The sequence below is a fragment of the Aquarana catesbeiana genome, linkage group LG09 (assembly GCF_042186555.1).
Source record: "Aquarana catesbeiana isolate 2022-GZ linkage group LG09, ASM4218655v1, whole genome shotgun sequence".
Taxonomy (NCBI): Eukaryota; Metazoa; Chordata; class Amphibia; order Anura; family Ranidae; genus Aquarana; species Aquarana catesbeiana.
This window is the reverse complement of record NC_133332.1, coordinates 270,160,270-270,232,358: the sequence shown is the minus strand read 5'-3', so window position 1 is coordinate 270,232,358 and position 72,089 is coordinate 270,160,270. Positions and strand designations below refer to the sequence as shown.

General features: G+C 43.1%; 1 protein-coding gene and 1 long non-coding RNA gene across 3 annotated transcripts; one reads left to right on the top strand and one right to left on the bottom strand.

Annotated features, from left to right (window-relative positions):
- Window positions 1-33,577: 33,577 nt before the first annotated feature.
- On the bottom strand, window positions 33,578-45,225 carry HSPA5 (heat shock protein family A (Hsp70) member 5). 2 transcript variants are annotated; one of them, XM_073600343.1, is made up of 9 exons: window positions 45,073-45,225; window positions 43,263-43,455; window positions 40,439-40,670; window positions 38,426-38,560; window positions 38,191-38,303; window positions 37,706-38,096; window positions 35,544-35,781; window positions 35,282-35,449; window positions 33,578-34,498 (listed from the first exon to the last, which is right to left on the bottom strand). In XM_073600343.1, the coding sequence occupies exons 2-9, from the start codon at window positions 43,385-43,387 to the stop codon at window positions 33,939-33,941; spliced, it is 1,962 nt and encodes a 653-aa protein (XP_073456444.1). In that variant the 5' UTR covers window positions 43,388-43,455; window positions 45,073-45,225; the 3' UTR covers window positions 33,578-33,938. The 2 variants fall into 2 exon arrangements, with proteins under 2 accessions (XP_073456444.1, XP_073456445.1); XM_073600344.1 differs by having other exon boundaries at window positions 43,263-43,452; window positions 45,073-45,221.
- Window positions 45,226-61,182: 15,957 nt separating this feature from the next.
- On the top strand, window positions 61,183-67,279 carry LOC141108591 (uncharacterized). The gene is made up of 2 exons (XR_012236089.1): window positions 61,183-61,853; window positions 66,166-67,279. It is a non-coding gene; the product is annotated as an uncharacterized lncRNA (long non-coding RNA).
- The last annotated feature ends 4,810 nt before the right edge of the window (window positions 67,280-72,089 follow it).

The following is a 72,089-nucleotide window of genomic DNA, read 5'->3' as shown; positions in this document are numbered from 1 at the left end:
TTTTGGAATTTTTTTGGCCAATTTGTTGTTCGGCAGATTAAAAAACACAAATTGCCGCAAAAGTGCATTACGTGCTTTTCTTCAGCTTCTCCATTGAAGTATATTGAACCAAAAAAGCCAGTCCCTGACCCTTTCCAAATACGCAGCGGCTGAAAAAAGCATAGAGGTGAACGTGTCTCATGGGAAACCATGTAAATGAACTGTAGTGCGTTTCTGCAAAAAACACCAAAAAACACATAGGTTTGAACCAGGCTTAAAACATTTAGTAACATAATGGGGTTAAAAAAAACTAAAATGGGGCGCATGCGCGGCGTCGAAGGAAGATGGACGCCTGAGTATGTAGCTCCGCTCCACCCGGGACTATAACGGCTTCCTGAGGGCCATTAATAGCACCTTAAGCTTCAATTTTTGCACCCCTCAAGCCATCATCACTCGGTGCATGCCGTCGAGGAGAAAGAAATCCCGAGGATCCTCTCAAAACACCCTGACCCACTATCTCCTCCGCACAAGGGAGCGGTTCAGCATGCCTCAAGATGGCGCCGCCGGGAAAGGGGAATCTCCTGCTCCAGCCTCTCCGCCTCGATCGAATCCCTCTCCATCCGCAAGCACGGCGGGTGAGTACCATACCGCCCTTTCTAAGGCGGATTTAGATGTCAGCCTGGAGGCCATGTACACCAGATTGGCCACGAAATTTCAAACGGAGCTGCACAAGACATCTCACACTCTGTCACAGGAGATTGCGGCCTTAGGCTCACCTACTGAGCTCCTAGAAACGAAACATGACAAACTGGCCCTGGCCTACAATGACCTTAGTCGCGAACATGAATCCCTAGCCTTAGCTCTGACAGCTATTCAAGCACAAGTTGAAGACCTCGACAATAGAAATAGACGCAATAATTTGCGTCTGAGAGGCATCCCTGAGACTGAAACTGACCTAATCCCGACCGTGATTAGACTGTTTAAATCACTCCTTCCAGAACGGGACTCTGCGATTTTAAATGTGACCGCATTCACAGGGCACTGCGCCCGAAACCTCCTGATGATAAACTCCCTAGGGACGTAGTCCTCTGCATGAAGGACTTTCTCACCAAGGAGGAAATTCTGAGAGCTCCCCGGAATAAACCACGGATAACACTTGATGATCATCTTATCCAGATCTACCCGGATATCTCCCCAGCTACCCTGGACAGGAGAAGGAGTCTGAAAGAAATCACCACTGCACTTCAATCTGCACACATTCGCTACAGATGGGGATTTCCATTCAAACTACAGGTCCCATATAATGGCACCACCTTCTCAGCTACCACCTTACAAGAAGGTCAAGAGATTCTGGTAAAACTTGGTCTCTTAGATACAGCTGCAATTCGCCGTCCCCCCTCTACACCTCGCCCGGCTCCCATCTGGCAAACACCACCACCCAGAAGAGATAGAAGGAGAATTCGTTATGACATCGGAGAGGACGTCGCCATCCCACCACGCTGAAAGCGTTGCTGACTTCCACTATTGTCTCCTTAAGGCACCCTGCACTTACCTCGCTCTGCATTTTTTAAGAGCGGCTGTCCCTCGGAGCCGCACTATGTGCACCCCACCCAGCAAGAAAGGGTTTTTTTTTTTTTCCCCCAAGCTCCTTTGTTTTCTTTTGTCCTTTTGGGGCACTGTATAATCAGTTATTTTTTAGTTAATCAGCCCCTCTAGAGTTCCACTCTGCAACCCCTTAGTGGGTTTTTGTAGAACTGCTGGGAACGAGACCTAGTTGTCTCGCGAGTAACTGTATTTTGTGTCAGGTAAAGTTCCTTTTACCTTTTCTTCACCTGACCCGGTTTAGATGTGGATTTCCATGTCCTTTTCTTGTTCTCTTCGTTGTTTTTTTCTTTTTTGGTTTATAAGAGTTAATTGCTTTTCTTTTTTTGCTGGTCAGCCAGTTCACAGCCTGAAATTTTTTTTTCTGCATCTGCTCCTTATGTGAAACTACCAAGCCTACCCTAGAATATATCCTCTATCTTGAAAATGTATACTGTATTTACAATTTGTTGGGTTGGATGGTGGCGGTACCCCTGCTGGATATGTTATTTATTAGCTTGAGAATACACTTTAACCCCCTAGTATGGTTTATTCTGAACCCTCTCCCACCCGATAGAGTTCATATAATTAAATATGGTTATTACTTGTATTTCACATAATGTGAAGGGATTCAATTCCCCCATAAAGAGGCGTAAGGCCTTTAACATGTATGGGCTCCTTGGCGCTAAGATTCTCCTGTTACAGGAGACACATTTTTCCCATTCCTCACACCCTAAATTCTTCCATAGGAGCTTCCCTCAGTCGTTTTATTCCCTTTACTCATCCAAAACCAGGGGTGCCGCCATATTTTTACACGCTTCCCTCCCCATGGAGGTAAAACAATGCTTCAAAGACAAGGATAGCAGATTTGTGATTATCAAGGGTGTGTTACACAATAGAGAAATCACAATTGCCAGTATATACGCCCCCAATGACGCACCTGCATCCTTTTTCAAATCCTTTTTTGATAAGTTGACCTCCTTGAACTCTCCTCATATCATAATAGGAGGGGATTTCAACTTAGTAGCTAACCCTACCCTTGACAGATCCTCCTCCACAAAGATCTCCAAAGCGTTCCCCAGGTCTCTTACTCAAGGCCTTTTGGACCACCAGCTGGTGGACACCTGGAGAACGCACAATATGGGGCTCAAAGAATTCACCTTTTACTCTCACTCCCACAATAGTTGCGCCAGGTTGGATTACATTTATACCACCCCCATTATATTGGCAAACTCCAACAAAGCCACGATCCACCCCTGCGTTTGGTCAGACCATCACGTAACGTCCTTTACTACTAAATTTATAGGGTTGGCCCCCCACACCATACACAGACTGAACGAAGCTTTGCTCTCAGACGTAGTGACCGAATCAGAGACAGCTAAATCGATAGAGAAATACTTTTCTCTAAATGCTCTCCCTGACACCCCTCCTTCCATTTTATGGACAGCCCATAAGGCAGTCCTGAGGGGTAAACTAATCAGTATAGCCTCATCCCACAACAAAACACATAGACAAAAAAATTCTAACCCTCACTACAGAACTGGACCGCATATACAAAAACACTAATTTGTTAGGCCTAGACTCAACTAGAAAATTAATAGACCAAAAGCGCCTTGAATTGGACTCCCTTCTGTCCTCTAGAATTGAAAAAGACCTACATTGGTCCAAAGCCAAATTTTTACTGCACAACAACACCACTTCCACTTTGTTTGCAAGAAAGCTAAATCAGACATTCCGCCCCACACATGTATATAAACTTTCCTCAAGTACGGGTCTACCTACCTCCCATCCCAAGGAGGTACTTCAAATTTTTGAACAATTCTATTCCTCCCTCTTATCTCCGAACCCAAACTCCCCTACTCTTGAATGTCCTGGAACTCTTGGTTCCAGGACATTCATATCCCCACTCTCTCACCTACCCAAATAGAAAATCTCAACGCCCCTATCACCTCCTCGGAGGTTCATAACGTCATTAAGTCCCTTAAGGTAGGCTCTGCCCCTGGCCCAGATGGCTTTTCGGCCATATACTACAAAAAATTTGCCACCCTACTCTCCCCCGGTCTAGTTCAACTATTTAATTGGATCTTACAAGGAGGTAACTTTCCAGAGGAGATGCTGCTGGCAAATATGTCCCTGATCCCCAAACCTAACAAAAATCACTTACTCCCCCAAAATTATAGGCCGATTTCGGTCATGAATAATGATGTAAAAATTTTTAGCAGAATCCTAGCAGACAGGTTGGCATCTATTATTTCCTCTCTCATCTCACCTTTCCAGTCAGGATTCATACCCCATAGATTTATAACAGATAACATTAGATTAGCCTCTAACATTATCCAAGACTCCAACTTAAATTCCCGTAAACTCTTTTTACTCAGTCTGGACATACACAAGGCGTTTGATAGTGTCTCCTGGAGCTATTTATATTCGCTTCTACAACGCATGGGATTTCGAGAGGAATTCCTACAGGGGTTTCGAGCCCTTTATGTAAACCCTAAAACTCGAATTAAAATCCCGGGTTGTAGTTCCGAATTCTTTTCCATAGGGAGGGGAACTAGGCAAGGATGTCCACTTTCCCCGCTAATTTTTGCCCTTGCCCCGGAACCCCTGGCTATTGCGATCCTTAACAACCAAAATATATCGGGTTACACCAGGGGCCCCTCTTCCTATAAATTCTGTATGTACGCGGACGACGTCCTTCTGTTCCTAACAAATCCCCACATTTCCCTGCCAAACCTCCTTCAAACCTTATCGTATTTTGCGGGAGTCTCCGGCCTCAAGATCAATGTCTCGAAATCAGTCGCCCTCCCGCTGGGCTTTTCTCCAGCAGAGGTGCAACAATTTAAAAGTGCCTTTCACTTTGTGTGGAAGGAAACCTGTCTATCATATCTGGACATTGATCTGGCGGGAGACTTTAGCAGATGTTTTGACCACAACTACCCCCCCCATGCTCTCTAAACTGAAGAAAAACACTTCAATCATGGTCTCAGCTCCACATCTCTTTTCTCGGCAGAGTCACAGCCCTTAAAATGGTAATACTTCCCAGGTTGCTATACCTATTTCGTTCCCTTCCAGAGTATCTAAATCTTACCTCCTCACCCTTCAAGCCCTCATGAATAAATTTATCTGGCAAGACAAACCTCCCAGATTGGCTAGGGAAATCCTCTATCGATATCCAAAGAGGGGGGGCCTGGGGGTTCCCCGTATTTGGTTATACTATATTGCTTGTAGATTTGCACAACAGGCCCAGTGGAACATAAGAGACTCCAAGGTCCCATGGGTCAAATTTGAGCAGGACTCTATTGCCCCACTATACCTACCTGGATTAATGTGGTCCTCCAGCCCCCCCCCTCATAGAAATATCTAACAAAAACCTCATAGTCACCATAGGTCTGAAACTCTGGAATACATATAAGAGGAAATACAATCTCTCCTCTCAGCCTCCCCTGGGTGCCTCCTATATTGGCGACCCTAGATTTCCCACTGCCTTTGCTCACCCGGAATTATTTGAAGGGTGGACCCAACATAACCTGATCACTTTAGGGGATTTCCTTGAAGATTCCAAATTTATTTCATTTTCTACCTTTAAATCCCGTTTTCTTATTCCTGACAGGGAATTCTTTCATTTCCTTCAGATAAGACATTTTTTTCAACACCATTACCTCTCCCCCCAATCTGACCACTCGACATTATACGAGGACCTGTGTCATGCAGCTCCCCGTCAAAGGGGCCTTATCTCACAGATCCATGGCTCCTTGGTATCGGTGGATGACTCTCGGACCCTGAAATACAGATCTCAATGGGAACAGGATCTAGCATTGGACCAAGATGTTATAGACTGGGATAAGGGATGGTTGAACATACGTAAATGTTCAAAATCCCTTACTATAAAAGAGACAGCCATTAAACTCATAACAAGATGGTATTATACCCCAACACGTATACACAGAATTTATCCGCAGACCTCACCTAACTGCTTTAGAGGTTGCACCCACTTAGGCTCATACATACACACTTTCTGGGAATGTGAGAAGTTACAACCCACCTGGAAAGAAATACTAAAATTGATTGACAAATTAGTAGGAAATCCCATTAATCTCACTTTCCATCATTGTATCCTAAACATGAGAGAGGACTAAAGGGATTTTGACGGTGCAATTTTTTTCTTTCTTAAAAGCAGTTTATTGTTTACAAACAATTAAAAAGAGAACATATAGTTTGTATATAGTAACAAACAAATTACTTTTTACAACATTATAAGAACAGGGTGGTCAGATAGGGAGAGAAAAGTGTATACTACAAGTTCACAGATGGCGGTTGTTGCATATTAACCCGACATGTTTCGCATTGTCACTTTTTCAAGGGATATGCAACTAAATGAGTCATCCAACACTTTTAGCAATTCTACAAAAATAGAGAAGAAATGAGTTTTTATATGCATACATAAATAATGTACAATATTTAATACAGCAATAAATACAGTGGAAAAACACGTGTTATCACTCTGAGAAGTCCATGGTGGCTTACCCCTAAACTTGACCCAACAACGCCTCAACAGAAGCGGTGTAAGCAGACCCAACCAAGCGGGGCAACATGGAGGCCTAGTTGCAACCACAGGGAGCAGAAAGATGGAGCTGTTATATAAATAGTAGATAGTAGAGATTCAGTATCAACAGAATTATATGCAAAGGGTTAATTTGAAATTGAAGAACCAATGGGTTTGACACTTACGACGATAATTGGTCAAAACTGCAACCAAGGATACAGATATACGTCAGTATCAGTGGAATGAAGGGGAGTGACTAGTTTACCTAGGTTAAAAGGGAAAGGGGCCGTGCCACATCCAAAAAACTTTTTAGGAAAAAAGGGGGGTTCCCCTGAGTGGATTTTTCCGGCACTTGCAAAAATTATTATATAAAATGGGAAAGTACACATACATGTATGTAATAAAACAATGTTTATGTTTATTCAAAACGTTCTAGTATTAAAAGCAATGCAAACATTTGCAAACAACGAAAACATATACAATAGACATAGTACAAAGCGGTTGTGATATCTATTTTGGTTGGCAGGTAACAGATAACGTTTAAATGGTAGAATTCTTTTCAAGCCCAACGCGTTTCGGGTACATTCTATTTCAATCCTTCTTCAGGGGCATAGTTGAAAAGAAAAATTCATCTAGATTAATTAAAAAACATATATTTGATCAATTGCCATATAAATCTATATGTCAATAACCAGTTGTAGGTTAAATGATCCATGGATCACTTACCTGTTATGTTACCGTTGGTTTTTATGCAAAAAAGGCAGTGGTAATTACAACCAGGGGCGAGGAATGCTTGCGAAAGAGATGGCGTTTAATTTGGTGTTCATAGATGAGGAATGCTGTTCTCTGGGTACTTCTATCTCATATGTAGCACTTCCCCAATGAGAAGGGGGAGAGAGAAGAGGAAGGGGGGGGTTTTGGGGTTTTTTGTTTGTTTTTGGTGGTGTATATAAAGGTTCACCTACCCCTGCTTCCCCCGGATGCGTACGGGCCACAGCGGTGTACTGGAGCGAAGAGGAACAGTCCTATAAATAAAAGTTCACATAGTTTGAATGAGTAACGAGTTCTCGCTTAATGGAGAGAGCAATAATAATCTTTTGTTGATATGTGTTTATTAGTTGCTAATAATTAGTGGACAGAGTCCACTTAAAAGTTTGTGTGTAGTAAAACACTGCTTATATGTCATTCAAGATAAAGGGAATCTGTATTGTTAATTAGAATGGTAGTTAGTGGACATAGTCCACCTATAAAATATATATACATGTACAGTAAAAAACTCCCAATCAGTCATTGTAGGTAGAAAATATGGATTCATAAAAGTTGTATTTGTTTTGCACTGTAGGCTCCCCTTAAGGACATTCATATGATTCATGTTTAAGCATATTGACAGTTATAACATTGTGTAATCATAATGTTTAGAAGCTATATAACAAGGGGTGTGCAGTAAAAAATAAAAAATAAAATAGACTATATGCATGTATGCACATGCATACATGCATGTACACACATACCCACACACAGTTAGATGTGTGTATGAATGGGAGATCATAGGTACCTGTATAAATAACTTTAGTATTGCATTTCAAGTCCATAACAGTAACAGAAAGATGATGATAGACAAGGAGAAATCTTGTACATACAGGTATACAGAGCAGAAGGAGAAGTCCAGCATATTAAGTGGTTGAAAAGCAAAGTTCTTATACCTGTTCTCAGACAGTATTAATGTTTAGCCAGCCACGCATCCCAGCATCCGGCAGGTAAGGCGCCTGAGCTGGGAATGAGTGGAGTCAGTTTATATGTATGACGAGTTCCAATCAGCCGGTGCGATGATCGCGCTCAGCTGACTGGTGATTCTCGTCAGCTGGAGGGCCTCAATTGCTCCCTGAGACAGGGATGCGCGGCGCCGCCCCTACCGCGCATGCGCGAGCGCAGTTACGTTGGGGCGGCGTCACGCACACCCGTCCCACCGGCACGGAGAGCCTCACCGGCGGACTGCGCATGTTCGCCGGAGTGGCAATATGGAGGTGAAGGGCATAGTTGTTGTGTTGCCCTGGTAACCTCCTGTAGTGCCGCCCAGCTGAAGATGCTGGGCGGCTTTTCCGTGCCGGGCAACTGCTAGTGGCAGACGCACCCGGGGGGGCCCGGGAGAAAGGCAAACAAAGAGAAGATGTTAATGTTTGAAGGTTTATGACATAAAAAAGAGAAAGTATCCATTGTGAGCCATCTGTATATGAGAGTGGGTGGAGAACCACAGACATGATGCATAATTACAAATTTTTTTATACTTACAAATACTTTTTACTGGGTGGTTACTTATAGATGGAAAAGAGAGGACTGGTTCTTTTATATAACTCCCCCTCAAAGACTAAAGAGTGACATACATAATACAGGCTGTTACAAGTATCACATAATATCTTTATCAATGAAATATATAACAGAGTTGATTTAGCTTCAAGGTTTATATTATAGCAAACTCTAACTGTACTTAAATTCATTGGTTGTATCATTTCAAATGAATTCATAACAATTTATATCATGAGCATATAAATATTAGTATTAGCATGTAGACTAGTAGTTGTGAGGCAGATAGATAATTCTTCGTTCACAATTAATATGTAAACAAAGAATCACTTTGTTCGTCATAACAGTGCAACCAAATAAACAATCACAGAGAGTTCGACAAGCCAGAGGTATTGTGAAATTAATACTGTTAGGCTATCTGTGCACTTGCACACATGCTTCCCCATTCCATTATAAATGGATGTAATGAGTCCACTATAGTGTGGAGGTTTCATGTGGGGCCGTCAGATCTTAACTTTAAAAGTAAAGTAGTAGGTATATGCTTAGTCTTGCATTGACGAAACAATAGGGGGGTGGTGTGTGCAGAGAACAGACAGCCCAAAAGTTTACAGCATAGACATCAGGCACAATATTATTTCATGATATGTAGGCATAGTTAGGGGTGTGGAATGGGTACAGATCGGAGATAGAGCATATTCCTTGCATGTTAGTAACGGATCTATTAATTTAGTCTGTTAGTGTTTTATTTCTCCATTCCACCAGAGTTGAAGCCTTCGAGGAATGGTTTAAAACACATGGCATCATTGAGGCCTGGGGGTAGAGTAGCCTTCAGCGAATAAATCCATTTTAATTCCCTCTGGAGTAAGGTTTTATTCCAGTCGCCCCCCCTAGGGCTAGGGTGCACCCGATCCAGAATTAGAAATTTAATTCTGGGGAATTTGCCCCCGTGTACCAGGGCAACATGGCGACCGAGAGGGAGATCAGGATCAGAAGTATGCATTGACAAAATGTGTCTATATGCTCTTTTCCAAAACTCCATTTTGGTTTTCCCTATATAGAAACAACCGCAGTCGCACTGGAGAAGGTAAACGACTCCAGTGGTTCTGCAGTTTGCGAAATGCTTTGGGAATAGTTTTTTGCCATTGGGGAGAATGGGATTCTTTTGTGTCAACATGTATCCGCAGTATCGGCACGAGCCACATATGAAAGTTCCTTTGTATTTACAGTGTGTTTTAGTTGATTCGTTTTTTAATTCACTGCTCACCATTTTGTCACCGATAGATGTTGCTCTCCTAAACGTAAACTGGGGTTTATTTGGTATCAAATGACCTAGGGAAGGGTCAAGAGTTAGTAAGTGCCAATATTTTTCGACTATTTTTCTAATTTGGCGATGTTGTTGGTTATACGTTGTTATAATACGTAATGAGTTGGTATCTTTAGGTTTGGAGGTCTGGAAAAGTGTGCTCCTAGGTTTATCCAATACTCTCTTAAAGGATTTTTTCAAAGACGTGCGTGTATATCCTCGTGCCAGTAGTCTGTCTCTTAAGTTGGCAGCTTCCCTTATGAATGTGTCATTGTCTGTACAGTTACGTTTGATTCTAAGATACTGTGAATAAGGTATCGAATCAATAAGAGGTTGGGGGTGAAAACTCGCTGCATGCAATATAGTGTTTCCTGAGGTGGTTTTCCTGAATAATTTACTAGACAGTCCACCTCGTTCATTTTTGTAGATTTCTAGATCTAAGAAGGTTATCCGGTTTGTATCGGAAGACATAGTGAATGTCAGATTGAAATCGTTTTTGTTCATTCTAAGTACGCACTGCTCGAGTACATCCAAGGGACCATTCCAGATGATCAAAATATCGTCTATATATCGATGCCAGCCCACAATGTGGTTGGTATATTGGGAAAAATTATCATCAGACAAAAAGGTTTTCTCCCACTCCCCCAGGTACAGGTTGGCATACGATGGGGCACAGCATGTCCCCATCGCAACCCCCTGCACCTGGAGGTAGTGGGAGCCATCAAAAGAAAAAACATTGTGGGTGAGGATGTACTCGAGCAGTGCGACAACGAAGTCATTGTAAACAGGATCTGAGTTTGGATTCTGTTGGAGTATGTGTCTGATTGCCGCTAGTCCGCGATCATGTGGAATGGAGCTATAGAGCGTCTCTACGTCAATTGTGACTAGAAGTGCTTGATCTGGTATGTATAGTTGATCCAAGATTTGTAGAAGGTGACTTGTATCCCTTATGTAAGATGTCAATGAAATTACGAATGGTCTTAAGTGTTCATCGACTAGTTTACTAGCATTATCGCTGATCGAACCAATGCCTGAAATAATTGGCCTACCTGGAGGGTCTGTTAGGTTTTTATGTACTTTTGGGAGTGTATAAAACGTCGGAATTCTGGGAAAATTGTTTCTTATAAAGGTCCAAGTTGATTTAGTGATGGTATTGTTCAGAAATGCCGAATCCACTAGCGTGTAGAACTCTGTGTTATATTTCTCAACAATGGAGGCCGGCATTCGGCGATACCAGTCTGCATTGTTGAGAATTTTTTTACAGATGCTGACATAGTGATCATTATTTAATATAACTATATTGCCTCCCTTGTCTGATGGTTTTATAGTGATTTTTTTGTTAGTAGCTAGGGCGGTTAATGCATCTGATTCTTCTGAACTTAGGTTAAAGGGTCTTTTCATTTGTATTTTGAGTTTGTCTAAATCATTGTTTACAAGTTTTAAAAAGGCTGCCGCATTCGGACATGTGCTGGGTGGTGGGCATAAATCGGATTTTTAATTTTGACATAGTTGGGCGGGTCCGATCATCCGCATCCAAGTGTTCTACTGATTGTAAAATTTGAGCGAGATCTATTTGATCAATCAGATCAGCCGTATCGCTTTCTTCCAAGAGAGCAATCAACTGGTCCAAGGCTTGGTTTTTTGGGGAGTATAGTTTATTGTGGTATCTTGTTTTTGGTAAAGTTTTTTAAGGATTACTTTACGGACAAATAATTGAAGATCCTTATATAGCTCGAATTTGTCTAGATTGGTGTTAGGGCAAAAGTTAAGGCCTTTCTTCAAAAGAAATATTTCACTCATCGATAGGGGATGTGACGATAGGTTAATAATACTAAGGTCAGAATCCGTGTGTGTCTGTGTGATAGGATAAATTCCTATAGTGTCATTTGTGTGTAAGTGTTCAAATTGGGTGGGGGTGGCTTGACGCCTGCCAGTACTTGGTCTAAAAAAGATGAGTCGTTATGGCTCGGCTCGTGTGGACCTGTCGTGTCCTGAAAACATTGTTTTATTACATACATGTATGTGTACTTTCCCATTTTATATAATAATTTTTGCAAGTGCCGGAAAAATCCACTCAGGGGAACCCCCCTTTTTTCCGTATCAGTGGAATGGTGGTTACAGGAAATATTCGGATGGTAAGTAGATCAAGCTGGGAAGTTGAATAAAGCAAAGGATCTTATTACTATATGGAAAGATACTGAGCTAAATGGTTTAGACTGGTAATATATTCGTAGATGGATACTGGGGATTTACACATATGTCATAATGGTATATTTAGATTACTATCTCAAGGGCACAATGTCTCAAGGTTTTATGAACTGTAACAGCAATAAATACATATGCAGTTAGGGATCCAAAAGGGTTCAATAAATAAGTAGGAACGAGGATAAACAAGTATGTGTAGAACAGGGTGTGGTGTGCTCACCAGTCACTCACTCTGCTGGAGTCTTGGCTTCCATCTACCGGCGCTGGCAGACTGAACTGTCAGATATGCCGGTTAAATACTGCTCCCCATCGAGCCGGCGTGTGACGTCGCCGGCTCGATGCGGACGTGATGGCGCCAGTGCGCATGCCCGGAGGACTGAAGCCCAGTCCAGACTCCATTTCTCATGAGCCGCAGCGACAGCCGAGGGAACCGACATGCGCAGTACAGCGCATGGCGGCTCCTCCCCTACTGAAACCGCGTCATGGGGCGAGAGGGCAGGGGGAGGGCACAAACAGTGCCCAGGTGGATCTGGTCCAGCGGGGAAGCACGGCGCGGATTGGGCACATCTCAAGGGTGTGCCTCGGGCGTCTGTGTGGATGCGGCGGCTCCTCCTTTGTCTCAGCATGGTATGGGCCAGGTGTGGTCTGACAAGGATGGGCCAAAGGAGTAGCCGATCGAGAAGGAAGGGACCACAAACCTTCCAATCTCGATCAGCACAACAGAGGGACAACACGTTTACAAAAAAGATAAATGCAGTTACATAGAGAACAAAAATGCATGTGTGGTATACAAGGTTGTACATGACTGCATATCGAATCAAACAAATAAAAAACGTATAAAGCAAATAAATGCATTAATAATGGAAACATTATTACCTAAGGTACATAAATCCATTCTGGAACCTCCAGGTCGTCCCATAATATCTGGTTGGTCATGTCTAACGGAAAACGCAAGTAGTCTGATAGATAGCTATTTACATCCTCACGTTACCTCTCTCTTCTCTTATATCAAAGATACTATAGACCTATTAAGAACCATCCATATAGTAATAAGATCCTTTGCTTTATTCAACTTCCCAGCTTGATCTACTTACCATCTGAATATTTCCTGTAACCACCATTCCACTGATACTGACGTATATCTGTATCCTTGGTTGCAGTTTTGACCAATTATCGTCGTAAGTGTCAAACCCATTGGTTCGTCAATTTCAAATTAACCCTTTGCATATAATTCTGTTGATACTGAATCTCTACTATCTACTATTTATATAACAGCTCCATCTTTCTGCTCCCTGTGGTTGCAACTAGGCCTCCATGTTGCCCCGCTTGGTTGGGTCTGCTTACGCCGGTTCTGTTGAGGCGTTGTTGGGTCAAGTTTAGGGGTAAGCCACCATGGACTTCTCAGAGTGATAACACGTGTTTTTCCACTGTATTTATTGCTGTATTAAATATTGTACATTATTTATGTATGCATATAAAAACTCATTTCTTCTCTATTTTTGTAGAATTGCTAAAAGTGTTGGATGACTCATTTAGTTGCATATCCCTTGAAAAAGTGACAATGCGAAACATGTCGGGTTAATATGCAACAACCGCCATCTGTGAACTTGTAGTATACACTTTTCTCTCCCTATCTGACCACCCTGTTCTTATAATGTTGTAAAAAGTAATTTGTTTGTTACTATATACAAACTATATGTTCTCTTTTTAATTGTTTGTAAACAATAAACTGCTTTTAAGAAAGAAAAAAATTGCACCGTCAAAATCCCTTTAGTCCTCTCTCATGTTTATCTATATCTCTGCTCAGGGATGTGGTGCCTACATATGAGGGTGTTTTTCCCATACTCGGAACCAAAATTCCTATTAATCATTGTATCCTATTTCAAGATATTCCAGATATCACCAAACCCTCGATGAGGTTAATTCATTCAATATGTGTCGCTACGCTTTTTATAGCCCTTCACTGGAAATCCTCTTCGATCCCTTTTGCACAAATCATATCTCGTATTGATTCCATGAGGATTACCGAGAAAATATTTCACACCTTACACGACTCCATACCTATATTTGATGCTAAATGGAACCCTTGGTTCCTTCTCAGGCTTCAAGACTGACCATGTTACATCATGTTTGACTAAGCTACATTTCTTTTCTGTTCTCCATTCTCTTTCTTTTATTATTTGTCTCTGGTCTCCTCCCCTTTTGGTTTATTATGATATTTTTGCTGAATTAGGATATCCTCCTAGAACTGAATGTAATTCAATTTGCCATAACAGTGATATATTGCTCATAGGCCCAACTGTGAATGTGCATTCTTTATTTGACCTCCCAGGGTTATTATACTTCCCTGAAGGATATTGTTTCTAATGCTACTTTCTATGTACGTGTTTTTTTTCTTTACTATTTTCAATAAAAACCTTTTGAAAACAAAACAAAAAAAAAACTAAAATTAGCCCTTTATAGTACAAAATAGCAAATAATCACTACTGTAAGGGGTTCATTTTTTCTACTGTAGAACTGTGAAAGTAATATTTACAGTAGCGATTATTTGCTCTTTTTGTACTATAAAGGGCTCATTTTAGTTTTTTTTAACTCCATTATGTTGCTGGGCGATTAATCGGTTATGAAAATAGTAATCGATTAATTTCATAATCGATTAGTTGTAGATTAATCGGTTAGTTGTTTCAGCCCTAAAGGAGTATTTTCCACTCACTCTGTGAAGGGGCCAATGAGTAGTCAGAACCTCCTCAAGCAAATTAACCCTTGTCAGCTTCTTCCCAAGTAGAGGTGAATAAACATGTGATTCCTACTTTGTTCAGGCAGGCTGTGATTAAGATGATGGTGACCAAGTTGTCACAATTAAGCATATGGTCAAGACACTCTAAAGGAATTGCTGAATTAATCTTCTGAACAGGAAGATGAGGATGAACTTTATCCAGGTTGGAAAGCTTGGTGAAATGCCTTTGAGTAGAAGTGAAGCTTTGGAAATATTTTAACTACCTCCAGAGGACAGCTTGACAATGTCCTTATGTTGGATGGATCAAGTGCTTGTTCTACAAGATTGGCGTATGTTGTCACAGCAGGATGTCATAGTTATGCTCTTTTGAACTGAAAGATGTCCAGGGGTTGGGATCACCCCTCTGGTCAGCGTGTGTCCCTTGTGGGATTGGCCATATACATGACCTTACTATCAGAAGATGTTGTGGCCTTCAAGGACAAACGCTATCACTGCATTTTTCTTGTTGTACAAGGTCAAGCCTAAATTTAATAGTGGTCAGTTTGGCTTCCTGCATCAAGATGAAGGTCTGCTGAGTTAAAGGAGACTGAAAAACTCAAGTCAGTTTCCATGCTTACTCTCACTTAGAGCTGCACGATTCTGGCTAAAATGAGAATCACGATTTTTTTGCTTAGAGGATAGATCACGATTCTCTCACGATTTCCGTGGCGTAACATCATCTTTCACATTAAAACAAAAAAAATTGTGCTAACTTTACTGTTTCGTTTTTTTTTTTTTATTTATTAAAGTGTATTTTTTCCCAAAAAATTGCATTTGAAAGACTGCTGGGCAAATACAGTGTGAAATATTGCAGCAATTGCCATTTTATTCCCTAGGGTCTCTGCTAAAAATATATATATATATATATATATATATATATATATATATATATATATATATATATATATATATATATATAAAATCTCTAATGTTTGGGGGTACCAAGTGATTTTTTTTTAGCAAAAAATATTGATTTTAACTTAAGAAAGAAGTGTCAGAAAAAGATTTAGACTTTAAGTGGTTAAACTTCCTGCATTTACACGTTGTTTAAAGCTTGGCAGATTGCCAGGTTATTTGTTTACACAGAGAAGTTTATCCCTTTGGTCTAAGAAGGAAGTTAGATACAATGTTTCAAGTTCTAAACTTGGCAGACTGCCTGGATGTTTTCTTTTGACAGCTGAGTGAGCAGATAATCTCTCTACTTGTTTATATGAAAGAATCGGCAAACTCAGCAGGAGAGATCGTCAGGGGAGGTGAATCGAGAGCATGATTTTTTTAACGATTAATTGTGCAGCTCTACTCTCACTCCAGAGAGCTTAGCTTCTGCATTTCTGGCTGGGAGTCCAGGAAAAACTGGGAAGCCAACGCATAAACCAAGAAGTCAGTAAAGAGTTCCACGTCAGGATGCTTTCTGTTATTTTGGGATTGTGCCACCCATACATGCCTTATGGGCACTATGTGGCTCCTCTCAGATTGAGCCACAGAAATCGCCTCACTCCAGCAGCTCAGGTAAGCTCAATTTAACTCTCGCTCCTGTTCAAGTCGGGTTTCTGGACCAGTGGCCTACACTTTTGGTTGAAGAAATTAAATCATCTGCAATCATTTATCAAATTGGTATTGGAGCTGGGAGACTAAATAAATGCACCACCTTCTTTAAATATGACAAAACAATGTATACCCAGAGAGCAAACGATTGGAGTTTTAAGGTGCAGAAAAATCAATCAAAATCAAATTTACAATTTCTTGTTATAAAAAAAATCAAATTTACAAAAAAATATATAGAAATTTTATTACATATATAATATAAAACAATTTATAAAATTCGGGCCATATCAACCCAATGGTCAAGGTACAAAAGTGTGATTGCCTCTACATGTTTCACCATTTCACCAGGCTTCTTCTGGAGCTTTTGCAGGACCTTGTTATTTAATATTTACCACCTTTCAAAATGATCTTGGTTCCAAATGATCCCCTAGACCCATCAAGGGATTTAATGGGGAACGTCTGTGCCAAAAAGAGGAGAAAGGGTGTTGCCCTATAGTAGCACCTAATGTTTCAGGGAGTTTTAGCAAATTGATCGATCAATATTTCAATCCTTTTCCGAATGTATACTTCCTCTGGTGCCAGCAAATTCAGGGTAATTATGCCATCTGAGCACTTCCCTTTTTCCAGTTTACCACTGTTCCTTGGCTCAGTGTCAGTATGACACCTCTTTAACCAGTGAAGATTGAAAAGCTTTTTTCCAATCACAAGGGATTAACCCTTTTGAACAGGTTAAGAGCCTCACCCTGGTGACAGGGTAGATGGCCATCACGAAAACAAGAAAGAACTGCGCTATCCGTGTCTATAGTAGAATATGGCATACATTCCCAGTATTATTGCTGATCAAGATTTTACGCTGGACTCTTCAGAAGTCTGTTCTGAAATGCCTGCAGCCGTGGCTTGATTTAGGTCTATGCATAAGTAGGCTCTAGGCACACATTTCGGCTATCTCTGCCTTCACCAGAATACAGTGGGCATCCAACATCTAATTATACTGTTTTTCAAGATGCAATTTGGTTGAGACCTCGAAATGTTTCCGAAATGGGATCTCCCATTGCTGTTGGACATTATTGCATCAGATGCCTTCAATCACCCTGGTACCCTCTCACTGAAAACTGCTTTACCGGTGGCAATAACATCAGCCAGAAGAGAGTCAGCATTGGTGGCCTTGGGGTTTAAAGAACCCATACTCGCGTACTTCCCAGGCAGGGTGGTACTCATGCCAATGCTCAAATTTTGTGCCTGAACTGACCTTTATAATATAACTGGGTACTGACATTTATAGGTAAAGTTGATCCAGGGAAAATCCGACTGCCTCTTGGGGGATCAGGAAGGAATTTTTTTCCCCCTGCTGTAGCAAATTGGAACATGCTCTGCTGGGGGGGTTTTTTTGCCTTCCTCTGGATCAACTGTGGGTATAGTATTGGGTATATTGGATTGTACGATTTTATTTTTTGTTTTTTATGGTTGAACTGGATCGACTTGTGTCTTTTTTCAACCTGACTAACTATATGTAACTATATGTACCTTCGGAGTCTATATCTCACACGAGGTTGTCCTCCTACATTCCTTTTGGGGAGTACTCAAGAAATTAGCCCACTGGATATGGGTGAAGCTTTAAAATGTTTAATCAAGGCGACTTCTGCCATCAGGAAGTCGGAGCATCTGTTTGTCATTCCAGGTGGAACACAATGATTTTACAGCTTCCAGCAAAATTATTGCCTCTTGGTTGGTAAAGCTCATCTCCATGGCCTACAAGTTGAAAGGGTTGGCCGTGCCAGGAGAATCACGGCACCCTTCACTAGAAGGGTCTCGTCTTGAGAGTGGCAGCAGGCTGAGTGTCTGAAACTTTCTGCAAAGCAGCTACGAGGGTACCAAAATATTTATATTCATGGCTTAATGAAAGTTGAGTTTGGCAGAGGCATCCTGGCTTCTGTTTTTTTTTTTTTTATTTTTTTTTAGTCAGAATTGAGGAGTGTGTAGCATTATCCCTCCCGTTTTGTCTAGTTAGTTCCCAACTGGGCTAACATGGAGCAGTCAGGAAAATCGAAAATTGAATTCAAATACCGTAATTTTCCTTTCCTGACAAGCTCCATGGCAGCACAGATCCCACACAGTTTGGTAGGACTAGTTACAGAACACTGAGGCTGTAGGTGGGCTCAAATTTATACAAGTTCCTAGAGGCATTGGGGGGGGGGAGCGGGGGCAGAGCCCATACCCAGGTGTGCTGCCATGGAGCTTGTCAGAAAAGGAAAATTCAATTTTCCGTTCGTGTTAGTGTCTCACATTAACGTACATGTGTTTTTTGCTTTCCTTGCTATTTTTCAAATACTGTTTTGTTGATTAATAAAATTTGTAGCAAATTTTTATGTTTTATGTGTTTTGTTAATTTTCCTGCAACAGATTTCCCAGCTGCAGCTTAACTAGGTTAATTGGCATGGCAAAACAAAAAAAAAAGGTGTGATTTAAAGGGTGTCTAAAAGTTACTTTCCTGGTGCCTTCATGGTAGCATATGCATGGATTGTACGTATGCTGCCATGGATGGTCACCAGGCAAGGAAAATTACAGAGCTGTATTACATTTTCCATTTTAGTGCAGTGGTTCTCAGCCTCAGTCCTCAAGTACCCCCAATAGGACATGTTTTGGGAATTTATCTTAGCTAAAATGGCTGTCCAAAATACAAAGCCATTACCTGATTTAAAGCACCTGGGCAAGATGAAAGAAAACCTACAAACATGGCCTGTTGGGGGTACTCGAGGACAGGGTTGAGAAGCACTGAAGCTAAAAATCAAGCTCAAGCTCAAGACAATCCTATTCTAATTGTGGGCATTTGAGGGAAAACAAGTGTTAGAACCCCTGCTTGTCTTTTTTAGGTTGGGCTTTGTGTCCCTTTTCTTAAAATTGGCTTCACTTCCTGTCACATAGCCAAACAGGAAGTGAGTGTAAAACCCTACCAATCTCTTTCCTTGGGGACACACAAGTCAATCTAACTAGTGTCCCCATTAGGCAAATTGCACTCTAGCACTTTGTTGTGTACATCCCACATTATTAGTTCTTTAGGGGTTTATTAAAGGCCAATCCGCTCTGCAATACAAGTGTACTCGCTGTAAATCTGCAGGGAAGCACTGGTGATTTTACTATCCAATCATGTAGAAGCAAAGATGCTGTTTTTTTTATTTTCCTTGCATGTCCCCCTTTGGATCTCCAGCAACTGCACTTCTAGTGCAAAGTAGATTTGCCTTTAGTAAATAAAGCCCAAAGTCCAAAATACCTAATATTTGGGGTGTACACAACAAAAGTGCAATTTACCTAATGGGGAAACTATTTAGACTGACCTGTGTGTCCCCAAAGACATTGGTAGGGTTTTACCTTCACTTCCTGTTTGGCTATGTGACAGGAAGTGAATTAATTTGAAGGATAAACTGGCAAAATTTGGGAGGTGTCTTCACCCTATCAGGGGTACAGACGTCCCCAAAAACTGACAAGACTTCTAATCCCTCTGCACTCTATCCCCAAGCAAAAATAAGAGAGGATTTTATTTAGTTTAACTTTGCAAAGACACATTCCTAAGTTCAACTGTGATATGTGTAAATGGCCCATTTAGACCTTGTTTAATATAAAACACCAGTTGCCTTTCACTAGAAACATATGTTAGTCCAGTTCTGGAAATCTGCATCTGCTTTACTATTAATTTCCCTAAAAATTGGGTTCCTGCAGCTAGATGCATGACCGCTGTGTATGTGAGAAAGCGTAACTGCTGTGTGCGCAGAGGTGTATGCCCGTGGCGCATATCTGGTTCCCGGAAGTGGTGGCCAGCACACAGGAATGACATCATGCCCCTACAGGAAGCTGCTTGTACTGCTGCTAATAATCACCACCATGCCCCGTTCACTGTTCTCTGAGGAAGAGATGATCCTTATTTGCAAATTAAGAAAAAAAAAATGTATTTATTTTTTTTTTAACATGGGGTGGTGTTTGTGTGGGTCCCTAACACACATTCATACATATTAGGGCCAATTTAGACAGGATCCGATTTACCTACCAGCATGTTTTTAGAGTGTGGGAGGAAACTCACGCAGGCACAAGGAGAACATGCAAACTCCAGGCAGATGGTGTGTGCGGGATTCGAACCAGCAACCCTTTTTGCTGCTAGGTGAAAGTGCTGATCACTACACCACTGTATTGCCCAAATATATATCTATAGATGCAGGTTCTTGTGTCCACCAGCAGAGAGAAGTTGGGTAGATGCCACACTCCCAATTCTGGAGCCATAATAATGGTCTAGCACAGGGGTCCTTAAACTACGGCCCTCCAGTTGTTCAGAAACTACAATTCCGTCATGTCTGTGAATGTCAGAGTTTTACAATGCCTCATGGGATGTGTAGTTCCGCAACAGCTGGAGAGCCATAGTTTGAAAATTCCTGATCACTCTAGCACAGTGATGGAGAACCTTGGCACCCCAGATGTTTTGGAACTACATTTCCCATGATGCTCATGCACTCTGCAGTGTAGTTGAGCATCATGGAAAATGTAGTTTCCAAAACATCTGGGGTGCCAAGGTTCACCATCACTGCTCTAGCATGTCTTGTAAAATGGTTGTTTCTCATGTGCCTTGTATATAATGCCCAAGAAATATTGTTAGGAAAGTACAAGTGGGTCATGGCACATCTACATTCCAAATTTGGCACTTAAGATGGTCATGCACTATGCAATCTGATTGGCCAATCTCTGTACAACTTGATATGTCAGCAAAATTGGTAATAGGAAGACCAACTTGAACAATTAATTAAAATTATAGGAAATCAAAACAGGCTCTTGCACTAAAATCTATTTTTTTAAGATCTGATTGCAGTGTAAGGTCACCTTTTAAAGATCAAGATCTAAAATTATTAATTTATTGGGTTTAGAAACACTTCTCTGTTCTTTGTAATGTATTGAAAGATTTGGGTAGAAAAAATATATTTCAAAGATATATTACAAGTAATAGGAATGAGATTAGCATCAAAAGGGTTCATTAACTGAGCACACCTACTACTTGCCTAACAAGACACATCCAATGAGATGAAATTAACCAAATTATATTAGGCATGTGCTATTATAAATGAGAAAACCGCAGTTACCCAAGCACCAGTTGAAGTTTACATATTTATTATCGTTCGCACGTTCGGTTAATGACGTTTCCAGCGCACCAATTAAGGTATGAACTGGCGCAACGCATTAATCATAATAAATCAGCCCCAAAGTGTCTCTAGATTCCAGGCAAAATTATATCTCTCTGCCAGTTTATCAAATGGTTGTAAAACCTCATTGCCATAGAGTTGACAAAGAAGCAGAATTCCAGACCTTTTCTATAAATCTAATTTTTTAAGCTTTGCAACCTCAGGTAATTGCAGGTTATCACATATGGGCATATATTGAGTATATCCCTCATAGTCAGTATCTTGTTGAATTGTAGTCCAGATCTTATGTATTAAATGTAGGATAGTTACATTTACTATAGAAGTAATAAGCGACTATTAAACTGTACCTGTGGATCTATCGGCAGCTGAGAAAATATAAATCTGCTGTATAGGGTCCTCAGTCTATAAAACATTCCATCCATTTAATTGCTGAAATTGGGATGCCAGATAATACAATCTGGCATTCGGAACAGCCAGGCCTCCTTCATCTTTTGGCAACTAAGATTTCTAATCTAATCCGAGGATGTTTATATCTCCAAATAAGTTCTCTAAACAAGGTATCCATTTGTTTGAAAAAATTTCAGAGGAAGCCATACAGGGCAATTATGGAACAAGAATAATAATTGTGGCATTCATATCATCTTTATCAAATTAGCTCTACCTATTATCGTTAAAGGGAGTTTACTCCAAATTTTTCCCACTTGCTTAAACCGCTTAAATAATGGGGCTAAACTTCTCTCCACATGTGTATTAACTTGTGATGCAACTTGTACACCCAAATATTTAGCCGCTTCAGCCCCGTACCATTTGGCTGGCCAAAGACCAGAGCACTTTTTGCGATTCGGCACTGCGTGGCTGACAATTGCACGGTTGTGCAACGTGGCTCCCAAACAAAATCGACATTCTTTTTTCCCTACAAATAGAGCTTTCTTTTGGTGGTATTTGAACACCTCTGTGGTTTTTATTTTTTTGCGCTATAAACAAAAAAGAGCGTCAATTTAGAAAAAAAAAAAAAAAAGTGCCAGTTACTTACTGGTAACTGCCTTTCTAGGAAATCTTCCAGGACGGCACACCTGAGAGAGGAGAGGCTCCTCCCCACAGGAAACACAATCAACAGCTGTTTTAAGTCCCCACCCTTCCCCTTGATCCTCAGTTGTAGAAGTAACTCCTAAACCTGGTTCACAAGGGAAATCATTCCTCATAGCAACTCGCCTTCTAGTGTTCTAAAATTTTCCCTCCAACAGGTGGGAAGTAGGGCTGCCGTCCTGGAAGATTTCCTAGAAAGACAGTTACTGGTAAGTAACTGGCACTTTTCTCAAGTCATCTTCCAGGATGGCACACCTGAGAGGATAAGCAAGTACCTCAGGCCTACCTTAGGGTGGGACCACTGCAAGACCCTCTTGGCGAACCTCGGTTCTGCAGTGAGCTTTACCTTCACTCCATATGCTTGATGAAGGTATCTTAGCTGGATCATGCGGCTGACCTGCAGGGCTACTCCACCGATGTCCCTGCCTTCTCTGCTTCAGATGCAGGATCTAGGTGGAGTGGGGTCTTAAAGATGGAATCAGAAAACATGTAAAGCTTGTAGGTTATCAATGTTGCCTGTCACACATCTAACAACCATGGCCTATAGGTGCTACTTAGAACCACTAAAAATATTAATCAGAGACCTGTGTTGTAAGACAAGGACACTACATTGATCAATAAGAGGGCCTGTCTTAACACTACCCTGTCCAGGGAAATAGAACTGCCAAAAAAGGGGGGCCCCTGACAGAACCTTTTTTGTTCCTTTTTATCTTTACATCAGCAAAGACTGAAGGGACGCCTACTTAAGGGTAATAGATTAACAGAAGCTTGATCCCTGGGTTTAAGGCATACCCAATCTATGCTTTTACTTATGCCGGAGAGCCTACTTCAGGAGATTAACGTCCATAGCAGGAGTAGAACACTCATATTGCTACATCTAGTTTTGCTAGAAGGGCAAAATAAAGGCCATGCACCTAGCCGTAACCTATTCAGTCGGGTATACATCTTTATACTTCATCTTCAGGCCATAATACTCCTCTGAACAGAACTTCCCAAGTTCTTACTAAACAGGGCGATTCATTATCGCCTTCCTCCTGTGTCCCATAAGCCTACTGGGCTTCAACCCTAGGAAATGGTTCTGGCATCCCCTGAAATACAAAAGGTGATACATGTATTATTAATATCACAAATAAAAAGCCCATAGATTGTGGGCACAGCACAATAGATTTAGACAGAAAGGACACAAGCATAGACAACAATGTTGTGTATCTGAGTGTGACTAGCTAAACCGACATATCAAATATGGGAAGAGACCCAAATCTGGACCTCAATGTAGACAAACAGTCCTCACAGTCTGGTTTTCTGATGTGCGGCCAAGATGTAAGCATTAGGACACAAACGCACGCTAAATGCTGCGTATTTCTGAAGTGCAGCTAGCTAGGTCATAACTGATAAACAAAGAAAGGACGGGAACCCCCTTTACAGTGGTGTTTTACTGATGTACAGCAGAACAAGGCCATAAAAATAAGATAGGAAGACCCAAACTTCTATGTTGCGTGTTTCTGACAAACCACCAAATACAGATTTAAGACAATATACAGTTCTGTAGTGTAGTCAGATAAAACCAACACTGAGAAAGGACACAAGCAACCTACAGCATTGTGTTTTTCTGAAGTGCAGTAAGGTAAGGCAATATGAAACAGAAGCACCAACAGGCTTCAATGTTGAGCATTTCTGCTGTGCAGCAACAGAGAAACAACAGACAGCCTTTACAGCTGCAATCTTTCTGGTCTACTGCAAAATAAGGCAATAACTCCACGATGAGTATTCCTGCTGCGTAGCAAAACCTCAACCAGAATGGACAGATAAGCTTAGGGCTCCCACACCCGTGTGACCCAACCTGCTACTTGGGACTGCAAGACGCATGAGAAGTCCTACACTATGGCTTCCAATGGGTACCATTTGTGACTGTGCGACTCCAGGTCGCAGCGTCTCCAACAGTCCCTGCTTTCTGGATCCACAGACCTCAAGATTACACAGGTCGCAGGGAAAAAAAAATAGCAATTTTCAGGTCGTACAAGCGAGGGGTCCCCAATGCTGTGACTCCCTGGAGGAGTGCAGCCAACAACCCCCTGCTGTGTATCCCTAAGAAGCAGCAAGGAAGATCAATGAGAAACACCACTCACTGCTGTGCCTTTCTGATATACAGACAATAAGGCAGTAAATATAGGACATACAGGACACAAACAAACAATCTTCAATCTTTGTGTATGTCTGATGTGTAGCAATATACCAATACTGAGCAGAGATGCCACCATCCTCAATGTGTCTCCCTGCTGAGCAGCACAAACAAATCAGAAAAAGACAAGCAACCTTCACTGCTGTGTCCTTTCTGATATGCAGCCAATAAGGCAGTATATGTAAGAGATAAAGGACAGACAACCTTCAATCTGGTATATGTCTGATGTGCAACAACGTTTTCTGAATAGAGAAAGCACATCCATCTTCAAGTGATTTGGCATGCGACTCAGCAGGTCAAATCGCATGCCCAAAATCAGCAGCCATTGCCGTTAATAGCACTAAATTGGCACCATGCCACTTTGTGGTGCTGCACCGATTACCAAAGGCAGTATATGTACTACCTCTGGCACAGGTTCAGTTTGTATTTCTGCTATGGAGCCCAACAAATCAGGACCATCAATCTTCACTGCTGCCTTTCTGATAAACAACCAATAAGGCAGTAATACAGGACACAAAACCCCACAGACAGACCTCAATCTTGTGTATGTCTGATGTGCAGCAATATAACAATTATGAGCAGAGATGTCACAAGACTCAATGATGTGCATTTCTGCCGTGCGGCACAAAACCAGAAAGTACAGACCACCTTCACTGTTGTAATTTTCTGATCTGTAGCCAAATAAAGCAGTACCCTTAGGATATAAAGAACACCAAACAAGCTTCAGTACAGTGCATTTCTGATGTACAGCAATATACCCCTATGAGCAGAGATATCACAAATCTCAATGTGTATTTCTGCTATGCCACAAAACATCCCAGCAAGGACACTTGCTTCACTACTGAGGTCTACTGGTGTGCAGCCAAGAAGGAGTCATGGTGTATGTCTTTATCAAATAACCAAACAGGGGCGAATTATTTCATAGGCATAGTCTGGGCTGTAGATACTAGCCCTTCACCAGCAGTGAAGGAACAAATCCTAAAATGGTTGGACACCTTACAATAGATTGTGTATATATATATATATATATATATATATATATATATATATATATATATATATATACACAATGTCTTATCTTACCTCCGTAGACTGAGCAAATGCTAGCCAGCTCATACACAGGTGGAGCTGATCAGCAACTAAAGTCTCAATGAGCCCAGCCCTAGAGACCAATTTAAGACAGCATCTAGAAGAGGTGGTTACCAATTTAGCCTGGAGGTAAATAGCTACCTGCAGGCCTTAAACAAGCAATCATGTAGTTCTTGCATAGGTTTGCACCAAAAACCTCAATTAAAGGATAGGAAGCGATTTATGGTAAATCACCTTTAGATCTGCCACTGAGTGGACTATAGCCCAAACCAACAAAGAGGTTTTTCTTTCCCCCTGCACTATAATATAACCACAGTGTAAAGGTGGAGTGGGAGGTTGGAGCTTATGAAAAGTTACCCATAGCAAGCAGCCCCCAAAAGGAGGATCTGTCACAAGGGAGCCCTTACTGTGCTACAAAGAAGCTTGGTCCCTGCCCATCGTTGAAAGTTAGGTCAGCTTTTAAGCATCTTGGAGCAACTTCAGATTCCTAGCAGCTGGGCTAATAGGGCTGGATAACCTAGTGCACCTGCTGGCCAGGGGAGCTCTGAATCCTTCAACCATTGCACAATTAATAACTTGTTCAGTGGTATACATGCTCTTTGTATCTACCAGGTACCCCCTTCTCTATATTCATCCTTACTAATGTACCACAACCGGGCATGTAAGGAGAGGCTGGCAACCTACTGTTGCAATAACCACAGTGTCTCTGCTATAAGAGGGAGCTGTGGCTGGTGGTTTTAGCAGTAGTTTCTGGGCTATTTGTATCCAGACCCCAGGTCCTGCACTGCACCAGTCAGTATATACACGGGGAAGGGGGAGAAATGCCTTACCTACCCCTTTCCCATCTGAGGTGGTTTAGGCACACTTGCTCCTCTGCACCACTTGTCCACCATACAGTGTCTCTGATGTAGGAGGGAGCTGCAGCTGGTGTTTTTTAGCAGAAGCTTCTGGGCTATTTGAATCCAGACCTCAGGGGAGATTATCTCAAATGCCCAGAAACCGTCTGGCTGGAATTGGGGATTTCTAGTGCACCTGCAGCTATTCCCAAGGCAAAGGAAAGTACTCATCGTTGTCGTCTTCCCCTTTTGCCACAGCCACCGGGCTTGCTTTTCCATCCTTATGGTCCACACGCAAGGAAGATAGCCGCCAAAGTGCCCCCCCCCAACTGCTGTCCCCATAGAGAGATGCGAGGTTAAGCTGTGTCCTACACTGTACCAGTCAGTATATACACATGGGGGGAGGGACAATGCCTTATGTTCCTCATTCCCATCTGAGGTGGTTTAGGCAGACATCCACCGTAGTGAAATGATGCCTCCTCGCCTAGCGAAAGGAGGATGTGGGCGCCTGCTCCTGCTGACTATCAGCCTTCCCTCCTGGGCTGTTCAGTGTCGGCCGGCGCCCTCCCCAGCAGCCCACGCTAGCTACCAGGGGCCCAGGAGTTAGGGGACTCAATCCCCTTGGAAAGAACTGACGACCAGCACCCCCGTCTGAACGGACACCCAGACAGGTAAGGGGGAGGCAGGATAATGGCTCCTGAAGTTCTGGGTACACCACTGTACCCAGGGTCCTTCAGCTCTCAGGAGTCTCTTCCAGTTTCTGCTGCCCCCCCAGGAAGGATAAATATATCCTGCCAGACTCAGAGGCTTCCCAGGCATTTGGTCCGGCTCCTAGGGGGAGACCACCAACCCCAGGCTTCGGGTCATTAGGAAAAAAAAAAAAAACAAACGGTTTCGCTGTGTAGGGGGAAACACAATCAAAAACTGAGGATCAAGGGGAAGGGTGGGGACTTAAAACAGCTGTTGATGGATTGTGTTTCCAGTGGGGAGGAGCCTCTCATCTCTCAGGTGTGCCGTCCTGGAAGATGACTTGAGAAAAAAAAAAAGCATTATTTTTTACTTTTTGCTATAATATCCCAAAAAAAAATATTTTTCCTCTTCAGTTTAGGAAAAAAAAAAAAAAAAAAAAAAAAAAAAATCGCAAAAAGCGTATATTGATTTATTTGCGCAAAAGTTATAGCGTCTACAAAATAGGGGAGAGTTTAATGGCACTTTTATTAATATTTATTTTTTTTTTTACTAGTAATGGCGGCGATCAGCGATTTTTATCGTGACTGCGACATTATGGCGGACACGTCAGACAATTTTGACGCATTTTTGGGACCATTGGCATTAATACAGCAATCCGTGCGAATAAAAATGCATTGATTACTGTAAAAATGTCACTGGCAGTGAAGGGGTTAACACTAGGGGGCAGTGAAGGGGTTAATGGGTGTCCTATTGTGTGTTCTAACTGAAGGGGGACTGTGCAGGGAAACTGACAGATCATCTGTTCATACTTTGTATGAACAGATGATCTGCCAGTTCTCCCCTCAGAGAACCAGAAACTGTGTGTTTACACACACAGATCCCGGTTCTCCGTGTGCCCCGAGTAATCATGGCAGCCCGCCAGTGATCGAGACCGCCGGGCCCTCGAATCGGCTCGGGGGCGAGCGGGGTGTACACGCCCCTTAGTGGCCACAGGGTGAAGCAACGTTACATAACTGTACAACTGCGGCGGCTGGTCGGCATGTGGTTAAATGTAGAAACGACAGCTATTTTAGAGGCTGAATTTGGCAGACTGGTCACCAGGGGGGAAACAGGCAAAAGAACCGATTTATCCCAATTAATTATAAAACCTGAGAAAAAGCCATAAGTATTAAAGATATTACTGCCTTCAATGAAGATAATGTGTCTCCCCAAAATAAGTGTATCATCTGCATATAAAGCAATGTTGTCCTCTCCGAAGGGTCTACGAAACCCAATAATATGCAGTGATTGATGGATAGAGGCAGCCAATGGTTCCAAAGCGAATGCAAAAGGTGATAATGGACATGTCCTTGTCTTGTTCATCGTTGCAGTGGAAATAGCGCCATGTCCATTTACCTGCACCTGTGCAGCATAAAGAAGTATCCAACTTATAAACTGGGATCCAAAACCAAATTTTTCTAAACCATGCCATAAATAGTCCCATTCTATACTATCAAAAGCTTTTGCTGCATCAAGCGACAGTATAGCTCTATTACCCTGATTTTCAGACAGGACCTGCAGGTTAAGAAATAGACATCTTATATACACTGAACTAGATCTATTCGGAATAAAACCAGATTGATCTACTGTATATGCACTTAGATATTACTTTCACCAATCTAATGCCTAACACTTTTGAAGTAGTGATATTGGATGGTATGATTCAGGATTATTAGCGTTTTTATCTGGTTTTAAAAAAATTATAATAATTGCTTCATTCATAGAAGGTGGAAGATGACCACTTTACAATGCTGTATTAGCCACCTCAATACAGGGCACTTACACCCCCGTTTCTGCTCAGACCAATTTTCAGCGCTCTTACACTCTGAATGACAATTACTCAGTCATGCAAACACTGTACCCACATGAAATTTGCATCCTTTTCACACAAAAGGAGCTTTCTTTTGGTGGTATTTAATCACTAGTGGGTTTTTTATTCTTTGTTTTTTGGCAAATTTTGGCAAACACCAACGTATAATCTATGAGGCATAATGAGTCTTTTGAATGGTTCATTTTTTTTTCCAGAAGTTTAAAAAAAAAAAAAAGCATTTTTTTTTTCCCCACACAGAGTTGTCAATTTATAAGATATTTCTAACATATAGCATGTATATAGCAAAAATTACACCCCAAAACACATTATGCTACTCATCCTGAGTATGGCAATACCACCACACGTGTGAGACTTTTACACAGCCTGGCCACATACAGAGGTCCAACATTGAAGTAGTACCTTCAGGTTTTCTAGGAGCATAAATTACAGATCTCATTTCATTCCTACCTATCACACTTTTGAAGGTCCTTGAGCACCAGGACAGTGGAATTACCCACAAAATTACCCCATTTTGGAAAGCAAAAACACCCTAACTTATATTCTATGAGGCATGGGCTGCAGATAGCTACTTGGGTACTCTGAATGGCGGTGAGAGGGACTCGGTACTCAGATGGACTGTGACAGGACCTCTTTATTGGGAGGGGGGGGGGGGGCAATAAGTATGATTGGTGTACACTGTAAGCGGTAACGAGAGGTTACCGCAATCTACTTCTCACACACAATCAGTGTGTGAGGAGAAGAACCCAGTAACATCTTGTTACCGCTCTGTATTTCCATTTAGTAATCGGATCACAGCCAATCACGTAGTAAGCAGCCGCTGGCCAATGGCGGTTTACCAGCGTCAGTGACTAGCAGTGTTCCCGGGAACACGCTGCCACCGAGATGCACACGATCGCGCGCATGCACTGCAACTTCATCACGGCCGTTCACGTGGTAAACAGCCATGCCCAATGGCTGTTCAGCCCCCTCGGTGACTAGCGGGGGAACTCCCGCTGAAAGTACAGAGCCCGAAAGTATCGGTTTCGGGGCATTTGCACGTGTACTGATACTTGTGCAAATGCTTAGTATCGGTGCAACCCTATTTACTACTATACAAGTTTTTATAGAAATCAAACACTGATGAAGTCTCCAATGTGGTTCGTACCGTTTCAGTTAAAGAAACTTGTAGTTCTACCACTTGTGCCATTGGTTGCCGAGACTTTTACTATTGCTGCCAAAAGATGGCCCGTGTTTTCCCCATCCTCAAAGTATGATTGCTTGAGGAAGAAGCATTTATGTTCTGTCTTTTTACGAGAGATATCAGCATACATCCGTTTTTTTGTACCCACTTCTGTTGTGTTTCTATAATAGGATGCAAGAAAATTAGAGATAGATATATCTATCTCTCTATCTTTTTTTTCAGCGGGAACGCAATTCCGGCACCTCCAGCACTAAATGTATGTAGTAGCATGGGGTGTGCTGGAGGGTCTATTGATGTTGGCTGCTGGGGGATCTATTGTCACTGGTGAGGATCTGATTTTGTGTGAGGGTCTATTGTTGCTGGAAGGGATCTACTGTTGAGGGAAAAGGTCTATTTTTATTGGCTGCTGGAGGATCTATTGATGCTGGCTGCTGGGAGATCTGTTGTTGCTGCTGCTGGGGAGGGAGTCTAATATTGCTTGGGTGGATATTTTGTTGTGGGTGGTTCACTTTTGCTGCAGGGAATCTATTGTTGGGGTGGAGTCCGTTGTTTTTCCTTAAAATCTGAGCGATAAATAATCCTTATATAAAAGCCTTTAGAGCAGGGATCTCAAAATGGCGGCCCTCCAGCTGTTGCAAAACTACAAGTCCCATGAGGCATTGCAACGCTGACAATTACAAGCATGACTCCCAAAGGCAGAGGCATGATGGGACTTGTAGTTTTGCAACAGCTGGAAGGCCACCAGTTTGAGACCCCTGCTTTAGAGAATCCCAGTAGATCTGGGGATACAGAGGACTTGTTAACAGTACCATAAGCCAAAATATTAAACTTCTGCTTTGAAAAGAAAAGGGAAAAAAAAAAAAAAAAAAAGCCAAACCAATAGGAATTCAATTTTCCCTAGAGTACAAATCTTAATTGAATTTAAAGGGGTTGTAAACCTTTGTGTTTTTTCACCTTATTGCATCCTAATCTCCCCCCCCCCCCCCGCACAAAATTATGTACTGGTACGCGATTTGTGCATGCGGTGTAAGGGGGCCACTGCAATTGGACACAGCGGGAGCCAATCTGCGGGTATGGCGGCTGCCACAACCCACCAATCGTTCTGTGAAGAGACGGAGCAGCAGTGTGTCTATGTAAACAAGGCAAACTGCTGATCTGTCAGGGAGCAAAGGAGCGAAGCTGAAATACGATCTCTTTTCCTCCAGTGTATCAGTCCCCCACAGTTAGAAAGCAACCCCCCCTCCACACACATAACCCCTTAATTGCTCCTGGCGTGAAGCCCTTTCATTGTATTTTTTTGCACTGATCACAGTACTGGTGTCACTAGTCCCCGAAAAGCGTAGGAACAAGAAGAACAAGAAGTTATATATAAATATTTTTTTTTTTTTTTTGGCTGATCGCTGCACAAGGAGGAAGCAGCAGTAACAAGTCTTTATTACAGGAAGCTCCTGTACAGAAGCAAAGTTTCACACTGTATTGTTGCGCAGATCTGGAAGTAGTATGCAAAGCATGCCACAATTCAGAATTAAAAAACAAGACAATATTTGCTTATCCCAGAGAAGGGACTTGAATTGTCAATTTGGCTGGATTCACGTTGTTGCAGTGCATATGTATTAGGCTTAGCTTTAAATGTACACATAGTTAGGCAGCCGAAAAAATTAAGGCGGCGACCAGAGGAAAAGTCTAGGGCTGAAACTAACGATTATTTTCAAAGTGTGGTGTATAATTTAGTTAATATGTAAAGTTTTAAAAAAGGGCAATTTACTCTTAAATATCTCTATGCAGTGGTAAATATAAATAACCACCTATATGGTTAGGGAGCAAAATATCTAATCCACAGAGAATAACAGACAGAAGACAAATACTGTATATACTATTGAAAAGGGTGAATCTGGTAAATATCAGACCCTGAGATCAGATAGATAGATCTATCTAAAAACGTTCCTTCAATTTTCTAGTCGTTAGTAGAGTCAAATCGACGTTCATTTTCAACCACAGTGACGGGAACATTTGGAAATTGAAAATTCCTTTGACCAAGACGTTTTGACGGTGTATGTGGTTTTCGGTCAGAAATGACATTCATTTTAAAAACAAATGAAAATTTCAAACATTCTTTCATTCAGCGAATGTACAAAGATTTTTTGTCTGAATATTCTCATCTGAAAATTGATCCGGGTGGCCAGCATAAGGGTCGGTACACACCTATGCAGTCTACTTTTGATCTGTCTCTGCAGTGCTTTTGCTGTGCGTTTGCTGCGATTTGCATTTTTGTATTTCTTTTGGCCAATTTGTTGTTGGGCAGATGAAAAAACACGAATTGCTGTAAAAATGCATTACATGCTTTTCTTCAGCTTCTCCATTAAAGTATATTGAGAGGAAAAAAAAAACAAAAAAAAAAAACACCCACACACAGGTGTGAACCGTGCTTAAGACTTTTAGTAACATAATGGGGTAAACCTAAAAATTAGCCCTTTATCGTACAAAATAGCAAATCACTACTTTAAGGGGGTTCATTTTTTACTGTAGAACTGTGAAAGTAATATTCACAGTAGCGATTTGCCCTTTGTGTAAAAGGGCTCATTTTAGTTTTTTTTAACCCCATTATGTTACTGGCCGATTAATCAATAATGAAATTAAATAGATTACCATTTTCATAAATCGATTAGTTTCAGCCCTAGAAAAGTCCTGGAGCCCACTGACCCCCTTTCCAGTTTCCCCCCCCTGAAAAGCCTGCAGCAGAACCCCCCCTAGCCTAACCACAGGTGGGGAGGAGAGAAGCATTCAAGGACATCTGCCCCAAATACACTGCAAAAACAACAAACTGGGGGAGAGTTCTCTTTCCTCTGTGCAGGTATTTGCAGGATGCAGGTTTGAGGGGCAGCCTCTGGAGAGCCTTTTTAAATACATCTGCTCTTGCGTTTCCTTTAGGATATGGAGACTATCTCTCGTGATCATCCTGGTTGATGACTTGGAAAAAATGTACTTTAATATGCAGCACACTCGTGCGTTGGGCTGCCATTAAGAAGGAATGGAGTTTTTGCATGTTGCCACAGTGCAGCCACTATGCAATGACGTACGTAGTCACCAATTTGGCATAGCACAACCTTCATTTTGTAAAGGATTTCAACTACCAAATTAAGCAAACGTGCTAAGCTCAGTACAATTTAACAGCACCACTTCACCAGTATTCCATTACAGGTCCCAGAGTGTGAAGAATGTTTACATACAACAGAGTAGTTTAATTATCAAACATTTATTGTGGTCATTGAAGGGTAGAAAAATTTCTACGTAGAATGCACATGACCAAAATATTTCAAATAAATAAAACATTTGAGCAACCTTTTAAACCTCTTTATACCCTACCCTCCCAAATACCAGACCCACCCTTCCCCTGGGAAGTCACCAAACAAAAATAGTGATCTGGATGAACAACTGCTAACGAAAAGCAGTAAACAGCCATAACAGCTTAGCATTCGTCTCCACTGAAGTGAAGAATCCACATGAAAATTGAGTATCTAAATGTTCAAATATTCTCTCAACAAAAAAAAGTTCCTGAGTCCAGTATTTACAGTAGCCAAAAGGTCATACAATAGGCCTATAACTCATCCTTCTCATGGTCATCTCCTTCAGGGGGAGGTCCACCTGCCCCACCATATAATTTACCAACAATTGGTTGAACAATATCCTCCAACTCCTTCTTTTTCGTCTTGAACTCTTCTATGTCTGCTTCTTGATGGCTCTCCAACCATTCAATCTTCTCTTCCACTGCCTTTTCAATGGTTTCCTTGTCTTCAGATGACAACTTTCCACCAAGCTTCTCTTTGTCCCCCATTTGATTTTTCAATGAATAAGTGTAACTTTCAAGCTCATTCCGTGCATCAATCCGCTCTTTCAGTTTCTTGTCGTCTTCAGCAAACTTCTCTGCATCAGTGACCATCCTTTCAATTTCTTCCGGCGTTAGTCGATTCTGATCATTGGTAATCGTTATCTTGTTTTTGTTGCCAGTACCTTTGTCCTCTGCTGTAACCCGTAAGATACCATTAACATCAATCTCAAATGTAACTTCGATCTGAGGAACACCACGGGGAGCAGGAGGTATACCAGTAAGGTCAAAAGTGCCCAGAAGATGGTTATCCTTGGTCAGCGGACGCTCACCTAGCAAAAAAAAAAAAAAAAAAAAAAAAAAAAAAAAAGGGTACTGTTAATATATAAAGAAAAGAGGGTGCCTATTCCTGAACTCTGTTTACCATCCATATTTTTACTGAGTGATGCAAGTACAACGATCACTATACTTATGATACTTCAGCGCTGGACCCTCAGGTCGCTTACCCTGTGGCTGCAAAAGTCACTTGCAGCTGCTCTACCTGCCCTTGCCCAATCACAGAAGGCTTTTATAAATGTGAGCCCATTCATAATATACAAAATTATTCTGTGAATGGACAGCAAATGGGAGGGCTAGCTGAGCAGAGCACATCCCTGTCAGAGCTCAGAGTATAGCGTCAACTTTAAAATTGGAGCACAACAAAAACATACATTGTAAATAAAGAGAAAAGTCCGAGGTGGCAGAGACCTCACTGGACATATGTTGTTTTTTTAAAGTTATGCAATTTGAGTATAAATGTAAACCATAATCCATTGTTTGGCAATTTACCAAGGAAGATTCTCAGATTATACTTTAGACGCTTAACTCAGGGTTACATTAGCAGCCTTACCACCCACAATACAAAAACCGCTACATTTGAATGCCCTAGCAGCAAAGGAAAGCACCATATGTAAAGTTGCATGTGACCTGATCAAATAAAGTTATGATGATTATATGTCACCAATGCAAGAGACCAACTTGAGAGCCAAACAGGAAATGCATACGAGGAGTAGTATTTACAGAACCTAACATTTTCAAAACCAAATTACAATTTTTTTTTTTTTAAACTTAGTTACCTTCATAAACCTTAATTGTGACAGTAGGTTGGTTATCAGAGGCTGTGGAGAAAATTTGTGACTTCTTTGTAGGCACAACAGTGTTCCTAGGGATGAGCTTAGTCATGACACCACCAACAGTTTCAATACCGAGTGTAAGAGGGCACACATCAAGAAGAACCAAATCACCTGAAACCAGCAAGTAAACATGAGTAAGAAAAAAAATAAAAAAAAAAAATAATATAATAATAATAAATAAAACAAACAAAAACACACAGCATACCAGTGTCCTGGTCCCCAGAGAGTACACCAGCCTGAACAGCAGCACCATAAGCCACAGCCTCATCAGGATTAATGCCACGAGATGGTTCTTTGCCATTGAAGAATTCTTTGACTAGCTGCTGAATTTTAGGAATACGCGTAGAACCTCCCACCAACACAATTTCATCTATGTCAGATTTCTTCAGGTCAGCATCTTCAAGCACTTTCTGTACTGGTTTCAAGGTGGAACGGAAGAGGTCCTAAACCAAGACAAAATATTAAAAATTACAAGATGCAAATTACAAAATGTATACATACACAGAGAGGGTGGAGAGCGTTAACATGTCAGTTATTGGAGTACTAGATGGGCTTGTGTCTTTTTTGTAACCAGTGCAAACAAGATGGGTCCCAAAATGACCATCCAAATTTATATATTATTATTATTCTTCAGGATTTATATAGCGCCAACAGTTTTCACAATGCTTAATAAAAGGAAGGCAGACATTACAATTTGTTACAAGAATCAGGAGGGTCAATAGATACAAAAAAGGTAATAGCTGTGGGGCATGAGCTGATGTAGAAAGTAAAAAAAAAAAAAAAAAAAAAAAAAAAAAAAAAAAAACTGTATTAGTTAGAAGCAGGATAAGCTTCTTTAAAGAGAAGGGTTTTCAGGGATCGTCTAAAGATGGATAGATTAGGGAACAGTTGGATAGATTGGGGTAGGGCGTTCCAAAGCATGGGAGAAGCTCTGCAGAAATCCTGTAGCCGAGCATGGAAGGTGACAAGGGTGCTAGAGGTCTTGGGAGGATCGAAGAGAGCAGCTTGGTTGGTATTTTGAGACTAGGTTAGTGAGGTAGCTGGGGGCAGAGTTGGACGGCTTTGTAAATTGTTAGTACTTTGAATTTTATTAGTTGGGTGAGTGGAAGCCAGTGCAGGGATTGGCAGAGAGGGGTGGAGGTACACTGAATGGTTGGTAAGGTGGATGAGTCTTGCAGCAGCATTATGGACTGAAGTGGGGATGGTGTATGTAAAAATAGTCCAATGAGGAGTGAGTTGCAGTAGTCGAGATGAGAGATTTGGACAGTGTTCTGATGTGGGCCTGAAAAGTCAGTTAAGTGTCTAGGGTTACCCCTAGCACCCTGGCATGTGGGGATGGACAGAGTTTTGCCATTGATCTCAACAGAGAAGTCAGGGGAAGGAATTATCACGAGTTTGGTTTTAGATACAGTTTGAGGAAGTGGTGTGACATCCAGGCTGATATGTGTGTTAGTAAATCAGTGATGTGCGAGGAGACTGATGGGGTGAGCTGAGGGGTAGAGCGATAGATTTGGGTGTTATTGGCATATAAATTGTAGTGGAAGCCATGGAAGGCTATCAGCTGACCCAGGGAGGATGTGTAGATCGAGAATAGTAGATGTCCAAAGGACAGATGATATATGATATTATAGATATATCTACCCATCACAAAGGGGTCACACAGCCCAGTGAATATACACTTATAACCAGTAAATTAGCAACTTCAGGCATCCCTGCCCTTTATAGTTACCATCCTGCACCACGCAGTGAAAAAAGGAAATTAACTGAGACTTGTCTTCGTTGAAAGAAAAATTAAGCATTTGATGATAAAAAACAAAAACACCCCACACAAAGAACTAAAGCAGCTCACGTTTTCTCAGTGCTGCAGCCTGCAGCTGCAGTCACGCTTGTCCCCAAGACCTCAGTGTAAAGAAGAAACATTATTTACCCGGCCAACCAATAACATTCTTTGCTGAGTGACATCAGCACGCTGGCTCCGACAGCTTCCCCTCTGCAACAATGAAACATCCCGGGGACATCGATCGGTGCACGGTGGCATGCGCTTTGCAGCTCACAACATTCAACTTGCTTGATGGTGAGAATTGCAATCGCGGCAGGCGGAGAATCGCAATAACAATTCTCCACAATTAATCGTGCAGGATAGAGATATATTTTTTTTTTTTTTTTTGATGGGTGTTATAGGATGTAAAGTGCAGGCACCCATGGGAGCTCAGTTATGCCAAGAGAACAGCTGTTGACAGCAAATCTGTCACCTCCTGGTTACTAACTGGAACAGCAGTGTAAGGGGCTTACAGCCTAGCTATATCATTCCCACAATCTTCAGCAAACCTCTCAAAATAGTACTGCAGTTTGGCTACAAATGCTTACCATGTTAAGCTCCTCAAACTTAGCACGGGTAAGAGTTTCAGAGAAGTCTTCTCCTTCAAAGAATGATTCTATCTCAATCTTAACTTGATGTTGAGATGACAAGGCTCTCTTGGCTTTTTCAACTTCACGACGAAGCTTTTGGACAGCCCTGTTGTCTCTGCGCACATCCTTGCCAGTTTTCTTTTTGTAGAGCTTGATGAAGTGTTCCATTACACGCTGGTCAAAGTCTTCTCCTCCCAGATGAGTATCACCATTGGTAGCCACCACTTCAAAGACTCCATTGTCTATTGTAAGCAAGGACACATCAAAGGTACCACCACCCAGATCGAAGACAAGAATGTTCTTCTCACCTTCCTTTTTGTCTAGGCCATAAGCAATAGCAGCAGCAGTTCTGCAATTCACAAAAAGAACATATTAAAAGACAAGCTTTACAAAAAATATTTCAGGTCCATAATTTAAAAAACAGCTAATAAAAAGACACTTACGGCTCATTGATAATCCGCATCACATTAAGCCCTGCAATAGTTCCAGCATCCTTTGTGGCTTGACGCTGGGCATCATTAAAATAAGCAGGTACAGTGACAACAGCATGTGTAACCTAAGATAAATGGAAAAAAGGGTCAGCACCATAAACTGAACAGTAATATACACACCTGAGAGAGTTTTTTTTTTTTTTTTTTTTTTTTTTTAAAAACCCCCCCTCTACAAAAATGTACACACCTTTTTGCCAAGATATGCCTCAGCAGTCTCTTTCATCTTAGTGAGAACCATAGCAGAGATTTCTTCTGGAGCAAAGGTCTTTCTCTGATCACCAACATCGACTTCTATATAGGGTTTGGTTTTCTTGTCAACAACCTAGTAAAAACATATCAGAAATAAGAAAATACAAATCTGCAAAAGGCTCCAAGCTGTGATGACTACCTGTATAACATTTTGAGATGCTGTTTAAAAAATACAATTTAAAGAATACCTAAACTGCTATATATTTTAAGTTTACTAGTCCTTAGATATGGTGACTGCACTAGTCCAGGCCAAGTAGGTTTTCTGCAACTACAATATTCCAGTTGATTATGCTAGAAAATAGGGTTGTGCCGATACTAGTATCGGCACCAATACCAAGCATTTGCCTGAGTACTTGTACTCGGGCAAATGCTCCCGATACTTCACCCGATATACCTGTAAAGTCAGCGGTGAGTTACAAGCTTCCCCCCCTTTCAGCTGCTTTAGTGAAATCTATACAGCGGTGATCAGTGCTTGTAACTCCCCCACACACGATCACCGCTGACTGTCACCCCATCCTCCTCCAGTCTCCTCAGTTCTGCTGTCCCACTCCTTTCTTCCTCCGTGTCTCCCTCCGTTCTGCTGTCCCTCTCCATGTCATCCTCCTTCCTTTGATGTATGAACAGAGTCAGTAATCACTGACTCTGTCCATTCACATAACTGAAACATTGTAATCTCCTGTGATTACGATGTCTCAGTTTATGAATGGAGAGGAGCCGCCGTCTTCTCTCCATTCATTTTCAGTGCAGCTGAGGCTGCAGAGAAAGGAACTGGGGAATCTCTAGCCTTAGTCTCTGTCTCAAGGGGGAGATTTCAGGGGTCTATTAAGACCCCTGATATCTCACAAAGCCCCCCCCAACAGGGCTGATTACAAAAAAAAAAAAAAAAAAAAAAAAAAAAAAAAAAAAGTGCATCGGTACTCGTCTTAAAAAAGTGGTATCGGGACAACCCTACTAAAAACCCAGCATGCTTGTAACTTTACTGAAAAATGTAAAAACAATGTTAACAGTTTCCAGCCATCTTCTGTAAGTGACCTCTATTTAAAACCCCTTCCCACCGAGCAGATGTGCGTACTCGGCTTTCTGGGGTTATACCCGCAGCTGCAGGCATCATCCCGGGAAGGAAGGAAGGAAGGAAGGAAGGAAGGAAGGAAGGAAGGAAGGAAGGAAGGAAGGAAGGAAGGAAGGAAGGAAGGAAGGAAGGAAGGAAGGAAGGAAGGAAGGAAGGAAGGAAGGAAGGGTTATCCTGTGCACTGCCTTAACAACCCCTTTAAGCCAACTGCAAATTCACTTGGCAAAGTGTATATTCACTTTAACCACTTGCCTACCAGGCACTTACACCCTCTTCCTGCCCAAGCCAATTTTCAGCGCTGTCACACTTTGAAATGACAATTGCGCGGTCATGCTACACTGTACCCAAACACATTTTTTTATCATTTTCTTCACACAAATAGAGCTTTCTTTCGGTGGTATTTAATCACTGCTGGGGTTTTTGATTTTGAAAAAAAAAAAAAAAAAAAAAAAATTTGTCAGTACATTTTGTAACCAAGTAATTTTTCGCCTTTACTGATGTGTGCTGATGAGGCGGCACTGCTATCCAGCACAGACTGGCATTGTTAATGGGCACTGATTGCTGCCACTGGTGGGCAATGTATGGTTACACTGTAATCACGGCACTGATGATCAGTGCCCCGATTACATTCCTACGTCCCCCTGCGTGGAGATGCTGCTGATCAACTGTCAGTGTGAGGTGAGGAGCGCTGATTACCGGCACTTCCTCGTTTACATGTGACCGGCTGTGATTGGACACATACGATCACATGGTTAAAGAGCCACGGCTCTTTAAAGAGATCGGGGTCGCGCCATGTCCTCGCAGTGCCAACCAGTTAAGTGAACAAGCTCACACAAAACTTATTCAGTAAAATTAGCCACACACTGCATATTGGCTACATACCTTAAAAGGCAGATACTTGACATCCTGTTGTACAGATGGGTCATTCCAAATGCGACCAATCAGACGCTTGGCATCAAACACTGTATTTTCAGGATTGGAAGTCAACTGATTCTTGGCAGCATCTCCAATCAAACGTTCACCTTCTGGTGTAAAAGCTACATAAGAGGGTGTGATTCGGTTACCCTGATCATTGGCAATAATCTCAACACGTCCATTCTTGAATACACCAACACTGTCAAAAAACAAGGATGAAAAGATGTCCTTTTAGAGGGTCTAAATTTTGTACAGTCTCACGTTTTTAAAAACAGACCTATCATCAGATATATAAAAAAAAAAAAAAAAAAAAAAAAAAAAAAAAAATTATTCTAATTATACACATACATTAAGATCCAACAACATTAAAAGGATTATAAAACAATGAAGTGGTCTTTAGAAAAATAGTTAAAAACTCATTTGTATCCCTTTTACTACCTGATTAACACATTATAATCTTTGAATAAGCTAATGCAACCTTTTGAGCACAGTGTGCCGAAAAAGGTTTTCTGAGAAGTTAATCATGCCGTTTTTTGTTACAAAAAGTCAACTTCACACTCTCAATCATGAAAAGGATTTTTTTTATAAAGTAAATGCTGTAAACTACTTTAGTAGTGAGAAATTAACATCCTTCACTCATGCTTCAGATCAGCCCCAATTCCTGCAACTCCACACCTCAGATCACTGTCACTCCTGCACATCTGCCCCACCGCCGTAACCCCCCTGCTCATGTGTTCCACCGATGCAACTCTTTTCTCCACATCTGGCCCACCTCTGTAACCCCCTGCTCATGTCCCACCAATGTACCTCCTTTCTCCTCTGCCCCAACACCCCTGCTCATCTCTCCCACCACTGTAACTCCCTTCTCACCTGGCCCAACACTGTACCCCCCCCTCCCCCCATCTGCCCTATCACTGTACCCCCCTACATTTCTATCCCACCGCTGAACCCCCTACTCATGCCTCCCACCACTGTACCTCCCTGCACATCTGCCCCTGAACCCTCCTCACATCTATGATATGCAGAGTGGTGAAAGGAAGCAGAGATGAGACACATCTACCTGTCCTGGCACACTCATCCTGCTGATCAAACTCTCGCATCCAGCACACGTGCTTGTGATGTCACATACAAGCATCTGGAATGGATGCGCAATGATGAGCTCAGGTCAGGGGCATTTTCTGAAAGCAGTGGGCCTGTGTGCAAGATCATAAGTTGTGACCCCGCAGCTGAAAAAAAAAAAAAAAAAGTTGGGTGTGATTTTCATTGCGCTGAATACTTGCTGTGGCTTAAAAGGGACGCGGAGTGCAGGGGTTCAGTAGTAAGTGACGCAAAGGTTCAGGAATAATTTCAACAAAGTTCCCAGAAGCTCAACAGTAATTTCACAAACTGTCACCTGATTGTGGTGTCCCCCCCCCCCCCAGCAGAACTGCACCTAATCTCTTCTCCATCACAAAAGCTGACAATTGCAGATATAGCAAGGTTAGAGAACCAAACAATGTTTCCCATCCCATCTGTAGAACTCCGCTTTAAAATTGTAACTATAATGCTGAACCTTCCACCTCCCCTAACCTCCATCTCCTGAACGCAGAAGAATCGTATTCAGAACACGCTTTGACCGCAAAACCGCAGCACGATTTTGCAGAGTTTTCCCACGGCCAAAAGTAGCTCAAGTGTAAATGAAGCCTTGATCTCGGATAGAGTAAAGGGAGGTTTATAATATTATGAAAATTGAAAGGCATTCAAATTCCTCTCCACTCCATCCAAAATGAAAACGTTAAGTTAGAAATAATGGCACAGCATTTTTTTTTTTTTTTTTTAAATGATACATATCATTGTGGTATATTGTGAAATGTCTAAACTAGATTACTAATAACAGGACACTCAACAATCCAACTATATCACTGAACATGTCAAATGATGTTACAGGCTCCACAGAAATTCACCTATTCATATTTCACATGCCATGCATTAGAAAACAGTTGCTTTTGGCAGAAAAGAAGTTCTTGATTTAGAAACTCCTGCATTTTTGCCCTGGGTCTAAGTAACATAACTCTTCATTCACAATCTACTCACCCAAAAAGAAAGTACATGGGCGCATCTGCCCACTGCGTATTTCAGATGTGCCGGATGTTCTAGCACTACATACAGCTGCACATAGACATGAATGGGTCAAGACGGCTGTACGACATTTACATAAAGCAGTGCACAGATGTAATCACCTCAGGTGTAGTCGGTGCATGTGCACTACTTTATGCAAATAGCTGCCTACAGCCACCTTCACTCATTCAGGTCTATGGGAGGCTGTATGCAGTGCTAAGACATCTGCACACCAGAAATATGTATTCTTTATGCTGCATGGGCAAATGCGACCATGTGCATGTAGCCCATTGCCTAACAACCAGATCTAGCCATTATTGATATTCAAGCAAGGAAGCGCACTGGATGTCACACGCAACACAGACATTCATCCTCAAAAGCACTTAAATATTAAAACAAAACCCTTGTATGTAACTGGAGTAATGCTAATACAATATTTTTGCTACAGTCAAGAGCAAGGGTCTCAAACTGATGGCCCTCCAGCTGTTGTGGAACTAAAAGACCCATCATGCCTCTGCTTAAGGAAGTTATGCTGGTAACCATTAACCTTGCAATGCCTCATGGAACTTGTTTTGCAAAAGATGGAGGACCGCCAGTTTGAGACCCCTGGTCAAAAGTGTAAGGCAAAATTACCAATCTTATTACTACAGCTTGAAACACAATGTTAGGCACTTCTAGCCTGTGACGTACTTACCATGAGTAAGTTGTTCCCAAATCAATGCCAATCACGGTGCCAACCTCTTCCTTTTTGTCATCATCATCGGCAAAAGTGCTGGCAATAACCAGCAAAAGAGTTCCTAACAGCTTCATTGCAACCATGGGATGTTTTTTTTTTTTTTTTTCTCACAAGAAAAATATATAAATCCAATGTAGAGGGCAACAGTCTGCTGAAAAAAAATTATATATATATTTATATTAAATAAAACCACAAGCTTGTTTATTAAACACAATATAGTTTTATAAACAAACACATATAAAAACACCTATTAGAAGGTAATGCAAGTGAATGGCAAAGCCGGAAAGGAAGGTCTTCTGGATTACAGTAAAAAAATAAAAAATAAAGAAGGGCGGGGTCACTCCTACATCTCGCCACTCCATCCAATGAAGAGACAAGCTGATGAATCATGGGGAAGGAAGGAGAAGCTTCTAGAGAAAGGAAGGCAACCACGGATCTCCCCCTACTTCTTTCAGGTTACAACATAATGTCATTGACTATGTGTAAATCAGGGGTCCCCAGCGCCAGAAAAATTTCACAATCCCCAACTGGCTACTACCAAAAAGATGATTTTCTGGTTTAGCAAATCCAGAAGAAAACAGTATAAGCAGCAATATTGTGCAGTACATCAGCAACCAGATATCACCTTATGCAGTCTGAGCAGACCATAATAGCTCCTGATTTAGAGTTTGCATATATTGGATTTCATGGCTACAAAGCCAATACCCAGAGATCAAGAACAGTAACGTCAAGCCATTTAGCACAATTTAAAATGAAAGATGGTGTGCTACAAAACCTCATAATTACACGAGTAAGAAACAATGCAAACAAAGCAGCAATGCATTTCACTCTGGCCAACACCAAATTATCTCTGCCAGATCTTCCAAATCAGACAACTGGTTAAAATATTAAAAGCACAATACAGCACCCGTTCATGACACGTTATCTATTAATCTAGTGTGTTAATAATTTGACCATCTTCATTTATTTTACTTCACTGTGAAGTGTGCATTAGCAGAGATACTATCACTTGTCAACTGACCAAACACTATACAACCCAATTGTACAATGTCTATTAGGGAGGCCATGCACACTACAATTAGTTTGTACAATCTCCCTCAAAATTAACAAAAACATACATGATATCAATCCATTCCAATCAAGGAGGCTGCTGCACTATAAAGTTGCCAGTAGATCTAAAGTAGATTGTATAGTGTATGGTCACCATTTCAATATTGAGATTAGACTGAATGATCACCATACAAGCAAGTTTTGATTTACCAGAACTGTGCAATATAAGGCCCCAATTTGAACCCAGTTTGGCAGGCCCTGATTTAGATCCGTTGTTGGCAAAGCTAAAAGAATATTTTACAATCTGTCTGGTCCCACTGATATTAAGCCAATCTATTTACTTTTGTAACACAATTTTGGGAAATCCTAAACTGGCCTGATAGTCTCTGTACAATTTCATTTCGGATTTACCAAAGGATAACAACAGGACCTACCTAATCAAGTCATTCAATTGGTATTAAAATCAGGCAGGCCCTTGGAGTAGGTACACCCCGAATGGGCACTTTGAAGCAGACTGTACAATCGGATTAAAACGTGTATGGTCTGCTTTAGTCCCACATCAGCTAAATATTCACGGATGCCTCTAGACATAACCAGGCCTCGTCGCCGCCCAAACAGACAAGCATTGACAAAGTACACATTACAACCTTTAAGTAGAAAGACTTTTGTCCCTGTCCCCACGGCCCCGAACCCTAACCACTCGCAATTTCCAACATACCGGTTTTAGATTCAGCCTTTGAAAGCGCTTCCCCGAATTCTTTATATTTGCCGGTAGCTGCTAGACTGACGTACTACGCGCCGCCTGTCTAGTTTTATACCCTCCCGGCCGGCCACAGTCGTGGAAGGCTGTGATTGGTTACAGCACCACGCGTTGGAATTCTTCGATTGGAGAGCAAGCTCTCAAGCTGTCGGCTGCGGATTCGCACACGTTTCCGTGACGTCACACGTCGCGCTAGGGCTCCTTTCGCCTCTAATGATATGTCCGCCTCCTATCACACATTTGACCAATGATAAGGCTGTCCGTGGCACCGCAAGCTATGTCGATTGGTTAGTTGGTCCATCTTTTTAGGACTGTATACATTTCTGGAAGATTCAGCTTCACGTAAATTTCGTCAGAATGTCGTCAGATTGCTGCTGGTATCCATATGTAATCTGGGTGTAATTGTCAAAATGCCGGGCGTGATTGTACATTCCACCCTGATTACTAGATACGAAGAGGCTGTGAATTAAAAAAATAAAAAGATTTGCTAACAGGAAGGAACGTATGACAAATGCACATCCATTAAACCGCTTGCTAGAAAGTATAAACCAACATCAATATATAAATACATAGAAGCAAATATATACATAGAATAAAATGATATACATAGAATAAAATAATCGTAAATAATAGCAATAATGGTATAAAATAAAATAATGATTATAATCATACATAGTTACATAGTTGGTAAAGCTGAAAAAAAGACACAAGTCCATCAAGTCCAACCTGTGTGTGCTTTTATGTCAGTGTTACATTGTATATCCCTGTATGTTGTGGTCGTTTAGGTGTCTACCTAATTGTTTTTTGAAATTATCGCTGCTCCCCGCTGAAACCACTGCTTGTGGAAGGGAATTCCACATCCTTGCCGCTCTTACAGTAAAGAACCCCCTATGCAGTTTAAGGTTAAACCGCTTCTCTTCTAATTTCAGTGAATGGCCGCATGTGTTATTAAATTCCCTTGCGCGGAAACGTTTTATCCCTATTGGGGAACTGTATCGAAAGCCTTTGCAAAATCCAGATACATCACGTCTACAGCCCTTCCTTTATCTAGATGGCAGCTCCCCTTTTCATAGAAGGTTAAGAGATTGGTTTGGCAAGAACGATTTTTCATGAATCCATGCTGATTACTGCTAATGATACCGTTTTTACTACTAAAATCTTGTAACTAGTCCCTTATCCCCTCCAAGAGCTTGCAAACTATTTATGTTAGGCTAACTGGTCTGTAGTTCCCTGGGATATATCTTGGCCCTTGTTTAAATATTGGTGCTGTCAGCAATGGCGTCCCTAGGGGGGGGGGGCAGAGGGGGCCCTGACCCCCCCAACATTATGCTGTGCCGCACCATGTGCCCCCCAATTAAAATTTTTTTTTTTACAAAAAGGCAATGTCTTTTTGTTTGCATTCGTAGCAGATGCGCCACATCTTACTCGGGCCGCCGCTGGAGTAACACAGTCTCTATTGAGAGGGAGAGCATCCCCAGTCAGCTCCTGCAGGTGATTCCTCCCCCCTCCCTCTGCTCGCTGACACTGCATAATGCGAGTGCTCACACAGCCATGGCCGCCCGATCTGCTCCTTCCCCTGCATCCTCATTGGCAGGGAGAAGAGCGAGTTGCAGGAAGGACTCCACCAGGACTCTCAGTTACTGAAAAAACAGACTGATTTCTCCCATCCTTAGGACAGGAGAACAAGCCTGTAAATTCCAAGAGATGCCAGACCAGCGCTGTCAATAGCAGGGGCAGGACAGCAAGAGGAGGCTGGGGAACCCCACAGTGGCAGAACACCAGGGCCCGATAGCAAGACAACCTTTGCAACCCTGATAGTTCTCCTACTGCTTTGGACCCTTATATTTTCTTGGTATGCTGGTGACATATATCTCTTGTTTTCTGCCACCCTGGGGGGCCCCAATACAGTAGGAAGGGAGCTCACTGCAGAACATGTGAAAGGGCCCCTTGTGGGATAGTAGTAAAGGGCCCCAGGATATATATATATATATATATATATATATATATATATAAAATTGCATTTTATAGTTGCCCCCCTAGTTTTGTCGCTGTCCCCCCATGTTCCCCCCCCTAAATATGAAAGCTGGAGACGCCACTGGCTGTCAGGGAAAATCTAAGCGTCTCCCTATAAGCATATATTTTCTTTGCGCTTAAAAGCACAAACAGCTCTCTTATATAATGCCAGGAAAGCGCGCCTTTCTTTCTCTCCAAGTAACACAAACAGATGCTGGTATCACCTCAAGCTCAGTATCATCCTCCACCAGGTAGCCAAGCTGCTTTTATTTATACTAAACACATGGATAATAAAAGAGGCTGTTGACTTCAGAATCAGCCAATCAGACACTTGTATTCATTCAAAAGAACCAATGACACACATGCATATAGTCAAATAGAAATGCAGTAGTGACGTGTGCAGACGGTGGTATGCAAAACCATGTGGCGAGCACATGGTTCCGAACACAACTGTGTGCGCTTCCCACTGCTACCAATGATGTGAGACATACTACATTATGGCCCAGTGCATAGTTGCCAACATTGTAAAAAAAAAATGTGGGACACTTTTGTGGCTGTAGGCGGAGCTGTCCAATAATTAGGGGGCGGGGCATTTGTCAGTAGGCGTGGCCTAGCAAAAATAGACGCACGCAAAAATGGGCGTGGTTTACACAAAATAGTGGGCGTGGCTTAAGAGGGTGTGGTTAGAGTCTGAGATGAATGAGGGATGGAGAGGGAGAGAGGGGGAGAGGGATTAGAGGGGGAGAGGGGGAGAGGGATTAGAGGGGGAGAGGGATTAGAGGGGGAGAGGGATTAGAGGGGGAGAGGGGGAGAGGGAAATGATGGGACAGCAGCCCCAGATCCTACACAATAAAAATATGTGTATTCTAGAAAGTTTAACAATCAGCAGATAAAGATACTCCAAACACCTGGTGTTAGCACTTCAATCATCCCGGCACCATGGTTGTTATGGTGTCAGGATGATTGAAGTGCATTATTTCTATTATTACATTGTAATATAAAATGAAATCATTCAACTTACCATAATGCAGAATCAGTGGGATCCCTGAGCGTGTCACCTGCCACGTCGCCTGCCACCAGCCGTCCGTCCTTGCTTCAGATGTCCGAGCAGAGTCCGTCCTTGCATCAGGTGTCCCAGCAGAGCCCCCCCCTTACATCAGATGTCCCCAGCGGAGCCCCACCTCACACCAGGAGTCCCCGGCGGAGCCCCCCCTCACACCAGGAGTCCACGGCGGAGCTCCCCCTCACACCAGGAGTCCCCGGCGGAGCTCCCCCTCACATCAGGTGTCCCCGGCGGAGCTCCCTCTCACATCAGGTGTCCCCGGCGGAGCTCCCTCGCACATCAGGAGTCCCCGGCGGAGCCCCCCCTCACATTAGGTGTCCCCGGCGGAGCCCCCCTCACATCAGGAGTCCCCGGCGGAGCCCCCCCTCACATCAGGAGTCCCCGGCGGAGCTCCCCCTCACATTAGGTGTCCCCAGCGGAGCTCCCCCTCACATCAGGTGTCCCCAGTGCCCCCCCTCACATCAGGTGTCCCCAGTGCCCCCCCCTCACATCAGGTGTCCCCAGTGCCCCCCCCTCACATCAGGTGTCCCCAGTGCCCCCCCTCACATCAGGTGTCCCCAGTGCCCCCCCCACATCAGGTGTCCCCAGTGCCCCCCCCCACATCAGGTGTCCCCAGTGCCCCCCCTCACATCAGGTGTCCCCAGTGCCCCCCCTCACATCAGGTGTCCCCAGTGCCCCCCCCACATCAGGTGTCCCCAGTGCCCCCCCTCACATCAGGTGTCCCCAGTGCCCCCCCCTCACATCAGGTGTCCCCAGTGCCCCCCCCTCACATCAGGTGTCCCCAGTGCCCCTCCCTCACATCAGGTGTCCCACAGCGGCGCGCCCCCCCTACCTCAGAGGTGTCCTAGATGTGTGTCCGCAGTATGGCTAGAACCCCTGCCCCTTTCCATATCAGACTGGCAGCGGGGCGGGGGGTAGGTGGGCCGAGGCGGAGCGGGGCAAGGCGGAGCGGGGCGGGCAGAGGCGGAGCGGGGCGGGGGGTGGGCGGCGACGCAGAAGCTCCGTCTAGCCCCCCCCAGCCGTCTTCCTGAACTTCAATAAAATGGCGGCGGTGGCGGTTTCGAAAATCGGGAAGCGGATTTTTCGGGACATTTCCCGGGACACCACAAATTCAGGAATGGAGTCCAAATCCCAGGAATGTCCCGGGAAATCCGGGACAGTTGGCAACTATGCCAGTGGGCCATAATTTTGTATGGTTATACTATGGTTCCCAAGTATGCAGACCTGCTTACTTAGGAGTTTAAATGCATTAAGGTAAAATATTTTTAGGGTTTACAACCACTTTAGCCCCTTCCCCCAAAAGGACATACCGGTGCGTCCTCTGGTTGAAGGGGTTATACCGGGGCCATTGCTGAAGTTGCAGTCAAGACCCCAATATAGTTTTTTTTTTCTCCAAGCGATGCTGTACAATGTAAAAGCAATCCTAGTGGCAAGAAAAGCGTGGATTGCTTTTAAATGCCCCACCTTCCTGGGCTTTCCCGTCCTACCAAGAGGCCCAGGACTGAAGCCAGCGGTTCCATTGGCTTACCATAGAGATAACTGAGGATTGAAGCATCCTAAATCATCACTGTGAGCTAAGAAACTAGAAGCAACAAGTATTTTATCACTTCCAGTTATGGTCTAATGTAAACAGGCTGTTACCAGCCTGTGAAAGCATCTGAGAAGCCAATCTTGGTTTGATCAGATGCTTTTAAGGGTAGAGGATAAATATGGGGTCCCCAGATGTCTCAGTAAAGAGTACCTGTCACCGCCCCTCTCTATCACAAGGGATGTTGTTCATCCTTTGTGATAGCAATAAGGGTGCTCAAAAAAATAAATAAATAAAGAGACAGTGTAAAAAAATAAAATAAATAATAAAATGTAAAAAAATTTAAGCACCCCCATCCTCTGTGCTGTTGCGCAAATATAAATGCATACATACTGTAGGTCGCGCATGCATATATAAACGGTGTTTGCACCACACATGTGAGGTTTCACCGCAAACGTTATAGCGAGTACAATAATAATAATAATAATAATAAAGCGTTGCCTATGGAGATTTTTAAGTACCGTAGTTTGGCGCTGTTCCACAAACATGTGCAGTTTTAAAAATTGCATTTCAAAGACCGCTTTTCAAATATCGTGTGACATAAAACATTGCAGCATCCACCATTTTATTCTCTAGGACCTCAGCTTAACCACTTGAGCTCTGGAAGGTTTTACCCCCTTCATGGCCAGAGCATTTTTTGCTATTCAGCGTAGTGCTAATTTAACCTGTAAATTGCTCAGTCATGCAACACTGTACCCAAATTAAATTATATATATTATTTTTCACACAAATAGAGCTTTCTTTTGGTGGTATTTGATAAACACTGTTTTTTAAAATTTTTTGCGATATAAATAAAAAAAAGACTGAAACTTTTGAAAAAAAATATCCAATAAAATCAAATTTCGTCATAAATTTAGGCCAAAAATTATTCTGCTACATGTCTATGGTAAAGAAAAATCCCAATGAGTGTATATTAATTGGTTTCAGGGCCATCTTTAATTTTGATTGGGCCCTGGGCAAACATTTTCTCTTGGCCCCCCCCTCCTCCAGGGCAGGTAGACTCAAAATCAGTTTACTGCAGCAGATCACGCAGCGATTGCAATTGTTTGCCAGAGGTTACAGCCTATCCTTACTGCTCACTGGCTAGTTGCTAGAGGTTACTACACATAATTTCTGCTTGCCGATTGGTTGCTAGAGGTTAATGCACATTATTAGGGCTCACTGATTGGTTGCTAGGGGTTACAGCACATCATTACCACTTACTGATTGGTTGCTAGAGAATAAAGCAGATCCCTACTGTTCGTTGATTGGTTGCTAGAGGTTAATGCACATCATTACCTCCCATTGAGCAGTGGAGCAATCCCAGATAATTGAGCAAGTAAAGGGGCACATTAATACACATACTACAGGAGAGTGTGCAAAGTGCAGACATACTACAGGAGAGGTTCAGAGACTGCGGACATACTGCAGGAGACAATCAGAGACTGCGGACATACTGCAGGAGATTACCAGAGACTTCGGACATACTGCAGGAGACAATCAGAGACTGCGGACATACTGCAGGAGATTACCAGAGACTGCGGACCTACCACAGGAGACAATCAGAGACTGCGGACATATTGCAGGAGATTACCAGAGACTGCGGACATATTGCAGGAGATTACCAGAGACTGCGGACATACTGCAGGAGATTACCAGAGACTACGGACATACTGCAGGAAATTACCAGAGACTGCGGACTGACTGCAGGAGACAATCAGAGACTGCAGACATACTGCAGGAGATTACCAGAGACTGCGGGCATACTGCAGGGGACAATCAGGGACTGCGGACATACTGCAGGAGACAATCATAGACTGCGGACATACTGCAAGAGACAATCAGAGACTGCGGACATACTGAGGAGACAATCAGAGACTGCGGACATACTGCAGGAGATTAACAGAGACTGCAGACATACTGCAGGAGATTACCAGAGACTGCAGACATACTGCAGGAGATTACCAGAGACTGCGGACATACTGCAGGAGACAATCAGAGACTGCGGACATACTGCAGGAGACAATCAGAGACTGCGGACATACTGCAGGAGACAATCAGAGACTACAGACATTATACAGGTGATGGTCAGAGAACTTTCAGCAACGCACAGCTTTACAGTTGAATAACACAGCTCAGGGTTTAAGCAGTCAGGCATTTTATGGGTGTAAGGACATACCAGGCCAGCCAAACTCACTACATACATTCAGAGGTCCGTGGGTGGGGCTTCCACTCTCTGCTCTCACTACAACAGCTGGGAGCTCCACTGACATTTTGTTGGGGGGCCCGCGTCATCCGTGAATTGGGGCCCCGATGACAGCTTTGCAGAGTGTACAGAGGACACCGGAGGCTGTATTCCTGCGCTAGCCAGCTCCACTGACGCTCTGACCCCCCGCCCCCATACAGCCTGTATGCTGGGAACAGAGCGGCTGTAGTGAGAGCCAGTGATCGGAGTGGGAGCGTCAGTGGAACTCCCGGTCCCGCTCCTGGACCTCTGTATTCCCCAGCCAGTATAGATAGGGCGGGGCCGGGAGCTCCACTGACGCTCCCACTCCGATCACTGGCTCTCACTACAGCCGCTCTGTTCCGAGCATACAGGCTGCACAGGGGCGGGGTCAGAGCGTCAGTGGAGCTCCCGGCCCCACCCCTCTCCGCTGGCTAGCGCGGGAATACAGCCTCCTGTGTCCTCTGTTCACTCTGCAAAGCCGTCATCGGGCCCCAATTCACAGGTAGCGCAGGCCCCCCAACAAAGATTAAGCCCAGGGCAAGTGCCCTGTTTGCCCTGTGCAAAAGACAGCCGTGATTGGTTTGTGTGAAAGTTATAGCATCTACAAATGATGGTATATATACAGGAATTTATGCAGCTTTCACTTTCTGACTGCCTATCACATTTCTTGAGGGCCCCAAACCAACGACCACCTTCAGGCTTTCAAAGGCTGTAATTTCCTCATATCACTTCCTCAACACCTATCACAGTTTTGGAGGCCTTGCAATGCCAGGATAGTACAAAATAATGACCCCTTTTTGGAAAGTAGACACCCCAAGCTATTTGCTGAGAGGTATGTTGAGTGCATGGAAGATTTTAGTTTTTTGCCACAAGTTTTTGGAAAATAACAACAACAACAACAAAAAGTTTGTAGATTAATGGAGGATTCACCTCCCTGTTATTCTATGTCACAGGCTGGAGGGGCGTGACACAGCCTGTGACTGGAAGAAATACATCCACACCATGTTATTGCCAAAAATAATAAAGATTATTTATTTTACTCTGTATTCCAAAGGCTTTTTTTCACTTATTTTGTGCCCAGTATTGTTGGACGAACGGTCCGGGATGAACGCCCCACAATGCATTGAGCGCCGCACAGTACATTCTAAGCCCTAATTGGGTGAAGCAATGAAGGCTTTGCCCAATCAGGGCATAGAGCACTCTCAGAGCCACGAATAGAGAAAGTCATGATAACCTCCCCCAACATAAGTGTGCCATAACCTAGCCTGCGACTGGCCACTAGGGAGGGAGTCCTGTGCTGACATGAGAAAGGGCCAGGAAAGGAAAATTACGGTAAGTATTTGATAACAATTTTCCATTTTCCTGGCCCACCTCACATCAGCACACAATGGGATATACCATAGCTGAATAAATGGGTGGGAGAGAACAAATGAAAAGAGACACTAACAATCAAAGAAAAGCTGCTAAAGCCAAAAATAATTGATATCTCTTGTCCCAAACTTGGTGAACACACATCTAGTTTGTAAGGTTGAATAAAGACCGCACAAGACCTTCAAGCTAGCCATCTTACATACAGTATCTCACAAAAGTAAACACACCCTCACATTTTTGTAAATATTTTATTATATCTTTTCATGTGACAACACTGAAGAAATGACACTTTGCTACAATGTAAAGTAGTGAGTGTACAGCTTGTATAACAGTGTAAATTGCTGTCCCCTCAAAATAACTCAGCACACAGCCATTTATTTCTAAACCGCTGGCAACACCCCTAAGTGGAAATGTCCAAATTGGGCCCAAAGTGTCAATATTTTGTGTGGCCACCATTATTTTCCAGGATTGCCTTAACTCTCTTGGGCATGGAGTTCACCAGAGCTTCATAGGTTGCCACTGGAGTCCTCTTCCACTCCTCCATGACGACATCACGGAGATGGTGGATTTTAGAGACCTTGCGCTCCTCGACCTTCCATATGAGAATGCCCCACAGATGCTCAATAGGGTTTAGGTATGGAGACATGCTTGGTCAGTCCATCACCTTTACCCTCAGCTTCTTTAGCAAGGCAGTGGTTGTCTTGGAGGTGTGTTTGGGGTCGTTATCATGTTGGAATATGGCCCTGCAGCCCAGTCTCCGAAGGGAGGTGTTCATGCTCTGCTTTAGTATGTCACAGTACATGTTGGCATTGATAGGGTTGAAATAATGACTTAGAGTTCCACTTTTTAATTGTTTCTGTTTTTTCTTACCTGTGTACGTATCAATTGTTCTATTTAAATTGTTTGTGCTCCTTTCTTACCTGTGTACGTATCAATTGTTCTATTTAAGTTGTTTGTGCTCCTTTCTTACCTGTGTACGTATCAATTGTTCTATCAATCTGTATCTAGATGGAATTTGGAACTGCTGAATAATCATTACATGTTCGCTGATGAGAAACTCTTTGTACCTTAACCTCATTTGGTAATGCCGATAAGATTACTGCTTTTGGAACTGCCTATAAAAGAAGTAAAGGGAGCAGTCCTTTTGGGGGGATGCTCAGAACTTTGATACAGACATACCTGACTCTGTGTCTTAATTCCTATATGAAGCAATAATTAGACAAAGCAATATAAACTATAAGCAACTTATTTAAAAGTTGAACCTAACATTTTGGCGCCCGAACAGGGACTCACCGATGATACTACAAGAGGTGGTTGAGCTACGCTGACGGAACAAAAAGACAGGCATTCCGGGAACCACAGATCAAAAAAAAAACCTGCGCAGGTAAGAAAAAGCTTTATTTTTCTTATATTCTGTGCTCCCCTGATTTGTGCCTATCCGTTCTGTCAGTTACGGTTCTCCTGGTTTTAAAACACCAGCCTCTGTAGTGGTGAGTCTAGAATTACTGCATATTTTAGTTTATATTGCTGGAATTGTTTGTTTTGTTGTCTGTGTTTGTCTTGTCTGTCTTGTTGAGAAAGTGAATGAGCCTTGTCAAGGATGGTATGAGTTAGAAGGGGATTGCCGAACTAAGCAACGGAATGCGCCTTACCTCACACGATTGGGAACCTGAGGGCTTGTGAGCTTGGGGGTCTGACGCTTATGCTTAACCTCACATCTAACTCATAAACCATAGACGGGTTGAGAGTATAAGCCCTGTCTGCTCCATAAAGCAGGGATAAGAGTGTATGAGAGGGATTCCCAGATACGGGGAGGGAATAAGGTCTCAACAAAGTCCCGAGATCTAGTCGGATACCTGGCCACTTAAAGGAATGCTTGTATATGTTGTAGCCGCATTTTTGTATATGTTGTAGCCGCATTCTGGTTTGTTATTGGGCTAGCATATAAAGTAATTATTTATTATTGGGCTAGCATATAAAGTAATTCGGTTTCAGAAATCTCATTCCGGAGAGGTTTCTAGAATTCTAGCACCCTAGGAGGAAGGCAACGAGGAACTAGTGTAACTTAGCTGGTTTGCTATTGGGCTAGCATATAAAGTAATTATTCATTCTTGTATATGTTGTAGCCGCATTATATTGTACACTAAGTGTCCCACACGCTACCTAGGCAGGACTGTTAGAATGGGCCAGAGGAACACAAAACCCCGTCAGGGAATTGTGGCGCACTATACGGTGCCACAGATAATTAAGAACATTTATGGGAAAACCGAAGCACAGGACTTAAAGGATGTCCTTCGTAAATTTAAGGTGAAAGGAGCAGCGGGCTTAGACCCGGATGTATGGAGTGAAATAAAAAGGGACAGACAAGGAGAGGTGTTAGAGAAGCAATGGATGCGTCAGGTTCAATGCTTAATTAAGGTCTCAAATAGAGCGAAAGAAGAGGGGTGGAAATATAATCCAGATTGTGATGGTTGGGATATGAAAGATAGAAGAACAAAAAATGTCGAGGCTCCCAGCTCAGCCATCCCACCCCCATACACTGACGTAGAACACAAATCACACAAGATATATCCGGTACTTGAGGGGAGAGGATGGGTTTGTCAGGATTGTGGAGCACAAAACCCAGAATGGGCAGTAGAATGTGTGCATTGTGGGGCACAAAAACCTCATCCAGAAACTGTAGCTCCCGTACGCACTGATACACGCATTGTTCAGGTAAACAATCCAGAATTTGGACAAGCAGCCCATCCAAATGCCCCGCCTACTGTCACTCGTAGAATGCAAATAAGGACTTGGGCACCATGGTCGGCAGACACCCTTATGGCATTAATACAGAGCACCCCAGACCCGGTAGCAAAGCCAGCTGCTTTTTGTAGATTTGTGACACAGTTAATGAATACACATGAAGCGACCTGGCAGGATGGGGAGGATCTATGCAGACACAAAATGACTCTGACCCTGTTTAACCAGTTTATGACAGAAATAGGTCCACACAGACCTGCAGGACAAGTTGATGGGGATGGCAATTTAGAGACAGGACATGTCAGACATATAGACTCAAGGGCCCCTTTTATTGCTAGATTAGAAGCTTTTTGTCAGGCAAAACAACAGGAGAGGGGGTCCATATCACCCATGAAGCAAATGCCAGGACAGACTGTATCGGAATTTTACTTATCTATGGAAAGTATGATGGCAGATGAGGGATTGGACTTGGCCCTGCCAGTCACAATCCGAGCCTTCAATAGACAATTTATGGAGGGATTAATTCCACAGATAAGTGAGAGACTGAAAGCCTGCACACCAGAGTGGAGGGCAACTAGAGATAGAGGGACGTTGTTACAAAAAGCGCAAGGCATAGAGGCGGACTTAGCAGAAACCAAAGGGAGGAAATCTCATGCTATCAACGCACTCGGGGGTCCCCAAGAGCAAGGTAGAGGTTCCTTTCGCAAACCCCTTACCTGTCACTACTGTAACAAGATTGGTCACATCAGACGCAACTGTAAGAAAAGAATAAGGGATGAAGGAGAGGAAGGTGTTGATTCTCCAGTTAATCAGAGAAGGAACCAGCCCAGGGACAACAAAAATAGTCATATCAGGCAGCAGGGAGATGGTCCACGAGCATGACTCACCCCGGTTTTAGAAAAATCCAAAACAACAATGCTTAAGACAAATATAACGGTTGGTAATAAGAAAATCTCTTGTTTAGTTGATACAGGAGCTTCACGCTCGTTACTTTCTGACTCTGAACTACTCCCTGGCCAAAAATCACCTGACACTTTACTAATAACTGGATATGATGGCATTTTAGCCGACGCCCCGCTTACAAAACCTCTGAAAGTTAAAGTAGGAAACCACATGTTCCTTTCACGCTTTCTGGTATCCAGAGGAGCCCCCACTAATTTGTTAGGAGCTGACATTTTGCAGAAAATAGGAGCTAACATTACCTATCACCCAGATGGCACTGTCACCTTAGCTATAGGGGATAATCAAGAACACATGGAGATGTGTAACCTAATACAATACCTAGAGGAGGAATCGGAATTGTCCGGCCCACCTCCTTCAGACTTAGATCAGATTTTGTCGTCCCTTCCAGGAGAACTATGGGAAAAACATCCAGCTGATGTTGGACTTTTGCCCATACCTCTGGTTACCCTACAGCTGATTCCAGGAGCAGTGCTTCCCCAACAAAAGCAGTATCCACTTAGTGCACCCCAAGAGACGGCCATAGAAATGCAGGTCCAATCCTTCTTAAAAAGTGGAGTTCTAAAAGAGGTAAAATCACCGGCAAACACTCCCTTGTACCCGGTTAAAAAGAAATTAGTAGCCGGTAGTCCGGTTAAGTATAGAATGGTCCAAGACCTTAGAGCGGTCAACAAAATACTAGCCCCGATGACACCTTTAGTACCCAATCCACATACATTACTGTCACAAATACCATCAACCAGTATGTACTTTACGGTTATAGATTTAGCGAACGCTTTCTTTCTTTCCCGCTTGCTGAAGAATGCCAACTTTGGTTCGCATTTTCAATCAAAAATCGGCAACTAACCTGGACACGCCTACCTCAGGGTATGGCGCATTCACCTACCTTTTATTCGCAAGCATTGCAAACGGTGTTGGGAGAATGGGTACCACCAGATTTTTGTGTATTGTTACAATATGTGGATGATTTATTGTTATGCTGCCCTGACAAAGAAACTTGTTTGGCCACCACCCTTAATTTGTTGCGATTTTTGGCAGAAAAAGGTTGCAAGGTTAATAAGAAAAAGTTACAAGTGTGTCAGGAAAAAGTTATCTTTTTGGGACATTGTATATCACAGGGTACGAGACATCTCACTGAGGAGAGGGTTCAAGTGATAAAGGGAATGTTACCCCCACGGAATTTCAAACAATTGCGTATGTTTTTAGGTATCGTGTCATATTGTAGACAGTGGATACCACATGCTAGCGCTTTGATGCAGCCATTATACGATTGTTTGAAAATTGTACCGTATGTGCTTACAGAAGTAGCTTATGAGTCGTTTATCACTTTGAAAAAGTTGTTGATTTCTGCCCCGGCTATTGGTATATCAGATTACACCAAGATATTTAATCTGTACATTGCTGAGATCACTGGACACGCCACAGGTGTTCTGACACAGGCACATGTAAAACAAAGACCAGTCGCTTACTTTTCAGCAGCATTAGATCCAGTATCTAGAGGTTCACCGTCTTGTGTACGGGCGGTAGCTGCAGTGTCAATTATCATAGATAAGTCATCAGAGATTGTTCTAGACAATCCAGTCGTAGTGCATACCACACATGACATACATGCAATCTTGTCTCAGGTACAGCCCAAACACATTTCAATGGCTAGGCAATTAAGATTACAGTGTACTTTACTCTTACCTCCAAATGTTACTTTTCAGCGCTGTACAACCTTAAATTTGGCCACCTTTTTGCCTCTTCAGTCACCAGATTTGGCAAGGGGGAATGATAGTACTAATAGTACTAGTGAGAAAAGAAATGAGGACACTGACACTCTTTTGTTTAAAGAAGTAGATCAGCACGATTGTTTTCAGCTCATGGAACAGGAGACAATGGGATTCCCACATGTTACAGATACACCGATTTTAAATGCTGAGCACACCTTGTATATAGATGGTAGTAGGTTTGCTGATGACAAGGGTAAATATCACACAGGGTATGCTGTAGTGACTGATACGCAGGTAATTGAAGAACAGGCCTTACCAGCCCACATGTCAGCACAGGAAGCAGAATTAAAAGCTTTAGAACAAGCCCTAGAATACTTAAAAGAACGAGAAGGGAATATTTACACTGACTCTGCCTACGCTTATGGCGTAGCGCACGATTATGGCCACATATGGAGGGCTAGAGGTTATCTGACAGCAGCAGGTACACCTGTAAAACATGGAGAAGGGATTAAGAGAGTCCTGAACAATCTTCAAAAGGTTAAACGAGTAGCCATTATGAAGATAGCGGCACACACGAGCGCAAAAACAATTGAGGCAAAAGGAAATGCATTTGCAGATTTGACTGCAAAACAGGCAGCTCTAGGGGAAGGAAGCCCTGAGACCTTAGCAGCGGTAGAGGTGAGTATCCCAGAACCAGCATGGCAGCAGCTGAGTAAATTACAGGAGCAAGCAGGGGAGAGCGAGAAAGATAAGTGGGTCAGGATGGGAGCAGCACCAGACCTTGACAATGTATGGAGGGAAGGAGGCAAAATATGCCTGCCTGCCTCTCTGTACCCAGAAATGGCAGCGGCAGTTCACCTACCCACACACGTCAGTTCCAATTCCATGTATAGGATTGTGAACCAAGGATGGCTCACCCCTGGATTCAGTAGCACTGCAAGAAACTACTGTGCAGCCTGCCAAATCTGTCTCCTGAATAACCCAGGACAGAGAGTAAAAACCCCACGTAAACACCAGGTCCGGGCCCAATACCCCTTCCAGAGACTGCAGATTGATTACATACAAATGCCTAAGAGCGGCCCTTTTGAATTTGTCCTCGTGTGTATCGATTTATTCTCAGGTTGGCCCGAAAGTTATCCAGTAAAATCGGCTACAGCTAAAGCCACAGCTAAGAAACTGATCACTGAGTTAATACCTAGGTTTGGTCTTCCTGAAACCATAGAATCAGATAGGGGGACACACTTTACAGGAGAAATCATGCAGAATGTGATGACCATGTTAGGGGTTCAACAAAGTTTTCACACCCCTTACCACCCACAGAGTTCAGGATCAATGGAGAGAGTAAATGGGACAATAAAGTTAAAAATACAAAAAGCCATGCAAGAGTTAAACAAGCCTTGGCCAGAATGCCTGCCTTTGGCTTTGTTCTCTATAAGGTACACTCCAACAGGAAAGACAGGATTATCCCCATATGAGATACTTTTTGGGAATGCACCTAGATTGGGTTTATACTTTCCACAGAGTATGCAATTGCAATGTGATAGTTTGACTGCATATGTGATACAATTACAACAACGTCTAACTAAGATCCACAAAAGTGTGTATTCTTCTCTTCCAGACTGGTGGTGCTCAGTTTGAAGCTGTGGAGCTTGGTGTAAGTGGAGCTTTTTTAAGTGGGAGTTATAAACAAGAGTTAGAGTATACAAGTCTTGCTGTCTGTTGGTGTGTGTATTGCTGCTGTCTGCTGGTGTGTGTATTGCTGCTGTCTGTTGGTGTGTGTATTGCTGCTGTCTGTTGGTGTGTGTATTGCTGCTGTCTGTTGGTGTGTGTATTGCTGCTGTCTGTTGGTGTGTGTATTGCTGCTGTCTGTTGGTGTGTGTATTGCTGCTGTCTGTTGGTGTGTGTATTGCTGCTGTCTGTTGGTGTTTGCTGGGTTGCATTTTGGGGACTTTTCCTTTTAGTTTTTATCTTGCCTTTTGCTGTCACTTTTTAAATAGCTTTTCTTTTTTTTTTTTTTTTTTTTTTTGTTTCATCAGTCTATCAATTAAGGGTGTGGTTAATTGCTCCCAGGTGACTATTTAACTTGTTGTAGGACTCAGTTGAGCGTGCTCAGTTTGAAGCTGTGGAGCTTGGTGTAAGTGGAGCTTTTTTAAGTGGGAGTTATAAACAAGAGTTAGAGTATACAAGTCTTGCTGTCTGTTGGTGTGTGTATTGCTGCTGTCTGCTGGTGTGTGTATTGCTGCTGTCTGTTGGTGTGTGTATTGCTGCTGTCTGTTGGTGTGTGTATTGCTGCTGTCTGTTGGTGTGTGTATTGCTGCTGTCTGTTGGTGTGTGTATTGCTGCTGTCTGTTGGTGTGTGTATTGCTGCTGTCTGTTGGTGTGTGTATTGCTGCTGTCTGTTGGTGTGTGTATTGCTGCTGTCTGTTGGTGTTTGCTGGGTTGCATTTTGGGGACTTTTCCTTTTAGTTTTTATCTTGCCTTTTGCTGTCACTTTTTAAATAGCTTTTCTTTTTTTTGTTTTTTTTTTTTTGTTTCATCAGTCTATCAATTAAGGGTGTGGTTAATTGCTCCCAGGTGACTATTTAACTTGTTGTAGGACTCAGTTGAGCGTGCTCAGTTTGAAGCTGTGGAGCTTGGTGTAAGTGGAGCTTTTTTAAGTGGGAGTTATAAACAAGAGTTAGAGTATACAAGTCTTGCTGTCTGTTGGTGTGTGTATTGCTGCTGTCTGCTGGTGTGTGTATTGCTGCTGTCTGTTGGTGTGTGTATTGCTGCTGTCTGTTGGTGTGTGTATTGCTGCTGTCTGTTGGTGTGTGTATTGCTGCTGTCTGTTGGTGTGTGTATTGCTGCTGTCTGTTGGTGTGTGTATTGCTGCTGTCTGTTGGTGTTTGCTGGGTTGCATTTTGGGGACTTTTCCTTTTAGTTTTTATCTTGCCTTTTGCTGTCACTTTTTAAATAGCTTTTCTTTTTTTTTTTTTTGTTTCATCAGTCTATCAATTAAGGGTGTGGTTAATTGCTCCCAGGTGACTATTTAACTTGTTGTAGGACTCAGTTGAGCGTGCTCAGTTTGAAGCTGTGGAGCTTGGTGTAAGTGGAGCTTTTTTAAGTGGGAGTTATAAACAAGAGTTTAAAACAGGAGGTTATAACAGGGGTCATAGTACCTGTGTAGTGTGAGTATCTGAGTGTTGTCTGAGTAGTGTGTGTGGATCGTTAGTACTTGTGTATTGTGTACCTGTGTATTGTCTTGAGTATTAGTGCCAGGAAGCTAGTTGTTAGGTAATTTGGACAGGGTAAAATCCCCAAATCCTCACTAAATTTAATAGGTACGATGCCTGGCGGGTGTGGAGAGGCGACTCTTTGTACATCTTGCCGCATGTATGCGTTCCTTGATCATCCGATCGAGGGCGAATACTGCTGTGCAAAATGTAAGCACATTGTTTCCCTGGAAGCCCAGATTCTGAATCTGGGGAAGCAACTGTCAGCACTGAGAAGTCCCTCCATACTAAAGGTGAGCCAGGAACGTACACGGCAGGTGCCGGCAGGGGCCAGCACAGAGGCGGGTGGAGACAAAGAGGTGCAGGCACTAGCAAAGAGTAGATGGGTGACAGTCAGGAGGGGTAGAGGGGGAAGTGCCAGGGAGGCCGATCCAGGACTGGAGCATCCCAATAAGTACGCTCCATTGAGTGACATTGGTGTAACCAGTCAGGGACCAGCACTGCTGGAGTTGAGGGACTCTCCTAGCTGCCAGGGGAAGAACTCCTCCAGTGAGAGTGGGGGGGCAGCAAAGGGAAAGGAAAGACAGATTCTGGTGGTAGGGGACTCAATTCTTAGAAGGACAGAGAGGGCAATCTGTAACCAAGACCTGAAGCGCCGAACAGTATGTTGTCTACCAGGCGCTCGGGTTCGGCACATCACGGATCTTGTGGACAGATTACTGGCAGGGGCTGGGGAAGACCCGGCTGTCATGGTGCACGTTGGCACCAATGACAAAGTCAGAGGCAGATGGAGTGTCCTAAAGAACGATTTTAGGGACTTAGGAGCTAAATTGAGGAAAAGGACCTCCAAGGTAGTGTTCTCAGGAATACTACCGGTACATCGAGCCACACCAGAGAGGCAGAGGGAGATTAGGGAAGTAAACAAGTGGCTGAAGAGCTGGTGTAGTAAGGAGGGGTTTGGGTTCCTGGAGGACTGGGCCGACTTCTCAGTCGGTAACCGGTACTATAGAAGGGATGGACTGCACCTAAATGAGGAGGGTGCAGATCTGCTGGGAATGAAGATGGCCAAAAAGTTAGAGGGGTTTTTAAACTAGGCGATGGGGGGGAGGGTCCAGAGACAGTGATAGCCAGCGCGGAAGATATTCCAGAGGGTAGTATTGGGGGCATTAGTGGTAGGTTAACCAAAGCACAAAAACACAAGGTGAGTATAGTAGCAAGTCCAAGTTGCAATCTTGAAACACCCAATACGAGGACAATATGCGACCGGTCTAAACTATGTGGCATGTTCACCAATGCCAGGAGCCTGGCGGACAAGATGGGTGAACTAGAGATACTGTTGTACAAGGAGGATTTGGATTTTGTGGGAATTTCAGAGACCTGGTTCAACAGCTCTCATGATTGGCTGGCAAACATTCAAGGGTATACCCTATACCGCAAGGATAGAGAGGGTAAAAAAGGGGGAGGGGTATGCCTATATATCAAGAATAATGTACAAGTGAATGTGAGAGATGACATCACTGAGGGGGCTAGGGAGGAGGTGGAATCTTTATGGGTAGAGCTCCAAAGGGATGAAGCTAAGGGGAAAATAATACTGGGAGTATGCTATAGGCCCCCTAACCTGAGGGAGGAAGTGGAGACGGATCTCCTATCACAAATTGGATTAGCAGCAAGGATGGGAAGTGTTATCATAATGGGGGATTTTAATTATCCAGACATAGACTGGGCGGAGGGAACCGCGCATTCATTTAAGGCTCGCCAGTTCCTTAATGTCTTGCAGGACAATTTTATGGGTCAGATGGTAGACGCACCAACTAGAAATAAAACATTGCTAGATCTACTGATTACCAACAATACAGACCTGATAACAGATGTGGAAATACGGGGCAATTTAGGTAACAGCGATCACAGGTCAATTAGTTTCAGTATAAATCACACAAATAGGAGACATAAGGGAACACAAAGACACTGAATTTCAAAAGAGCCAACTTCCCTAAACTACAAACCTTGCTAAAAGGCATAAATTGGGATAAAATATTAGGAACAAAGAATACAGAGGAGAGATGGGTTTGCTTTAAGAGCATATTAAATAAGGGCATTAGCCAATGTATCCCATTGGGTAATAAATTTAAAAGAGCGAACAAACATCCTGGATGGCTTAACTCCAATGTAAAAATGCATATAAAAGCAAAGGAGAAGGCCTTCAAAAAATACAAGGTTGAGGGATCATCCACAGCATTCAGAATTTATAAAGAATGCAATAAGAAATGTAAGGGTGCAATTAGGATGGCTAAGATAGAACATGAAAGACACATAGCGGAGGAGAGCAAAAAAAATCCCAAGAAATTCTTTAAGTATGTAAACAGTAAAAAAGGGAGGACAGACCATATTGGCCCCATAAAGAATGAGGAAGGACATCTGGTTACAAAGGATGGGGAGATGGCAGAGGTATTGAATTTATTCTTCTCCTCAGTATTCACGAGTGAATCGGGGGGCTTCAGTAACCAAAACTGCAGTGTTTATCCTCATGACACAACACAGGAAGCACCTACATGGTTAACAGAGGACGGAATTAAAATTAGACTTGAGAAACTTAACATTAATAAATCACCGGGACCAGATGGCTTGCATCCGAGGGTACTTAGGGAACTCAGTCAGGTGATTGCCAGACCGTTGTTCCTAATTTTTACAGACAGTCTATTGACTGGAATGGTGCCAGCTGATTGGAGAAAAGCCAATGTAGCACCAATATTTAAAAAGGGCCCAAAAAACATCCCTGGGAATTACAGACCAGTTAGCCTAACATCAATAGTATGTAAACTCTTGGAGGGGATGATAAGGGACTATATACAAGATTTTAGTAATAAGAATGATATCATTAGCAGTAATCAGCATGGATTCAGGAAGAATCGTTCTTGCCAAACCAATCTATTAACCTTCTATGAGGAGGTGAGTTGCCATCTAGATAAAGGAAGGCCCGTAGACGTGGTGTATCTGGATTTTGCAAAAGCATTTGACACAGTTCCCCATAAACGTTTACTGTACAAAATAAGGTGCGTTGGCATGGACCATAGGGTGAGTACATGGATTGAAAACTGGCTACAAGGGCGTGTTCAGAGGGTGGTGATAAATGGGGAGTACTCAGAATGGTCAGGGGTGGGTAGTGGGGTCCCCCAGGGTTCTGTGCTGGGACCAATCCTATTTAATTTGTTCATAAATGACCTGGAGGATGGGATAAACAGTTCCATCTCTGTATTTGCAGACGATACTAAGCTAAGCAGGGCAATAACTTCTCCGCAGGATGTGGAAATCTTGCAAAAAGACCTGAACAAATTAATGGGGTGGGCGACTACATGGCAAATGAGGTTCAATGTAGAAAAATGTAAAATAATGTATTTGGGTGGCAAAAATATGAATGCAATCTATACACTGGGGGGAGAACCTCTGGGGGAATCTAGGATGGAAAAGGACTTGGGGGTCCTAGTGGATGATAGGCTCAGCAACGGCATGCAATGCCAAGCTGCTGCTAATAAAGCAAACAGAATATTGGCATGCATTAAAAGGGGGATCAACTGCAGAGATAAAACGATAATTCTCCCGCTCTACAAGACTCTGGTCCGCCCGCACCTGGAGTATGCTGTCCAGTTCTGGGCACCAGTCCTCAGGAGGGACGTACTGGAAATGGAGCGAGTACAAAGAAGGGCAACAAAGCTAATAAAGGGTCTGGAGGATCTTAGTTATGAGGAAAGGTTGCGAGCACTGAACTTATTCTCTCTGGAGAAGAGACGCTTGAGAGGGGATATGATTTCAATTTACAAATACTGTACTGGTGACCCCACAATAGGGATAAAACTTTTTCGCAGAAGAGAGTTTAATAAGACTCGTGGCCACTCATTGCAATTAGAGGAAAGGAGGTTTAACCTTAAACTACGTAGAGGGTTCTTTACTGTAAGAGCGGCAAGGATGTGGAATTCCCTTCCACAGGCGGTGGTCTCAGCGGGGAGCATTGATAGCTTCAAGAAACTATTAGATAATCACCTGAATGACCGCAATATACAGGGATATGTAATGTAATACTGACACATAATCACACACATAGGTTGAACTTGATGGACTTGTGTCTTTTTTCAACCTCACCTACTATGTAAACTACTATGTAAACTATGTAGACCCTAATTCAATAACAGGTACACATACTCTGCTACCAGGGGATTATGTATATGTGAAGAAACACACCAGAAAGACATTGGAACCCAGGTTTGAAGGTCCTTACCAAGTACTCTTGACCACAGCCACCTCAGTAAAGCTGGAAGGAAAACCTACCTGGATACACGCATCACATTGCAAGAAACAACCCGAGAAAACAACATGATGAAACATCTACTTACATATTTTTTTTTGTTGAAGATTGTTGTTTTACAAATATATGCATGGACTCCTGGTATTAATGTACTTGAAGTAGAGGAAACAACAACTTTCGAATGGGCTATAGATGATCCTAAAGTAGCAAATGATTATTGACAAAGGTAGACTAGTACATCTTTCCTCACAGATACAACAGGATACTGCACCACATTGGTGGGATATATTTAGTGGAATGTCTTCTACAGCAACCAATATCTTTCACTGGTTGTTAAGTCCAATGGTAATTATTATTCTAATATTAATATCACTTACAATCACAAATATATGTGTATACAGGAAAATAAATAGGAAAATTAGGAGAATAGACAGGGTATACTGATAAGTGTGTATTGACATCACCCTACTCCTATAAAACTCCTCTTCTTGAATTTTAAGATGTTGGTAATACCTAGGGGGATGGGTTCTACCCCTCTGACAACTCGCGGTCAGGGAAAGGACTCTGGGGAAAAACTGACTAGAACTTATTCATGAGGACCCAGGGGGAAGGAGAGGATGATGTCAAAGGGGGAAATTGATAGGGTTGAAATAATGACTTAGAGTTCCACTTTTTAATTGTTTCTGTTTTTTCTTACCTGTGTACGTATCAATTGTTCTATTTAAATTGTTTGTGCTCCTTTCTTACCTGTGTACGTATCAATTGTTCTATTTAAGTTGTTTGTGCTCCTTTCTTACCTGTGTACGTATCAATTGTTCTATCAATCTGTATCTAGATGGAATTTGGAACTGCTGAATAATCATTACATGTTCGCTGATGAGAAACTCTTTGTACCTTAACCTCATTTGGTAATGCCGATAAGATTACTGCTTTTGGAACTGCCTATAAAAGAAGTAAAGGGAGCAGTCCTTTTGGGGGGATGCTCAGAACTTTGATACAGACATACCTGACTCTGTGTCTTAATTCCTATATGAAGCAATAATTAGACAAAGCAATATAAACTATAAGCAACTTATTTAAAAGTTGAACCTAACAGCATTCATGGTTCCCTCAATGAACTGTAGCTCCCCAGTGCCGGCAGCACTCATGCAGCCACAGAGCATGACACTCCCACCACCATGCTTGACTGTAGGCAAGACACAATTGTCTTTGTACTCCTCACCATCTGAACCAAATACGTTTATCTTGGTTTTATTAGACCACGGGACATGGTTCCAGTAATCCATGTGCTTAGTCTGCTTGTCTTCAGCAAACTGTTTGCGGGCTCTCTTGCGCATCATCTTTATAAGAGGCTTCCTTCTGGGACGACAGCCATTCAGATCAATTTGATGCAGTGTAGTGTGCGGTGTATGGTCTGAGCACTGACAGACTCACCCCCCACCCCTTCAACCTCTGCAGCAATGGTGGCAGCACTCATACGTCTATTTCCCAAAGACAACCTCTGGATATGACGCTGAGCATGTGCACTCAACTTTTTGGTCGACCATGGCGAGGCCTGCTCTGAGTGGAACCTGTCCTGTTAAACCGCTGTATGGTCTTGGCCGCCGTGCTGCAGCTCAGTTTCAGGGTCTTGGCAATCTTCTTATAGCCTAGGCCATCTTTATGTAGAGTAACAATTCTTTTTTTCAGATCCTCAGAGAGTTCTTTACCATGAGGTGCCATGTTAAACTTCCAGTGACCAGTATGAGAGAGTAAGAGCGATAACACCAAATTTAACACACCTGCCCCCCATTCACACCCAAGGCCTTGTAACACTAACGAGTCACATGACACTGGGGAGGGAAAATGGCTAATTGGGTCCAATTTGGACATTTTCACTTGGGGGTGTACTCACTTTTGTTGCCAGCGGTTTAGACATTAATGGCTGTGTGGTGAGTTATTTTGAGGGGACAGCAAATTTACACTATTATACAAGCTGTACACTCACTACTTTACATTGTAGCAAAGTGTCATTTCTTCAGTGTTGTCACATGAAAAGATATAATAAAATATTTACAAAAATGTGAGGGGGTGTACTCACTTTTGTGAGATACTGTATGTCTTACAAGCAATCCTGGCATAACTGCCCAAAAGGCTGCCACCCCTCTAGTCAAATAAGCTTGCAATTGTTCCAGAGCAGAAAAGCCTACTTCCTGGATGTCAATCTAATCACCCTGGTAACCCAACAGTGGATGACTCTTGAGGACCTGTGGGCTAAATGAAAAGATTGTCCACTTACCTCTTTTGACCAAGTACACTGTTAGTAATTTGACCATGTGTAAGGAACTGAAATCTTCCTTCTGTGCACTCAGTGACTCTCTTCTGAAAACTCAGAGGGACTACTTCCCAGTTTTCCTGGAAACTGGATACCACTTTAACCACATGCCGACCAGCCGCCGCAGTTGTACTGCAGCAGAATGGCATGGCTGGGCGAAATAACGTTATATAACGTTGCTTTGCCCTGTGGCCACTAGGGTGCGCCCCTCGCTCACCCCCTGAGCCAATACGAGTGCCCGGCGGTCTCAATCACCGCCGGGCTCCCGCGATCGCTCGGGGCACACGGAGAACCGGGATCTGTGTGTGTAAATACACAGTTTCTGGTTCTCTGAGGGGAGAACTGACAAATCTGTTTTCCTGCACTGTCCACATCCTCCTTTAGTTAGAACACTTCCTAGGACACACATTAACCCCTTGACTGCCCCCTAGTGTTAACCACTAGGGGTTCACTGCCAGTGACATTTTTACAGTAATAAGTGCATTTTTAATCGCACTGATCACTGTATTAATGCCAGTGGTCCCAAAAATGTGTCAAAATTGTCCGACGTGTCCGCCATAATGTCGCAGTCACGATAAAAATCGCTGATCGCCGTCATTACTAGTAAAAAAAAAATATTAATAAAAATGCCATAAAATTATCTCCTATTTTGTAGACGCTATAACTTTTGCACAAACAAATCAATATACGCTTATTGCGATTTTTTTAACCAAAAATATGTAGAAGAATACGTATCAGCCTAAACTGAGGAAAAAAATATGTTTTTTTATATATTTTTTGGGGATATTTATTATAGCAAAAAGTAAAAAATAATGCTTTTTTTTCAAAATTGTCGCTCTTTTTTTGTTTATAGCGCAAAAAAATAAAAACTGCAGAGGTGATCAAATACCACCAAAAGAAAGCTCTATTTGTGGGGAAAAAAGGACGTCAATTTTGTTTGAGAGCCACGTCACACAACTGCGCAATTCTCAGTTAAAGCGACGCAGTGCCAAATCACAAAAACTGCTCAGGTCTTTGGCCAGCCAAATGGTCCAGGGCTGAAGCAGCTAAAATAGAATTTTGGAGATAGACATAGTATTACCATTTCTTTTAAGAAAAAGAAAAGACACCAGTGCCCTTGCAGGAAAGTGTTGCAATCTTCAACCTCTGTCAGGTTTCTGCAGCAAGGAGATCAGACATGTAGCTACATAAGGAAACTGAGACCAAACAAGTATATATCCTTAAAAGTGAGATTAACAGTGAACACAGCAATAAGCAAACACAGCAAACAGAGAACATAAATAGCCCCAGCAAACAGAACCAAACCCCACTGACCAAATCACTAAAGAACTAACCTACTGACTAAGTACAACTATATACAAGGTATTGACAAGGTTACAGGGAATGCAGGGATACAAGGTAGCAGAGGACAAACTGGGTACTAAGCAGGGAGCCGGAGCAAGGCAGGAGGGTGCAGGCTGGAACATGTGACGCGCCGGGGAAAGGGAGGAGTAGTCTTAAATAGTCACCTAATGGCTGAATGCAAGTGTGGCTGATTATTACAGCCTGCTGGCTTCTGCGAGACACCTGCTAGTGGACACTGGAACTGCAGCAAACAGCCCAGAGCAGCACAGTACCACCAGCAGGTGAACTCAATCCTAACATATTCCCCCCCTTAAAGAGCACCACCAGGGTTTTCAGGCTGACTGGGTACCCCACTGCCCAGGTCTGAAGTTTGGCTTAGAACCCAGCCACCGGGGTCCCAAAACTGGCTGGGTTTTCTGCTGGTCAGATCCTTGAGGCACAACACCAAAGGCTTACAATTCTTAAACGCAGCCTGTGTTCCAATATTCGGACACTGAAAGATACGTGAATGCTTAATGCTAGAGTCCCCTGGTCTGTGCAGGTACCCTGATGCCAGAGTGTCCTATCGCAACTGGACCTTCTCCCTCTCTGTTGCTAGAGACTGTTCTGTATTTTACCTGCCACTCCGATCTACCCAGTTACCCCACTAGAGTCCCCAAAATGCGCCAGGGATCGCAGAGATGACCCCTGGGTCAGGACAAAGTTCAGATGCAACACTGTCCTTTCTCATAGGACTTCCACTACCGGGGCTGTAACAGCAGATGCAGTTCTCATGTTTGAAGTGGAGATCAGGACCTCCTCACCTTGGCATAACAGGATCAGCTGGCTGCGAAAAGAACTTAGAGCGGACAACAGGAGAGATCTTAACCTACACAGATAACCCATTTAAGCTATATAACACCGGAACTACAGAAGCCTCAGACACATCAGCAGGCGGGAGTTTAACCCAGTCAACGGAGTCCAGCCTGACAGCAAGTAGTGAATCAGCATAGTCCAGCTGGGCGGCAGACCGGGAATCAGCATAGTCCAGCTGGGCAGCATCCCGAGAATCAGCAAAGTGCAGCTGGGCAGCAGCCCGGGAATCAGCATAGTGCAGTTGGGCGGCAGCCTGGGAATCAGAAGAGTCCAGCTGGGTGGCAGCCCGGGAATCAGCATTGTCCAGCGGGTGACAGCCCAGGAATCAGCATAGTCCAGGTGGGCGGCAGCTCGGAAATCAGCATAGACCAGCTGGGTGGAAGGTGCAGGTCACCCGTGGCAGACTAGACAACAGATGGCAGGTCACCCGTGGCAGGCTTGACAACAGACAGCAGGTCACCAGTGGCAGGCTTGATAACAGATAGCAGGTCACCGGTGGCAGGCTTGACAACAGATAGCAGGTCACCCGTGGCAGGCTTGACAACAGATGGCAGCATGGAGGTAGGATGGACCCCATCGGCAGAGAGAAGGTCACCTGCGGCAGGCTTGGCAGCAGATGGCAACATGGACACCAGCGTCATGCGGAAACATGGAGGAGGCTTGGACACCACCGGCAGGCAGCAAAATGGAGGAGGCACTGACGACATAGTCAGGCAGCAACATGGAGGAGGCATGGATACCATCGGCAGGCAGCAACATGGAGGAGGCATGGACACCATCGGCAGGCAGCAACATGGAGGAGGCATGGACACCATCAGCAGGCGGCAACATAGGGGAGGACTGGATCTCATCGCCATGCTGGTGACTGCTGCCGATGAAATCCAGTCCTCCTCCATGCTGACAACTGGATTTCATCGGTAGCAGTCATCAGCAGGGAGGAGGAATGGATCTCATCGACAGCAGTCATCAGCATGGAGGAGGACTGAATCTCATCGACAGTAGTCAGCAGCACATCAGGCTGAGCAGCGGGCACCGGATCAGCAGGCACCGGATCAGCAGGCTGGGCAGCAGGCACCATATTTGCAGGCAACATGGATAGTGGCAGAGTTGTAAGAGCAGGAGAAAAGTTTTGTTTCTTTTTTGGCTTAGATACCAGAGTCCTGCAAGTAATTGCATTGTGCTGACCAGGGTGTACTGCTGATGAAAAGGTAGTAACAGTACTGGGGAGAATAGAGGGAAGAGTAGCAGAAGTACAGGAAGAGGCCTGAGACGTTGCTATGGGTAATGACACTGCAGGG

Excerpts from the sequence above, each read along its gene's own strand:
- HSPA5 (XM_073600343.1), bottom strand. The coding sequence starts at position 43,387 with ATGGTTGCAATGAAGCTGTTAGGAACTCTTTTGCTGGTTATTGCCAGC. Across the intron at positions 38,304-38,425 it reads AGGCATATCTTGGCAAAAAG|GTTACACATGCTGTTGTCAC; the intron begins GTGTGTACATTT and ends CATTTATCTTAG. Across the intron at positions 35,450-35,543 it reads CTCTGGGGACCAGGACACTG|GTGATTTGGTTCTTCTTGAT; the intron begins GTATGCTGTGTG and ends TGCTGGTTTCAG.